The sequence below is a fragment of the Sus scrofa genome, chromosome 4 (genome assembly GCF_054392235.1).
Source record: "Sus scrofa isolate SSC_HxYL_T2T_F1_AM1 chromosome 4, Sscrofa_HxYL_maternal_Yorkshire_Landrace_v2.0, whole genome shotgun sequence".
NCBI classification, from domain to species: domain Eukaryota; kingdom Metazoa; phylum Chordata; class Mammalia; order Artiodactyla; family Suidae; genus Sus; species Sus scrofa.
Window position 1 is genome coordinate 79,501,827 of NC_139386.1, and position 60,343 is coordinate 79,562,169.

Sequence of the window (60,343 nt, forward strand, 5' to 3'; positions counted from 1 at the left end):
ACCCACTGCACTGATTGTACACAAACCTTTGAATCAACCTGAACAGATGCAGTAGGATTCTTAAGCCATTGCACCATGGTGGAACTCCTAACCATTCTTTTTTTTTTTTTTTTTTAAGATATTGAATTGTAACCATTCATTTCTTGAAGGGCATTTTGGTTGTCCCCAGTTTGAGGCTATTACAAATAAAGCTACTTATGAACAATCCTAAAATGTTCTTGTCTGGATATAAATTTTCGTTTTTCTGAGATAAATGTCTACAGATGTGATTTCTGGGTTTTGTGAACTTTTATAATCATTTTCCTTTCTGTTATGTTTTATGAGCCACAAATTTGCAATTGTCGCGAGGTAAGAGATTGCCAATAAACCCTATCAAAGGCAAGGAGAGGAAGTTAAATAAAATCCTTGGAAAGGAGTGCCAAATTATATGAGGATAATTCGTGATAGCTGCTCTAACAGACAACCCTGAAATCTCAGTAGTTCAAAACAGTACGAGTTTATTTCTTGCTGCATCAACATCCAGTGTGGTTCAGGAAGTTCCTCTGGGTGGCGCTCTCTCTATTCTGTGACACATCCCCCACCCCACTGCGGGGCTCCAGCGTTTCTGCCATCTTTGCTTTTACCTGGGTGGTTGGGAGAGGGAAGGAGAGAATATGAAAGCATGGGCATCAGGCCTGCGTAAGACATGCTTGTTTTTGTCTACATTCCATTGGGCAAAACCAGTTACAAGTTTTTTACCTACCTGCCAGGGAGGTTAGGAAATGCAGTCTTCCAAGAAGTGATGGAACATCTATGAAGAGTGAGCAGCACCTGTGAGCAGATGGAAAGATAGAACATTTGGTTCTGCTATCAAACCCCTATAGGTGGAGCTAGGCTTGAGAATCCTTGAATCACATCCTATGAAGACAACAGCAGAGTTAAAGAAAAGGCAATGCCACTTGCAACCAGTGCATCCTTCATGGGTAGCTGATGCATGCTGCCGAGATGAAACTCTCCTGCCCGGGACCAAGTAATCCTTGGGTGGTGCAGGAGTGGGGAGGGGATGCAGAAAAAAGAGAAGCAACTATGCCAAGAGCAGTCTCACCAACTTCGCCTGCTGGCTCTCAAGGGCTGTGCTACTTCTACAGGCCAGACTGAAGTCAGGCTAAGCCCCGAGATCATACCCAGCACTCTGCCTGCTTTTGTATGGCTTGTGTGCTGAGGATAAGTTTTATATGTTTAAGTGGTTGGAAAAAAGCAAAGAAGAGAATAATAGTTGTGACCCTGGAAATTACATAAAATTCAGCTTCAGGATGGAGTTCCCATCATGGCTCAGTGGTTAATGAATCAGACTAGGAACCATGAGGTTATGGGTTCGATCTCTGGCCCTGCTCAGTGGGTTAAGGATCTGATGTTGTCGTGAGCTGTGGTGTAGGTCGCAAATGCGGCTTGGGTCCCGAGTTGCTGTGGTGTAGGCAGGCAGCTACAGCTCCGATTGGACCCTTAGACTGGAAACCTCCATATGCCATGGGAGCAGCCCTAGAAAAGGCAAAAAGACAAAAAAATAAAAATAAAATAAAATAAAATAAAACTTCAGGAGTTTCCTGCAGGAGCTCGGGTTGCTGCTGTGGCACCGATTTGTCTGCTGGCTCAGAACTTCATAAGCTGTGGGCTCGGCCAAAGAAAATTTGTTGTTAATTGATAACGTTTTATCATGACATGACATTCTTGTTTCTTTATGTCTTGCCTGGCTGCCATCACGCCACCCCGTAGAGTTAAATAGTTACAACAAAGACTGTCCAAGACCAGAAAATCCTAAAATATTTAACCTCAGGCCCCAGTTGGCCAATCCCAGGTAGAAACCAGCTGGATCTAATAGTTTTTCAACAATTTTGAAGATGGGAAATTTATGGAAAATGGTGTCCCTTCTCAAGCCCACTTTCTTTAATGGTTTTTTCGCATTGGAAAAGCAGCACTGTCAAATTTTTGTAAAAATCCACTTTTAACAAGTCTTCATCATCCACTTGTCACAAGTTGACTCTCCAAGAATTAACCATCCTCTCGCTGAGCCTGAGGGGAAATGGTATCTCCTCTGAAATCCATCAGCCTTGACCCTGGAATCTTCCATCTGGAAAAAGAGTGGCAACACATCCAGCTTTGAAGGATCCTAAAATATTTCATAAATGTAGCATCGTCCTATCAGATGATGGAAAACCTGAAGCATGAAAAAATATTCCCCAGGCATAAAGTGTACAAGTTTTTAACTGTAACCGGTAAGCTGAACTCTTCAGCTTTTTAAACTTGGTTGTTTCCCGGGCGAACAGCCAAGTTCAAAAAGTGTCAGCAAAACACAAGATTTTCTTTAAAAAAAAAAAGTTCCCCTATGGTCCTTGTGAAATACCTCATCTTTTAAAATAACCCGCAAAGATGAAGTCTTGGCATCACAATTTACAGAAATGAACAGATACCACTTGGGTTATTTTGGTACCCAAGGAAAAACACTTGAATCTTTTAACACCTTCGGAAATTGACTGTGTTTCATGTCTTCTTAACAACTTGCTAGATATTTCTTTCTTTACCTCTAATTCTGTTTTTATTAATTTTTTTTGTCTTTTTTTGTCTTTTTAGGGCCGCACCTGTAGCATATGGAGGTTCCCAAGCTAGGGGTCTAATCAGAGCTGTAGCCTCCAGCCTACACCACAGCCACAGTCGTGCCAGATCCAAGCTGTGTCTGCAGTCTACACCACAGCTCGTGGCAATGACAGATCCTTGACCTGCTGAGCAACGCCAGGCATTGAACCCACAACCTCATGGTTCCTAGTCGGATTCATTTCTGTGGGGCCACAGGGGAACTCCTGATTCTGCTTTTTTAAAATATGTCTTTGATAAGAGCACTGGCTTCGAACTCAGACTGCCCAGGATCCAAATTTCCCTCTGGTACTTCAGCTATGTGACTAAGACATAAACTCTCAGTTTCCTTAACTGTAAAATGGGCCCCTACAGGACGGCCTGCATAGGATTATTCTGAGAATGAAATGAAGCACCACCTGGAAAGTGCTTGGAAGCTCCCAGACACACAGAAACTGGTCAGTATTTTCTAACATCCGTCATTGTCCATGGTTAGGGACTGTTACTATCACTGGAGAATCGATGGACCCATGAGAGCCTTTTGTTTGGATGTCACAGCACACAGTGCAGCTACACGGTTAGAACATGTAGAAACAGTGTCAGGGACAAATAGTGCTATTGTCAACAACACCATCTGTCCGTGGATTAAGCACACACAGGAAAAGCCTCTTCTGTTCATCAAAGCATAGGTAAAGTGGACTAATTACATGGGCAGAAATACAGGTATCAACCTGAGTTAACATAAATATTCATTTTGAGTTAAGCTTCTTCAACTCTTAATATTTATCCAGTGCAACCACCTGTCGGGTGATGTCATTTTGTCCCTATTCAAATCCTTCCTGTGATGAAAAGAACATCATCCCTTTAGGACCCCCTCCCCCCATTTTAACATGAGACCCTTCCTTAGACTGAGTTGAAAACGGTTTTCTTGGTGCTGACAGCCTTGGGACCAAGTTCCACGCCCTGGAGCCAAATCTCACAGTTTGCACAGCTCGACTGGTCTCAGGCCATTTGATGAGAACGCCTACATTTCCAGGTTCATGCCTCCAGTTCCTTCAGCTCTGCCCTGCACCCCAGATGGGAGGCTTTTCCTATCTTGGCCACATCAGCTTTAAGTACAACACAAGCACTTTCTTTTTTAAAGCAGCCCAGCTTCCCTGGACTCTGCCCCCAGCAAATGTACAACCACACCAATTCACCAAGATGTGGAGCTGGATAAAAGTATTCTGCATGCATGTTCAAGTCCATTCCTTATGTTCAAGGGACAATCTCAAAGCAAAATCATTTGACCTCCTCCCTGGGTGTTGTGCAGTGAAGCCATATTTCTTGGCAGTCATAGTGAAAGGCAGCATGAGAAACCAGAACTGCAGAATTGAAAACTGGGCATCCAGTTTACTGAGTTCTCCATGCCTCTAAGTGGAGTCGGATCAATAGGGAACCCAGCAATTGTGTGCTTTTCTGTCCAGCATCACGTCAAGCCTGATGAAGGGTCTGAGGGTTTATGCCGCTGCCAAGCTAAGAAGTGAGCCAGCCACAGTGCCATGGGTGCTGCCAGAGAACGTGAGCCTCCCAGGTCAGGGACCAAGGAGCTTGCTGCCCGAGGCACAGCAATAGCCAGCCCCTGGTCTCCCGGGGGGAGGTAGAAGGTCACATGAGGATGCTGAGAACTCAGTGTGTTTGCATCGCAGCTGAGAAACTCTGAGCTTAAAAGCCCCTGCCTCTCCTAAGGGGCCATAAGGAAGCTCAACCCAACTCTTACCCTGGAGAGATATTATCTTTATGACATGGGACAGCAAACAAACCTGCTCTTGGCACCAAGGGGGCCACCATCCCTATTTTCTCAGGCTGTTCACTCTACAAACATCCTCAAAAAGGGAATCTAGAACAACGGCTGCCAGTGTCTCTGCTTGTAAGACACGCAAAGCACAAGAGACCCATGAAGACAGACTCCCAGCACACTGTGGGCCTCTGTTAGGGCATCACGTCACTTCTCCAGAGCATGGAACCCATCAGGAAACATTTACTGAATGACCAATGTGTGCTCAGCCCTCCCCTGGGCGCTGAGGAGCGGGGAAGACCCCTGGTCTCCAGACTCACTGAACTTGGAATTGACCGGGGACTAACCGATCCCAAATAGTAGGGAACAATACAAGATGAGCTAAAGTTAAATTAGGGATGATTCATTCATTCACAAAAATAAATGTTAAAAGTTTCAGCCATATATTAGCATTTACTTCGTGCTGATCAGATTGGCAGATACTAATCTATGCCCATTGCACATATTAAAACAAGCGCAAGAAATAAAGCTCAGAATTATCCCCACTTTATAGATGTGGAAAAAGAGGTGAAGCATGTAAAGGGGCTTGTCCAGAGTCTCACAGCCAGGAGCTCATCCTCGTGCCCAGATACGGCTCCAGAGACCACAGTCTTACTCTGGACACTGCATGTCCAGCCTTGGCACAGACACTGATAAAAACTGGAGCTCCTCCAGGGTCAGAGCAGGGATAGTCCTTGTCCCCACAGAACTTACCATCTTCCAAGCAGGACACTCAGTCATGGACACTCGCCTGATGAAGTGGGGGCTGGGGGTTGTTTTTGACAAGGTAACCAGTTCGGAAGCTGCCATAATAATGCAGGAGAGGACTGATGCCAGCCTGACTGAGCCGGGCAGGGGAAATGGATGGAGGGTGCAGAAGAGACACAAGAGGACAGAAATACTTGGAATGAGGTGTGGCTAAGTGGGGCTAGAGGCAGAGGAGGAAGAAGTGATGCCTCCGGCCAAGGCCTGGGAAAGCCACAGAGCTGCGGGGAAGGGTGTTGACTCCATACTGGACAAGCCAAGTTGAAAGTAACTGTTCTATGGCAAGCTAAGAGGCCCAGGTAGACCTGGGACACAGATGGGAGTTGTCACCAGAGATGGGGTGACGTGGCCAGGGTGAGTGTGGATCCTGAGAAGAGGACAGAGCCTGGCTGGATAATGGAAACACATTCTGCAGAAGAGCAGGAAGGGAGCGGAGGTGCTCAGAAGAAGGAGAAATCAAGCAGGAACAGGGCAGGCATGGGGAGCAGGGCCGTGAGGAGCCCTGACGTGCTGGCAGCCTGAGCGGCTGGGCTGGAGGGCAGTGGGGTGCGGGGCGATAGGAGGCACCCATGGGCCTGGGGCGAGTACTGTGTTGTCGTTGTGTATAATTCTAGGTCCTGGTAACTGGAGGGGCCCTTGTTTTCTCGGTGCTCAGAGGATGGAGGTATACAGGTCTGACAGTGGAAGACAGCAGATTTTCAGGTACGGAGGGATGTCAGATAGAGTGGGTCCCAAGGCAGGACCCAGGGAGGAATGTGATGGCAGCGATGCACTCGAAGTGTGGGCAGCATAGACAGTGTTCATCCCCTTATAAAACACACAGTCACCTCCCATGCTGAGCTCTCTCTGGGATCTTGCAGCATCGTGCTGTGAGGACCTTGTCTGGCAGCCTTGAGTTATGTCCTGCTTCTCATCTCCATCCTGGTCCCCAGCCAGGCATCCTCACGAATGTCCACATGCCAAACATCACTCCAGGGAAGCAGACTTACATCAAGGAGCTGTGACCATCCTTACACTGTCACCCAAAGGCAGAGGGAGGTTAGAGTTCCTGAGAGGCTTCATCCAGGCCACAGCCTGATGGGGCGGGCATCAGGCTGTGGCCTCCAAAAGTCCATGTTTCCCCCATCAGATCACCAGGTACAGCTAGGAGTTAGCGCCACAGCCTGATGGGGAGGACCTGCCCTTAGATTCCAGTGGATGCCCATGAGAAGGGATGGAGAAGATGAGTCAGAGCCCTGGGCACCCAGCAGAGGCACCAGGAGGAAGGAGGAAAAGAAGGAAGGGGGCAGGCAGCGATGCTGAGATGCCCAGCCTCTCGGGCTGACACAGATTCGGACACCCTAGCCTCCTCCCTGCTCTTCTGCCCTGCGGGGAGCAGACTTAAAGGACATGTGAGTTCATATTAGCCATTTTTAAAGGTCTATAAATCCCTCTTCCAGGTCACGGGCAATGTCGGTGACAAAACAGTACTGAGGACCCCAACTCCCAGGATCATACACCCACCCCCACCATCATTTACCCTGAAGGTTCTAAAGCATCATCATTCGTCAGAATGGTGAACTCACAAGTGTGATGTGCCATACTGCTCCCCAAAGTCTTAATGCCTTTTGTAAGACTGAAGTCTAGTTAATTTAGATATTGTGTTAGTTTCAGGTGTATAGCAAAGTAACTCGGTTATACATTTTTTTCAGTTTTTTTCCATTATAGGTCATTACAAGATAATGAGTATACTTCTCTCTGCTCTACAGTAGGTCCTTGTTGTATATCTATGTTATGTATAGTAGCCTGCAGGTGTTAATCCCAGACTCCCAATTTACCTCCTCCCCTTCTTCTTCAGTTACCATAAATTTGTTTTCAGAGTTCTCTTCATGGCTCCATGAAAACAAATCTGACTAGCATCTATGAGGACGCAGGTTTGATCCCTGGCCTCGCTCAGTGGGTTAAGGATACGGCATTGCTGTGCCTGTGGTGTAGGCCAGTGGCTACAGCTCTGATTTGACCCCTAGCCTGGGAACCTCCATATGCTGCAGTTCGGCCCTAAAAAGACAAAAATAAAATTTTGTTTTCTATCTCAGCATGTATATTTCTTTTTTGGAAATAAGTTCATTTGTATCTTTTTTTATATTCCACATAGAAGTGATCTCATGTGATATTTGTCTTTCTCTGACTTAACTTTGCTCAAGTATGATACTCTCTAGGTCCATCTATGTTGCTGCAAATATTTTTTTCAAGGCTGAATAAATCCCTGTTGACTTTTCAAAGTAAGGATAAGAATGCAAACCTGGTAGTTAGGGAAAAGTTAAGGCTGAGGCAATATTAATAAATTTTTCTTTTTCTGGCTACACCTGCAGCATATGGAAGTTCCTGGGCCAGGGATTGAATCAGAATTGCAGCTGCAGGCCTATGCCACAGCCACAGCAACACCGGCTCTGAGCCACACCTGCCAGATCAATGACCCACTGAGTGAGGCCAGGGATCAAATCCACAGCCTCACAGAGAAAACATTGGATCCTTAACCTGTTGAGCCACAGTGGGAACTCCAGGGCTTTATTAATAAATTCTAATTGCTTTTCTACTCATATTGATGAAGGCAGTGAGGGCCATTAAGAAAACCCTGCAGGGCCTCTATTGTGTTGATTTGTGCCAATCTGCTTAAAAGGACTCACTGTTTCTGGAAGCTTTTTTTTTTTTTTGTCTTTTTGCTATTTCTTTGGGCCACTCCCTCGGCATATGGAGGTTCCCAGGCAAGGGGTCTAATCAGAGCTGTAGCTACCGGCCTATGCCAGAGCCACAGCAACGCGGGATCCGAGCCGCGTCTGCAACCTACACCACAGCTTACAGCAACGCTGGATCTCTGGAAGCTTTTGATGTCTAGCTGCATATCAGTGACAAAACCATACCTCAACAAAACCAACGTCTGCCTCAGACTCAGTTGGCCTTTAAAGTGATTTTCTAGGTTATTCCAATGTATCTCTCAAGGGCAGTGTAACAGTGCCTCCTCATCTGGGGTCCTCATTTAATTTACCATTGCAGTGTGTGTGTGTGTGTGTGTGTGTGTGTATTTTGCTTTTCGGGGCTGCAACTGTGCATATGGAGGTTCCCAGGCTAGGGGTCAAATTGGAGCTGCAGCTGCCAGCCTGCATCACAGCTACAGTAATGCGGGATCCAAGCCATGTCTGCGACTACACCACAGCTCACATCAACGCCAGATCCTTAACCCACTGAGCGAGACCAGGGACTGAACCTGCATCCTCACAAATACTACTTGGGTTCGTTACCACTGAGCCACAACAGGAACTCCCCATTGCAATATTTTAAATTCTATTTTTCTCTCCCCTTCATTCTCCAGCCCACGCACTCCTGACCAGTGATTTCAAAATACACAGGATTTTTCCTGGAGGAGAAACAGGTTCTCGGTATGTAAAGGAGAATGAAATGTCAAGCTTTAAACAGGAAAGTATTATCTTTTCAAATTGTGAAACAAGAGGCATTTCCAACAGACCAGTTTCCTTCTCCTGACCTTTAGTACCATGACCTAAAGGAGGTAATTTCATTTAAAGCCCTCTGAGGAGAAAGTGGCTACATTTTTACAGATCTTCCTGCCCGGGAGCTAGAGAGGGGAACTCAACTCATCTAATCTTTTTATCCCAAACTGCTCCAAATAGCTCCTGAATGATTGTGAAGACAACGTAACAGTCGGTTATGCTTCCTTAGGGTGAAATACAGGAATAACTGCTCAACGTCTTAGAATTCCAGTCCTCATATTTTTCCTGAAGGAGAGCATGCAAAATAAAAAATCGAGGAATGATAACACATTTTTAATTATCAATCAAATAGTGTATTTCCTAATTTGACTACTTTAAAACCATAAAGTGGCTGTTATATATTATCACAAGGCAAAATGTATCCTTCTTGGTGTTAGTTTTATCATATTGGATGACAAAATTCATTGTCATTTACTTACTTGATATGTTGGCCTGACCAATGAGAGCAATCACTTCAGTAAAGAATATAGGAAACAGAAACAGACTCACAGACATAGAGAACAGATTCGTGGTTGCCAAGAGGGAGAGGGGAGAAAGTGGGATGGACTCGAAGTTTAGAGTTAGTCAATGTAAACTATTGTATTTATAAGGGATAAGGAATAAAGTCCTACTGTATAGCACAGGGAACTATATCTAGTCTCTTGGGATAAAACATGATGGAAGATAGTATGAGAAAAAGAATATATATATATTCCTGGGTCACTATGCTGTGCAGCAGAAATTGGCACAACATTGTAAATCAACTCTAACAAATAAATAGAATATACTATTAGAGAAAAAATTGTGGTCATTTAAAAAATGACCACACTGAATGACCACACCGCCCTTATCAGTTTTCTTGATTAAATCTATTAGTTTTACTTGAACCTCTTAAAATAACCAAAAGAGATAAGCAATATTTATTTTACCAACTACTAGCAGATTGTTTGCTTTTAAAAAGACACTCACTAAAAGATGTATATGGTGTGTGTGCGTGTGTGTTCTCCTAGGTAGTGTGTGTGCACGTGTGTATGTGTGTGTGTATGTGTGTGTGTGCTCCTAGGTGTGTGTATGTGTGTAGGGGTGTGTGTGTGTGTGTGTGTGTGTGTGTACACCTTGGGGGCGATTCTGATTAGTGGTTGCACCTCTAAATAATAGGGAACCCTCCAAGTTCTCCTGTGGCCCTTCTTGTTTCTACCGAGAGAGAAATCACTTACCATTTGGCCAAAACCAGGAATGAGTTCCCCTAGAGTGGGCAAATGATCTGCGGCAAAATAAAAATAATATCAACTATTAAGACACTTCTCACAGACCACGCTTTATAGTTAAAAATCAGTTTCAAGCCATACACTAACAGCAACCATATTAGCGTCTGATCCCAGAGTCAATATATTGCAATAAACAGTGATGGTAAGACTGTATCATAATCATATACCAGGAATAAATGCATGAGCAGGGCTGCTAAAATCCTTCACTCTTATTTGCTATAAGTCCTCCAAAAATAAGCACTGGGTCAGTCTCAACTCTGGGTCAACCCTCAACTCCTACCCAAGACTGAAGGGCCAAGATATTTTGATCATAGTAGAGAATCATGGGTTGTTTTCAAGGAAATATCAGCTCCTCGCAAGATGCAATTCCTTACAGGGTCTGATAGCACATTCCAGAAGGCTATGATTTTAAGGGGATATCTTGATGACAGAGGCCACCCAGGCTGTCATTACGGCTCTTTCTGTGAAGGTCTGAGTGTGGGTTGTGTCCAGCGGCGGTCAAGCACTGTTGTGGGCTTTTCTGGGCTTGTAAGGTGCTCGAACTTGCTTCCTGCACCTGGCAATGGGAAAAGGCACCTCAAATCTCCTTTTCTTGCCTCAGCTCTACCAAATGACTCTTCTACAAACTGCCAACAGAACCTGGAATGACCTAAGCTTAGAAAAGACACATCTCAGAAAATGGCGGCTTAGCTGTTACCCTGGTATCTTAACCCGGGGCCATTTCATCATTCCCCCCCGCCTGGCTTTGTTTTAACTTTTCTGACTTGATAGGAACCAGGAAGAGGGCTACCACAAAGACTACACAAGAACAGAAATGCTAACATTTTGATCTTTGTCCTAGAGAAAGAGCAGCTATACAGGTTCACTCGTTGTCTCTACAGAGAAACGAATTACTTCACTGCTATGAAATGTGAGTAACCACAACTCACACAATATTAACCTGGCTATGATAGAACTGTGGAAAGGAGAACTGACAGGTGTCAATGGGGCAATGCCAGTCAGGGAGTTCTGTTTAAGAGTAAGGTCTCTACCAGACTGACGTGTCCTCCCAAAGAAATTGCCCTTCACCCCCAGGGCCATTCATTCTGTCCTGCTTTCTTCAAAGATCACGTTAAAATGTCATACTAGAAAAATGCTTGTGATAAACAACTAACAGGATTTATCAAGGCGGTATTTGTGAATTATATTCTTTCAAGAATTAAAATGGCAGCCATCATGTGGTCTTTACTAAAATGCAGTCAATTAAGCAGCAGCATAGAAAAGTGGTTAAGATGTTTTTTGCATCACATGAAACCTAGATTTGTGCCCTGGCTTTGATAAGTGCCACCTTTGGGACCTTGAACCATTAGCTAACCAAAGCCTCAGATTTTGAAGATGTAAATCAGGGAGAAGAATTTCTTTTTTGAAGTTTATTGCATAGTACGATGCCTGGCAAGGAGTAGTACTCAATAAGGATTGATTGTGATGATTACATTTATTCAACATTTAATCAACATTTGTTTATTTTTAAAATATTGAAGCATCCATTGAAGGACACTTCTGCAAACACAACCCTGGATAAGACAATAGTTGGTCTGACCACGAGCCAGGCATCTGCAAAGTGCTCTACAGTTGCATCAACGCACTCAAACTCACAACTCATTTGTGTGAACATTTACCACTTTACAGATGAAGAAACTGAGAGAGACATTCAGCAGCAGTTAGGAGTGGATCCAAGATCTGAACCCCAATGTTCCAGCTGTTCCATAGGGCAAGTTCTAGTGTCTGAGTCACATAGTAAACAAATGAATGAATAAGTAGATTCAGAGACTGATCATGGCCAGGAAGAAGTTAAACCTCAGGATAAAGGACCAGAGACTGAGGAGGGGCCTTGGTGGGGGACCGGGGGGTGGGGGTTGGTCTCAGAAGACCTCTATGACAAGGTCATGTCAGAGCAGAGGTCTGGGTAACATAAAGGAAAGAACCAGGCTAAGGTCTACAGGAACAGCATTCCAGGAGGAGGGAACAGCATGAACAGATGCAGGCCCTGGGGCAAGCTTGAGCTTCACATGAGAATTAATTTTCGATCTGAATTTTCTCAAGGCCTTCATGCCTTTCTTCCCATCCTCATCTTCTTCGGACCCACTGCTTTCCTTGCTCTGGCATTTGACTTTGAAGAGCACTGCCATCAATGTGCATGAGGTTGCATTACTCAATTGCAGAGAAAAACTGTTGCAGAGAAAAAAATTGCTAAGGTCCATTAACTCAGAGAGTTTTATTCAGTACAAATCAATACTGGATATGACTGCAAATGCGCAAAAAAAAAATTGTTGATATCAATGTGATTTCCAGAATGAGAGAGATGTAAGACTTGCTCTCTGCCAACTATCTCAAAAATAAAATACTGCATTCAGTCCTTTGTATCACACTTGCAAAAGGATAAAGTGGGTCGTGGAACAAAGCCATAGAAAGAGCTGAAAGAACACGAGTTATTCAGATAGAAGAACAAAGAAGAGGGAGAAGATATAATTGTTTTTAAATGCATATTTTTAAAAATAAGCTTTCTTGGGAGTTCCCGTCATGGCTCAGTGGTAATGGACCCGACTAGTATCCATGAGGACACATGTTCAATTCCTGGCCTTGCTCAGTGGGTTAAGGATCCAGCTTTGCTACCAGCTATGGTGTAGTTCACAGACATGGCTCAGATCTTGTGTTGTTGTGGCTGTGGCTGTGGTGTAGGATGGCAGCTGCAGCTCTGAATCCACCCCTAGCCCAGAAACTTCCATATGCTCTGGGTACAGCCCTAAAAAACAAGTGTATGATAAACACTAAATCTCTCTATGTAACACTTTTATAGGTTAAGAGAAGCTAGAAGAAATACTTTCCCATGAGAGAGTCAAATTTGGTAATATTACGGCTGGGTACCAACACTCACATTCTGTTCAATACTAGATTAATCCAGGAGCAGATGAAAAGAAGATGGAGCTCTTCACCTATCCATAGTTAGAATTATGATTTTGTGTGTGTGTGTTTTTAGAGCCGCACCGTGGCACGTGGAGGTTCCCAGGCGAGGGGTCGAATTGGAACTGCAGCTGTCAGCCTACACCACAGCCACAGCAACACCGGATCCTTAACTCACTGAGGAAGGCCAGGAATCAAACCTGCACCGTCCTGGATACTGGTCAGATTCCTTTCCACTAAGCCACAATGGGAACTCCATAGAATTATGATTTTCTTTTTTTTTGATAGCTGCCTTCTAAGCTCAGTTACATCCATTTATATCTCCTATTATTAATGACACATTGTTTTTCCTAATCTGCTTTATTCTACGTAGAGAGATTTAATAGTCATCAAGGCTGATTGTTAATGTTTTCAATCCAGCTCAAGCATGAAGTGGGGGGTTTATGCTATTTCTACAAATCTCATTATTGACTGTTTCTTCCATCCAACATTCTTATCTTCCCTATTAATTTCAATTAAAAACCCATCTGAACCACCACCTCAGCCTTACAAGTGTAATCTGTCACGAGAAATGCAAGAACAACTCTCTGGATAGACTCATTTTTCCTCCATAACGCTGCGGTTTTCTCAGTAGTACTTGAGAATTCAGGGAGAGGGCTCATGGAGCTCATTAATCATATCTTTATAATTTAAGAAGGGCGTTCGTGGTTCATAAAGTAGATGCCGAGTTTTCAGTAAAAATTATTTGGGCTACTTTCAAGACAAATTGTGAATATAAGGCAATGACCCTTAAACACCAAACTGGCATGATAATAAATTCATATTATGTCAAGTGAATGATACACTTAACTATGACTAGCCTTCTTTTCTGTGAGAAACTTCTCTCATCTGCACTTCACTCAAATTAGACGAAAAATTTACACTCTACAAGAATAAGATCATGTCTAACAACTCGTCTGGGAATAGTTGTGAAGTAGTCTATTATTGTTCAAATATATATATTTGCACTGGAAAGTCATATTTCTGTGAGAAAAGCAATAGACACTATATTAAGGCAGTCATAAATCATAGGGTCTTTCAAGGTCATGCAGTTGACCTTCCCACTCACTGTGCAATTCCTTCTGTGCTGCCACCAGGTAATCAGCTGGCTTCCGCTGGAACCCCATTTCATACACAGGGATCCACGATGCCTCTAAGCTACGGCACTGTTAGAGTTAATTGTTGGATGGAAGCACACCTTCTTTTGAACAAGAACTTATCTTTATATAACCTCTTCCCAATTGACCTTAACTGTACTACAGTGTAGTAATAGTTCTGTATCATACATATGTAATCTTCTAGAGTAATGTAATTTCTCTCCCTGGACAGCTATGATGTCTCCCTTTATCTGGTTTGAAGCCCAAATATAATTAAATACCCCAGCCATGAACATGAGATGGTCTGGTGACTCCCTCCTAAACTGATTGTCCTCTGCATTAGTGACCTCAGCTGGTGATACTCAGCTGGCAATGGGGACACCCTGCCGGAGTGGGGGAGGGGAACCTGGGTTGCCTTAGAGGAGAGGCAGGGTTCCCTACCCGCCCCCCCCCCCGGCACCCCATGGTTCCCTCTTCTCCAAGATTTCCCCCTGAGGAGGAAAAATGCTCTTTCTCCAGTCTAGGAATGACGGCTGCATGAGTCTCCATAATTAATGAATTTGGGGGGAAAGATTTATTTAAAATGAACACTGAAACTTGGGAATACACTCTTCTCATGTGAGGTTCAGATGCTAATACAGAACTCCAGGTGCGGTTTGATCATTACAAAATATAATAGAGCTATTAGCTCCCACATTATAAAGTTCCTACCTATAGTAATTGGCTACCACCTGAGTTTTCTCGGGCTTTACAAAACTATACATGTACGTGGTTCCTTCTGTCTTTTCTCCTGGCCTACGGCACAGGCTTCTACACTCATGTTTGTTCTGTAAGGCTCTTCTCTTCAGTATCATTGGCCGGAACTGGGTTTATGTCCAGCTTCCAGCTTCTAAGAAGCCCGAGGCTGTAGACAACAGTGTTAGCACCATTGTTTGGATGACGCGTGAGCCATCGCATTGAACTGGGCATGGATCTGCTCTCTCACAAAAAGCAGGGTCTGTTAGTCAGGAGGGAAGGGGGCCAGTGTGGGCCGTGGGAGGGGCAGTGAGCGGCAGAGGACCTGGTGGATGTTTTCTGAGGGTGTTGAGGGGGCCGCCAGGGTGGCACAGGGAGGGAAATACACACATGTAGAACATTCATGGGACAAGCCAACCCAATGAAAAACTTTACTTCTAATCCCTGCCCCACTCAGCTGCTTAGTGCCTCTCCAGCCACCCCACCAACTCCTGGACTCATGCCCCAGGAGTCTCACACATGCCACACTTGTTATGAGTTGGATTGTAATTCTGTCTCCAAAGCACCCTCTGAAGATTCCTTAGCATCCCGTGAGTGTGTGTGTGTGTTTGCCCACCTAGGTAAGAGGGGTTGAGTCTCTTGCCTAAGATCATACAGCCAGTAAATGGCAGAACCTGGATTCCAACTCACGCAGCCGGCAACAGAGCCAGGCTCTCGATTACTCTCCTATGAGTTCCTGTGGTGGCTCAGCACAAATGAAACCAACTAGTATCCGTGAGGATAAGGGTTTGATCCCTGGCCTCACTCAGTGGGTTATGGATCTGGCATTGCAGTGAGCTGTGGTGTAGATCGCAGACTGGGCTCAGATCCCATGTTGCTGTGGCTGTGGTATCCAAACTGCAGCTCCAATTTGACCCCTAGCCTGGGAACTTCCACATGCTGCACCTGTAGCCCTAAAAAGCAATAATAATAATAATAATAATAATAATAATAATAATAATAAAATAAAAATAAATAAATTTTTTAAATTAAAATTTAAAAAATTATTCTCCTTGAGACTGGTTTTACTGTCTCCAAGATAAGGCCATGATACCAAGATAAGGGATCCACTTTGCAAAAACAGCTAACATTGAACATGTAAGCACTGTGCTGAGCAGTTTATAAAACGATCTGTTTTAATCCTAGAGAGACCTCAACTATGGCCTTGTGATTCCACCTGAGGACGTTGAGATTTGTCCAGGGTCTCAGTCTTTGCATAGCTGAGCTGGATGATGAGGCAGAGATGGGGGGACGGCTGTGGTAAGAACACCATCCAACACAGCTTTAAAGGAATCCTCACCTCCTCTCCTCCCATCATGCTCCTGGGCCACACGTGGGTGAGAGGGAGGGACTGGCCTGGGGCCTTGAACCCACACGTGTCATTCCTAAAGTACGGGCTCTTCATCCCCACTGTTCTCAGCTTCAGAATCTCAGTCACAACTCCAAGACAAAGAGAAAACTCGCTTCTCCCCACCTGCTGCAAACGGTCAGTGCCACCGGGCCCAGCCCCCTCTGCTTTTCCGGGTTCCAAATCATCACATCATCCTCAATCAGCAGTCGGTATTGATGCGGCCAGGTCTGGGCCAGGTACTGGGGTCGTTAGAAAGGAAGATGAGGTTACAAGCCTTGGGGAACCAGGCATCCCAGTAAATAAAACAGTGCCTTTAACTTGAAGCACATTTAGTCAGAGGCAGACCTATGCCCGCTGGCACAGCCCGGTCACACTGGGCAGACCGGGCACGTGAAAGCAGGGGGTGGGAGAGCTACCTCGGAGGTCAGAGGCCCAGAGGGGAGCTGAAGTCTGGGAACTCAGGCCAGGGCCTTCCCAGCCCCAGGAAGTCAACTACCAAGCTCCTAAAGAAAGTGGAAGAGAAAGGCGTGGTCTCAGTGCTTAGAAATTCAGACAATGAAAGAAATCTCGGAGGCCGGAGTGTGTTTCTTTGATTGGTCAAGACCATATCACGTGGGTGGAGCCTTACGAAGTTTATGCCCAAGTATTAGGACAACAAGGCCATGCCCCACGGAGCAGGACCTGATAGGAGAACCAGACACATTGGGACAGTGGGGTGATGGGAGGAGGCTGGAGTGGGGAGGGGATCGCGGGCATGGGGCTGGCTGCTACTCAGATTTGGGGCGCAGCAGAAGGGAAAACAGGTTCAGGAAGCAAAAGAAACCCCCACTGGAACCACCTCATCCTGTTGTTCCCTGGAAACAAGGCACCAGCCCTGTGCTTTACTTTTGCAGCTTTGTTCCCTCTAGGCAGGGCCTCAGAGCCCAGGGAGGTCCGCAGCTTTGGCTGAAGTTGGCCTGGTGCCTTTCAGCGGAAGAGGCCTTTCCAACTCTGTGGTGTGCACTGGTCCCTCGGATTTGGCCTCGGCCTCCCTGTGACTGATAAAGACCAGTGATTTCACTTTTAAATGCTGCCCTACTTTTTCTTATCCAGGTTCATCTTTGCAGGACTTCAGGGAACAGATCCACCAGCCTGGGGGCTTTATCACCAGCCTGGTTGGTACTGATTTGCCATGTGCCCCTTGGAAAGGAATTGGGGGTGACCCACTCCCCAGTCACCCGCATTCTAGGTTGGCTAGAGGAAGGGCTCTCTCTTCTCTCTGGATTAGTCTGTTTATTTCTGCCTTCACACTCAGTGGGGAGAAGGAGCTTTCAGGGAGGGTGCAAGCCAGGAATAGAAGATATTTCTTGCCTTCTTAGAACATTCCACCAGGGCCATTGTGTTGGGACATGCAGTATAGTCTGACGTGGCAGAAATGCAGAGGTCAGCGCTGCCATTGCTCTACTTTTTCTCCAAAGATTTACATTACCCTGAGAGGCACAATTCGTTTCTTGACTTGATTTGTCTGTCCTTCCGTCTTCCCTCCCACCTCCCTTTCTTTCAAAAAAAAAAAAAAAATCAACTTTTTAAGGTATCATTTACATACAATAAAATTCATTAATTTGAAGAATTTTCACAAAAGCATAGACTCAGGTAACCACTCCCCCAATTATAACACAGGACATTTTTGTCCCCTCAGATGTTACCATGAGGGCTCTTATAGTCAACTTCCTTCTCATAGCCCTGCTCCTGGATATGAACAGTCTAAACAGAGCATGGCCCCATAAATGTCCCCAAAGACTTCTTGTTCTTTATCTGTAGTAATTGCATTTTCCTGTAATATGATGTTTTCATATTATTTATCTTTTGCCATTTTGTAACATGTATACATTTTGTTCTGATTTTATTTTTTATTTATTTACTGTCTTTTTTTTTTTTTTTTTTTTGCCTTTTCTAGGGTCGCTCCCACGGCATATGGAGGTTCCCAGGTGAGGGGTCCAATCCCAGCTGTAGGCACCAGCCTATACCAGAGCCACAGCAATGAGGGATCTGAACTGTGTCTGCAACCTACACCACAGCTCACGGCAATGCCGGATCCTTAACCCACTGATCGAGGCCAGGGACCGAACCCACAACCTCATGGTTCCTAGTTGAATTTGTCAACCACTGCCCCACGATGGGAACTCCTGTTCTGATTTTAAAAATAACATTTGTAATTTTTCCACTTCATGAAATAAAGCTATTTCATGGGAAGTGTTGTACTCTTGCCGTCATACCTTTTCCTTTTTTTTTTTTTTTTTTTTTTTTTTTGCTGGTCATCTCCTAATTAATAGCCTGGAGAATCTGGAATCATGGAAGTCTGCCTGCCTTTCACCCCCTTATCCATCACCATCAGCTGGACTCACTTTGACTTGCCCCATGTACATCAGAGATAAGTTTGCTTCATGTTTCCAAAGCTATGTCCCTATAAATGACACTTCTTCAGAGGCTGAAAGAGAGCATCTGAGCTTAAAGAGAAAGGGATGCTCCTTTGAGACTAAATGGAGTAAACACCTCCTACCTCACTTCCTATTAACTTTGGGCTAGATTTGGTCAAGGTTTTGTGTCTGAGAGATGGTTAGCCTCACTCTATTAACCTATCAGATGAGAACAAGATAAAAAGTAAAGAACAAGGCTCAGTGAGGAATCCAGGGGGCCATGGCAATGACTGTGTAAATGTGCCGGAATGAACAAAATGCATAGTGAATCATTTGCTGAGCACCGGTCAAGTGCAGTGCAGGGTTCTGGGACACCAACCCAGAATAGGCCGTGAGTCTTGCCCACAAGGTGCTCAGAGTCCAGTAGGGAGGCAGCCAGGTCACCAGGCAGTGATGATACAATGAAGTCTACTCAATGACAGAGGCACCCTGTTTGCCATGGGAACATGCACACAGGGCATGAAATCCAAGGAAACCTCCTGGACACTGGGCTAGCTAACGCCAGCCTTGATAAACTTGCAGAGTATTTGTTTCTTAGCGTTGTTCATGGTAATGAGTGATTCATAGCATCGAAATTGGAAAACATTTAAAACTAAATGGTATCATTCCGAAGCACTCAAGAAGTTAGAAAAAAATTTAAATGCAATCTGAATCAGATCATATGCAAATGTAAAGTGATTTAATTAGCAATTCTAAAAGGGATGGGATGGCTTTTGGGCAGAGAGAATGGTGCCAGCAGGCACCGTGGCCAAGACTGAAAAGCCAGGCTCTGCATTGAGGGGCTGGTGCTCTAGCTGTCCCCCAGAGGAGGGGTACGTTGCCCACATTCAGGGCATTTGGTGGCAAGCATGCTGAACAGGAAGTAGGAGAGCAGGGTTTTCCATCTGGCTTAGCTTCAGGAGAACTCAGTTTATTCACCCATGAAATTAAGAGATGGAGCTAAATTATCTTTTATTCTTTTAACTTCTAGAGTTTTCTGGTTTGATGTTCACCTGGCAGGTGTCTGCAACTTTGTAATGAGGTGTAAGGATGTTAAAATGTAACTTTGGGGGGCTGTACTAGCTGGGCGGTAATGATGGCTATAGCTGCCCGCCGGCCCTCTGCGAAGGAAAGCAACATCAGACCGTTCTTTTTCCAGTAGCTATGGCTTTTCCCAAATCTGGGGATTGTCAAATGAAAGTAATCTTGCTACCTGGCTAAAATGACCTGAGCAGTGCCAAAGACACTCAAGCAAATGCATTCCAGAACTACAGCAGGGGAGGTAAATTGGCATAAAACTCTGCTAATACGAGTGACTCCCTCGCTCCAGTGTGAACATGATGCATGCAAGGAAAAGTGGGTCATGGGAGCTGCCTTTGTATTCCACACACCTACGAGTCATTCCGGAAGTACTCCTGATCTGCTGAACATTCCAGTTTTAGAAGCACCGAGGCACAGAATGACTCTAGGTTGCTGGGTATGTTCCTGGGGTAAACCCTGTCACCTAGGGCTATCTGGGTGTGTCTCCTCTTTTCTAACTCTTAAAACCTCCAGGACAGGGAGGATGAGCAAGGAACTTAGTTTCTTAAAAGGATGAATGCCTGGGAAAGACACTTTGTAGCACCTGAGAAAGACACTTTGTAGCAGAATAGAGTTTCGTTAGTAAATAAATTTCTGATGCAGGAAAATATATTTTCTATTTGCTTTGGGACAAAGGTGAAGAAATTGAATTGGGAAAATTGGCCTTCTGAATTGACGATGTGGGGATGTTGACTGTCAAAAGAAGGGAAGGGTCTGAGATTTCACTCTTACTGACAGCTAAGAAATTAGCCTGCCAGTTTCATGGAATCTGGCAGAAGAAATGAGACTCCTGGCTCAGAGACAAAGCAATTGTGGCATTCAGAGTGTCAACATTTCCACTTGCTTCTCAAGCCCCAATTCCCATGGGGGGCGGGCACCAAGAGACTCTTGCACACACAGTAGGTGTATTACAGGAGAGGAACTTAGAACTAGGGACCCTGAATCTTTTATCACTGGCAGTAAGCCTGTCTGCTGTTATGTTTATTATAATGCACAGGAAACAAACTTGTCATTCTCTCTAGAGGGAGATCCCAGCTCTGTCTTTCAAGGCTCTTTGTGGTATGATCATCCTTGCAAAGATAACATCCTTGAAAAAAGAGTCAGTGCTTCTGCTGGAAAGACAAGGGAAAAACACAGAGACTCACAACTGTCTCCCATCAGTGACCCAATTTCAATTTCAAGGCTTTAAAACCACAGAAGAATATTTCAAGTAGTAAGGTAAGCCTTGTGTAGTGAAGTTTTTCTTTTGTTATATCTACAACATTGAAAAAATAGCTCTTTGGGGGAGTTTCCATTGTGGCGCAGTGGAAACAAATCTGACTAGTATCCATGAGGATGTGGGTTCAATCCCTGGCCTTGCTCAGTGATTCAGGGATTCAGCATTGCCACAAGCTGTGGTGTAGGTCACAGACACGGCTCGGATCTGGTATTGTGGCTGTGGCACTGGCAGCTACAGCTCCAATTCAACCCCTAGCCTTGGAACTTCCATATGCCGCAGATGCGGCTCTAAAAATCTCTCTCTCTCTCTTTTTTTTTTTTAAACCTTTGTTCATTGGCAAAATGTTTTAGACACATTGGCTAATATTAAATTTTGAGTTCTTACATTCAGGGGGTCTGACTTGGCTTGAATTACACCCAACCTGTACAATAGTATTACGTGGTTCTTCTATAATATAAATTATGAACACATTTTGCTAGGCTATATATTCTAATCATGATTGATGAACACATTCAAAAGCCATTTTTTGCAGACTAGAACATTTCAGATACTATACAGTATTTTTTTTTTTAACTATATGGAGTTTTAAGATTATTTTAGCTTAGGTTCTGGGTAGATAATGAACAAAATGTATAACATGAGTTCAGACCACTTAGAGAATAAAATATGTAAGAAATTTTACATTACTAAATGAATTGTTGCTTTGCCAAGCACTGGATTTAATAAAGAACACACAAAAATTAACAAATATATAACATCTCAACAGCTCCAAAGCTAATATTTGTTTCAGCTGACTTGTGTGCTTGTGAAACAAATGCCGTGAACAGACAAATGTATGTTCGGTCTTTAATGTAGTTGTTAAATTCGATATTTCAGAAAACACTTTATACAACAGACAAAATTTCATTAAAATTCCAGTTTCATAAATATATACTGAGTTCGTTTATATATAAGATCTGAGGTCAGCAGATATAAGGATATGTAAGATATCTACCTGACTTTGTGTTGATCATGTGGATTAGAGTGATTAATTTCAAAGGGCAGAAATTATATCCAGGTTTCTATTGCACATACCTACAACATTGCCTCTACTTAAAATAAATTTTAACTATTATTATTGCTAAGATCGAGGCCACAGTAAGTGTCATGATGCTAACATATTATTTTATAGTAACTGAAAAACTTACCCATGCAGTTAAGTATTTCTAAATCTTGAGGAAAATCAATTTCAAGAATGGATGTAGGAGTTCCCACTGAATCCAAGTGCAGCGGCTTGGGCCACTGCAGAGGTGTGGGTTCAATCCCTCTCCTGAAGTATTGGGTTAAGGATCTGGTATTGTCTCAGCTGTGGCATAGGTCACAGCTGGACTTGGATTCATTCCCTGGCCCGGAAACTTCCATATGCCACAGGTGAGGCCATTTAAAAAAAAAAAAAAAGAAAAGAAAAAAAGAATGGATACAGATCGTATTTTATGAAATGGATCATCCAGAGTCTTAACATATGAAAGCCATTGTCCCAAGAATTTTATGATCTGCCAAAGAGAGAACTTCAGTGGCAGAACCTAACACTGTATCACTGGACCTATTAAAAAAAAACAAAAACAAAAACAATATTTTTGTTTTTATAGGATTGAAGGGAAGAAGATACAAATAATTCTCTTCTTAAAATTTAATATTTAAACATGAAGAAATGACATCAGTTCATTGTCTCATTTTGATTTCTCAGAAAAGTAGCAAGACCACTTTTACCTAGGGTTTAACTGGCCTGATCTCTTAGCTAATTCACTTGCCTGCCTAAAATGCACTTTTATGTGAAAAAAGAAAAATCCAGGGGAACTAACTGGCAGAGAGACAACACAAACACTTAAAGTTTCTCCGAGGTAAATTTGGGCGTGGAGAATCATTCAGACAAACCAAAGCTTTGTCATCATTTGAGATGTTGATAACATTTCACAAGTGGTGTGACTCACTTCACACAGAAGGAAGGCATAAGACAGGTGGGATTTGTAGGGAGGTAGAAAAAACATCCAGACATTCTGGAGAAGTCCTTGTCTCATGTGACTTGTCCCAATTGGAGTGAATCAGTTAACTGAGAAAACTCAAGGCTGGGAATTATAGAACAGACTAGACGCCTTAGCCAGACTTAAAAAGATGCAGATATACAATCCCTTGTCTATCTTTTAATGTAAGGCAGGGGTTTCCTTTGCTATTTATTTGTTGTAGTTTCAACCACACGGGTAATACATTATCCAGAAGGACTAGCTTGGTTTCTTTAAAGTCAGTCTGATTTCAGCATCTGTTTGAATTTTCATGATTTTTTTCTTCACAGTCGACTACAGTTTTTGCTCTAACACCTATTTTTTTTTTCTTTTCTTTTCTTTTCTTTTTAGGACCACACCTGCAGCATATGGAAGTTCCCAGGCTAGGGGTCAAATGGGAGCTGCAGCTGCTGGCCTACACCACAGCCACAGCAATGCCAGATCCTTAATCCACTGAGTGCAGCCAGGGATCAAACATGAATTCTCATGGATACTAGTTGGGTTCCCAACCCACTGAGCCACCACGGGGATTTCTCTAACATCCAATTTAATGGCAATTTTTGTTTTTAGTGACTCATCTTAATCAAGTCATTGGGAGATTTCAGCTTTGTATCTATATGCATTTTGATTGCTTTTCATAATATTTAACTTACATGTATTTATAATAATAACCACAATGGAAAAGTGGGGTTTAAATTCACAAAACTAACCTATAAGATGTATATAAGGGTCCACTAGTGGGAGTGAAAGGAGGCAGGTACCCCAAAAGCAGGTGACCTTACTAGGTATGAGAGCACAAGGAGAGCACAGAGCAGGGTCTGGCAAACCAGTTAGGTATTAGGTGGTTAAAGATGCTTCTGCTATATGTCAATTCTTCTCTCTATCAGCGTTTATACAGAAGAAAGAGTAGGCAGTTCTCTTTCTCAACACCTAAAGAAAAGATAATTTTTGAAGGACCGGTTTGCTTTAATTCACAAACCTATTATTTTACATTTACTTCATATAATGTTCATTAGCAGGTATGCTGTTTTTCAAGCTTCTAGCAACTTGTTACTCAAAATGCAAGTTTCTTTTCATCAAATTCCTATGGAGGTTCTAAAACAACATGTAATTAAATTGTCCTTCTTGTCACAAAGTTTCTCTTAATGATTATATGCTGTCTTTTATCAGTATCTATTAGCTCCTATCAATTGTCCTCGGAGTACTAGAGCACCTGGAAGTCACGTTCATTCTTTGCACGTGCCTCGGCAGCTTCGCTCTCAATTCTTAAGTCCTTTTCCTACAGTATAAAGGCCTCGGAGCTTTTGGTATCTCTGTGTCTCATTGAGGCTTGTGTGTGCTACAGTGAGCATGGCCAATATCCTTGGAATATGTAATAATGCTTTTAATATTATCCTATCTATTACCCAACTCATATCTTTTGCTGATCTCATGGTGCAGCTTGAGGTGGTTCTATTGAACCTAATGAAGCCTTTCCTTCCACCCTGGTCTTCATATTTATCCCTGGATTTAGTAACCATAATTACCCTGTGACCTTCACGTTCAGATTTCTTTTGAAAGCAGCTTTGCTTTAGAATTGCCAAGTTGCTCCCTAAAGCCAACAAGGATAGTGCCAGTTCCTTAAGATTTGCTGCTGTCGACACTCCCGAGACTGTTCCTTCATTGATTTGTGTTTGTGCTGTGATTGTTTTTAAGCTAATTACAGATTTCTGTCAGGGAAACCAAGAAATCAACAGTCTTTGTCTATTGTATCTATACAACCACATGGCAAACTCTGTAGATGCCATGGACTCTAAAGAAGTGGTAGAGGGAGTTCCTGTTGTGGCTCAGCAGGTTAAGAACCCAGCTAGTATCCATGAGAATGTAGGTTCTGTCCCTGGCCTTGCACTGCGGGTTAAGGGATCCAGCGTTGCCACCAGCTATGGCGAAGGCTGGCAGCTGCAGCTCTGATTCCCCCCCCAGCCTGGAACTTCCATAAGCTGCAGCTGCAGCCCTAAACAAAACAAACAAAAAACAAAACAGAAAAAAGAAGCAGTAAATTTCAGTCTGCCTCTAACAACTTTTTCAGAAACTGAAGTTCATAATCCATTCTGTATACTTGCAGTATCTAAGGTCGTTAACATTAAAGCTTACTTAAAACCAATGACTTTTGGCTATGAACAGTAAAATAGGCTGCATTTTAAGTTGATTTTATGGGACACTCTAACATTTAAAATATTGCTCACCTTAAGATTCACTTTTAAGGTGAGAGATAAAATTAAGGCTTATTATATATCTATTAAAATTTAGTAAGTACACACTATTATTGTTGAAATCAGTGGAATAGTAGAAGGCAATTATTTCTGGTAAATGATTCTATAAGTGAATTTATACGGCCTATACTGACTCAAAGATTACATATTCTAGATTGGCCGACCATCCTGGGACAACCTTTATATCAAGTGGACTTTCACAAGCAACTTCTCGCCCTGCTCAGCCTCTGGGAGGAAGGTACCAGTAAAATGTACCTGGAAACCCAGAATATTTCCTTACATTGTGAAGGCTCAGAATCAAGGTAAGTTCTTCACCTGCATAGCGGATGGTTTATTCTGGCAGGTGAAGGTAAGGGGAAAGTCTATACACTCAGACAAATACAAGTCCATAAGCATTTAGAGAGGGGCACGAAGAACCAAGTAAAATTCCTGCTATCGCCTCCCCACTCCCGCTGCGCCTGGAAGAGCACGGAAGGGGCAGTTTCATCCTGGAGGCTCTCTTTACACAAGCGCAGGCGAAAAAAAGCATAGATTGCTCTTAAAATGGCTTTAACGAACCTCCTCGGTTCCTCAATAACCAGAGTGATGGGAAGTCCAGACTGTCACTGTGGCTCTATTTCAGAGAGATCTGATTGAAATTTTCACAAGGGACTCAGCATCCTCCCGTGCGTGGCAAGTAGTTCCTCCACATCTAGAACTGATTTGAAAACCCAAATTCCGTCGACAAGACCAACGGACGCGGTGCAAACCCGCACCTACAGAGAACCCGGCTAGCCGGCCTGCCGCCAGGCCCTTGGGTCGCCCCGCCCCGAGGGAGGAGCCTTATAGCCCTCGCCCCGCCCCTTGCGTAACCCGGATACACACCCACGCTCCCCTTTCACCTTACGGCCGTTGGCTAACGTGGAAGCCAGACCCGCCGGCCGGCTAAGGGGCAGGGAGCGCGCTGCCTGGGCTAGTCGGGCGCGCGGAACGGCGGCTTTGAGGGCTTCTCCGCACAGCTCGGCCTTTCCCGGGAGCGGGCGATGGGGCGCGCGAGCGCCGAGGAGCAGGCGCCGGTGTAGTCCTCGCGGCGCCCGGCCCGGGATCGCGGCGGCGGAGGCGGCGCGGGGCGCGGGGAGGCCTGTGAGGGCCACCGCCCCGAGTGCCGGGCCTCCCGCGCCATGGCCCCCATGGGCATCCGCCTCTCCCCGCTGGGGGTGGCCGTGTTCTGCCTGCTGGGTCTCGGCGTGCTCTACCACCTCTACTCGGGCTTCCTGGCCGGCCGCTTCAGCCTATTCGGCATGGGCGGCGAGCCTGGCGGCGGAGCGGCGGGGCCCGGGGCCGCGGCTGACGGGGGCACGGTGGACCTGCGGGAGATGCTGGCCGTGTCCGTGCTGGCGGCCGTGCGCGGCGGAGACGAAGTGCGTCGGGTCCGCGAGAGCAACGTCCTCCACGAGAAGTCCAAGGGGAAGACGCGCGAGGGGGCCGACGACAAGATGACCAGCGGGGATGTGCTGTCCAACCGCAAGATGTTCTACCTACTCAAGACAGCTTTCCCCAACGTGCAGGTGGGTGTCGCGAGCGCGGGGCTGGGTGGGAGCGCGGGAGCCTGGGCTCGGGTCCGGGCGGGCAGACGCCTCCAACTGCCCAAGGCGGTAGGGCGCTGGCTCCCCCCTTCGCAGGTCGGGAGACGGAGACGCTCAAGTTGAGGTGCTCAAGGTCACACACAGCGTACGTGAAAGAGCTGGGTGAGGTCGCGGGTGGTCTGACTCAGGGCGCGTGCCCGTCTGGTCCCCCCGGGTGTACGCGCCCACTTGGTACCTAGGATCCGGAGTGCTTGGTTCTGGGCGGGCCCTGATGTCAGAAGGCTGAGAAAGTTAACTTCACTCCCTGCCGCAGACTCCTCTGTCAAAGGGAAGAATTGAACTGGAACCCCCAAGGCCCTCCAGCTTTGTTTAATTGTTGGAAGCGTCGTGACTGTAAAATACAGGTTTTTCTGGCAGACCTGCCAGGAGTCGAAGGCGGGAACTGTAGACGTCTTGCTGCAAGTACAAGTACTTGTGGAATTTCATGAGCTAGATAAACATTGAAACATGAACCCTGGCTTCTTTGGAAGATATCTGACCTTTAACTGTTGTTTTTGTAAGAGAGTATTGTCATTGTGGAATTACATATCTTGTGTAACCCTCTCTCTCCAGTCTGTTCTGTTACTGCTTTGGTTTTCTTTCTTTGTCTTTTTTTTTTTTTTTTTACTGCCCCCCTTTTTTTTTTCCTTTAAACATTTTTTTTTCAGTGGGAAGGAACTTTGGCTTTGATGTCATGAGCTTCTGGATACCAGATGTAATTGACACGATAATTCTCAAACAAAACATGCAAAATTTCAGGTTTTTCCTTTGCCTACCAAGCTTTAGCCATACAAACAATACTTGCATTTACATCTAGATGTGATAAGATGTGCTTGTAAAAGTTTTCTCACCTCTTGAAAGCACATAGTCTTTTTTAGAGTTTGTGGAAAAAAACAAATTTCAGAAAAGTTGCCATATAGGTGTAACAGAAGTAATAGTGACCATTTATTGAGTGTGTTTTAGGTGCCCAGATCCTGGCTACGCAGGACTTTACTTGATCCTCACAGTAACTTTAAGAAGTAAATTTTATTTATACCCTCTTACAAATGGGAGACCTGAAGCTCATAATACTCCACAGTGTACGTGGACTACTTTTAGGAGTCTACTTAAAACTTATACTGAATTTCCTGGGGAAAGTGTAAAATCGTAGATGTTTGGAAGCAATAATAGTGAAATATAGCAGCCAAGTTGAATTTTTTTAAAAGGCAATGACAAAAAAAATTCTGAAATAGTGAAAATGCATATCTATGTGTACATACATGTGTGTTCCCATGTGAACTCCACTCCACCCCACCTCTGCCAAAGCTTTGCCTTGGGTAGCTTCCACGGGATTCTGCATTTGTCTCTCCCTGATTAACAAATGCTAAGGGAATAGCTGCCAAAGGTGATGAGCTGCGTTTGGTTAAACATAGAAGCTAAGCTTTCAAATCCCAGATGTTGGAGTCTGCCTTTATGTAAAATAATTTGTTTTCTTATGACTGAAGGTTGGCATGTAGGTCTTTAGTGTTCATCTTGGCTGATGATGGGTAGAGTAGAGGAGGTTATGCTCATAGACAATGTGCCAAAGCAGGATGGTATCATGATGAGCCATCTCCTTTTGTCGGGACGCTGTTAGACTGGAGTCCAGATGCAGCCACCTAAGTAGACACTCAGCCCTAGAGTCTTTCCTTTCTTCCTTCTTCTCCAGCACCCAGATGTGCCGTCTTAAATGTCTGGTTGTTTTCGAAGCTGAAATTTTTTGCTAACGGTCTTAAGTCGAATCTCACTGAGTTTATGTCCTTACGGAAAAACAGCACTGAGAAGCCACAGCTACTCTTTTCTTTTATCCTGGTGCTCTGTGCGAATGGAGAGAGGCCTCTTTCTCCTTTGACTTTCCTGTCTAGTCAGAGGCTTGAGCTCACCTATCTAAGGTTCACTCCTTAGTTAAGAGGATATTCCCCATGTCACTCATTCTCAATTGGGGACAGTTTTGTCCTCCAGGAACATTTGGCAATGTCTAGAGATTTTCGGTTGTCACAACTGGAGTGGAATGCTATTGGCGTCTAGTAGGTAAACATCCCATAATGCACAGGACAGCCATCAATAATAAAGAATTATCTGGCCTGATTTTTCACTTGATGACCAGGTTGAGAAACCTTACTCTAAAGAAGTACACATTGTCGGAGTTCCTACCATGGCTCAGTGGAAACGAATCTGACCAGTAACCATGAGGATACAGGTTTGATCCCTGGCCTTGCTCAGTGGGTTAAGGCTCTGGTGTTGCCATGATCTGTGGTGTAGGTCGCAGATGTGGCTTGGATCCTGAGTTTCTGTGGCTGTGGCATAAGCCAGTGGGCTACAGCTCCAATTCTACCCCTAGCCTGGGATCCTCCATATGTCACAGGTGTGACTCTTAAAAAAAAAAAAAAAAAGGAAGTGTGTGTTTTCTTAAAGAAAACTCAGGTTTGGCCTATAGTCTCTGGATTCCCTTCCACCATCGGCCTTTCTTGTGTTTGGGATCTTGGGAAAACCTTCAGGGTAGCCCTTTCTTCCTGAACATTTTGGCCATGCTTCATTTCATTCTGTGAAGATCGTAGTAGCTGTGGCCATTTAACTGTTTCTTGTTGTATCCTTGTGGATAATGATGAAGATGAAGGCTGGAGGTAGTTTCTGCAGCCACAGTACAGCCAGATTTAGACTTAATGAATGGGGAGCTCTCTTTTTGAGGGGCTCCTGTCCTCAACTCATTAAAAGGTGTTGACATTAGTTTATTTGAAGATAAGGCATGATATTCCAGGCCAATAGGAGTTTTGCATCTTTGCCTTCTTTGACCTATGGGATGAGAGCTAAGCTCTTCTCTCTCAGCAGGAGTCCTCACTGGAAAAGCTGGAGAGGTGCTAACGTAGTAGACAGAACATTTGCCTTAACGTGTCCAATCACCAGGCTGGGTGATCCTGGCCGGTCATTTAACTTCTTTGAGCTACAGTTTCCTCTTCTGTAAAATCGAATAACTAGTAATTGGATAATTAGTGCAGGCATAGGCATTGCGCACACAGAAAAAAGCAAATTCAAAGGAGCAGGCCTAATCAAAGTAATACCAGTGTAGTTAATTCAAGTAGGCTGAAGAGTCTGAAACAGATGCATGACAGTGTGTGAGTGAGCACTTGGCTTTCCTAGTCAGGCAAGACACTGCCCTAGAGGCCCACTTCTTTGTCACCTCACCTAGATGACTGAGGTGACCTGCAAGGCTAAGAGATGCAGGAGCACCTATGTCAGGGCTCGGAGCTCATCAAAGGCTGCTCCTAAGCTCTTCACATTTGCCATCAGAAAGCCTGCCCATAAACTGCTGGGGACTCCTCACCTGCAGCCCCTTCACCAACTGGCCCATGGGCACACCTCACCCATATCACCCACCTGCCTTTGCCTGATTTTGGCATGTGCTCCCCCCACAGACCATGAGAGTGAGCCTTTGCAGATGGCTAGTGAACAAGTGCAGAAAGTCAGCATGACTCTGGGATTGGGAAGAAGCTCACAAAGTTGACTATTTCGGGGCACTAGCCTAGAGGAAACAAATAAGAGGCTCCCGGGACCTGGCTGGGTTTAGGGGATGGACATAAAGCAAACTGTAACAAGGGACGAGGAAGGTCAATATGTAATGATAAAAGGGTCATTTCACTAGGAGAACATAACAGTTGTAAATACCCATGCACCCAACATCAGAGCATCTGAATATATTAAGCAAATATTTCAGATCTGAAGGTAGAAACAGAGCAATGCAGTAATATAATAGTAGGGACTTCACTACCCCCACTTTCATTGATATTTTATCCACACAGATCATCAATAAAGCAATAATAGACTTGCCTAATTGACTGAATGGACCTGTCCCACACATACAGAACATTTCATCTGTCAGCAGCAGAACACACGGTTTTTTTTCAAACTCACATAAAGTATTTTCCAGGATAGATCACTCTTTAGGCCAGAATACAATTCTTAACAAATTGAAGAAGATTGGGATCATATCAGGCATCTTTTCTAACCACAGTGATGTAAAACCAGAAGTCAATAACAAGAGGAAAGCTGGAAAATATACAAATGTGTGAAAACTAATCAATACTCAGGAAAAAAAAAGGGGGGGAAATGCAAAAAGTATCTTGAAGTAATAAAAAAATAGAAGTAAAACATATCAAAGTTTATGGGATGCAGCAAAAGCAGTTCTAAGTGGGAAATTTATAGCAAAAAAAATAAAAAATAAAAAAGCCTACGTTAAGAAAAAAGCCCTAAATTATCAGGATGAAGAAATAACTAAAAAAAAAAGACTAGAAAAAGTAGAAAATATGAACTAAGAGCTATTTCTTTTATAAAAGTTAAAATTGACATTTAGTTAGATTAAGATAAGCGAATACTCAGATATATAAATTCAGAGTGAAAGCATGAACATTACACCTGATACTGCAAAACGCAAAGGAGCATAACAGACTACTATGAACAGGTAGGTATATGCCAGCTAATTGGATAACCTAGAACAAATGTGTATAAATACCTTAAAAAAAAAAAAAAAAGAAACTGCCAAGACCAATTAGGAAGAAATAGAATATCTGAACAGACTGCAGTTAGTAAGAAGGTTGAATCATTAATCAAAAAAATCTCCCACCAAAGACAATCCCAGGACCAGATGACTTCTCCAGTGAATTCCACCAAATATTTAATGAAGAATTAATTTCAGTTCTTCCTAAACTCACTTTATGAAGCCAGCTTTACCCTGATACCAAAGTCATACAATGATTCTACAAGAGGCAACATCCCTGATGAACATACATGCAAAAGTTCTCAACAGAACACTAGCAAACTGATTTCAGCAGCACGTTGAAAGGATTAAACAGCATTAAGTAGACTTTACCCTTGGGATGTAACTGTGGTTTAACATACACAAAGCAGTCAGGAGATATACCACAGGATGAAAGATAAAAATCTTAGGATTCATCATGTTTCCATGCTAAAAACTCAACGTAGTAGGTGTGGGAAGACTGTACCTCAGTGTAATAAAAGTCATATATGACAAGCCCACTGCTAATGTACTCAGTGGTAAAAGCTTTTAAGCCTTTCCTCTAAGTTCAGAAACAAGAAAAAGATGCTCACTGTTACCTTACCCATTCAACAGAGTGCTGTAAGTCCTAGCTAGAGCAATTAGGTATCTAAAAGGAATAAAATGCATCCACCTTGGAAAGGCAGAGGTAAAATTGCCTGTTTTCAGATGAGTTGATCTAACAGAAAACCGTAAAGATGCCAAATACTCTTGAACTAATAAAGTCAGTGAAGTTTCAGAATACAAAAGTTAATATCCAGAAATCAGCTACATTTCTACATGCTAAAAACAGCGAACTATCTGAAAGAGGAATTAAGAAATCAGTTTCATTTATAGTAGCATCAAAAACAATAAAAAATATGAATAAATTTAGCCAAAGGAGGAAAGACCTGTATGCTGAAAATTGGAAGACATTGGTGGAAGAAATTGAAGAAGATACAAATAAATGGAAAGATATCATTTGTCCTGGATTGAAATAATTAATGTTGCTGAAATGTCCATACTACTCAAAGCAATCTTCAGATTCAGTGCAGTCCTTATCAAAATTGCAATGGCATTTTGCAAAGAAACAGAAAAAACAATCCTAAAATTCATAGGGAACCACGAAAACCTTAGTAGCCTACCAAGTACAAAACTTCCTGATTTCATTTTAGTACAAAGCTGTAGTAATTATAACAATGTGGTAATGGCATAAAAACATCCACATAGACCAATGGAATTTAATACAGAGTCCAGGGATAATCCAACACATATGCATTCAGCCTATCTTTGACAGGTGGTAAGAACATACCATGGTGAAAAGATAGTCTGTTCAATAAATGATTCTGGGAAGACAGGTTATCCATATGCAAAAAAAAAAAAAATGAAATTGAACCCCTGTCTTAATACCAATCAACACAGTTTAACTCAGAATGCATTAAAGATTTAAATGTAACACCCGAAGCCATAAACTTCTTTAACATGGTCTTAATAATTTTTGGAAAAGGCACCAAAAAGCATGGAAAACAAAAGCAAAAACAAACAAGTGGGACAACATTAAACTCAAAAGCCTTTTTCCACAGCAAAGAAGACGTCAACTAAATGAGAAAGCAACCTATGAAATGGCAGAAAATATTTACAAACCATATTTCTGACAAGGGGTTTTATCTAAAATATATAAGGAAGTCATTCAACTCAGTAGCAAAAGAATAAATAATTCAGTTTAAAAAATAGATTAAGGACCCAAATAGACATTTTTCCAAGGAAGACATCTAATTAGCCATCTGATGTATGCAGAGGTGCTCAAAGTCACTAATCATTAGGGAATACAGATCAAAACCACAATGAGTTATCAACTCATACCTGTTAGGATTGTTTTTATCCAATAGATAAATGTTGGCAAGGATGTGAGAACTCTTTTATACCATTGATGGGAATGTAAATTGGTATAGCCATTATGGAAAACAGAATGGAAGTTCTTAAAGAAATTTTTAATAGAACTGCTATATGATCCAGCAGTCCCACGTCTGGATATATATCTGAATGAAATGACATCAGTGTCTGAAGGAGATATCTTTATTCCCAAGTTCATTGTAATGATATTCATGATAGTCAAGATATGGAAACAACAGATAGGGAAGTGTCCATTTGTGCATGAATGAATAAAGAAAATGTGTTGCCCTCCCTCTTCCATACACCCCCCCACACACACAAAATGGAATACTCTTCAGCCTTGAAAATGAAGTCCTACCATTTGGGACAACTTAGATTAACCTGGAGGGCATTATGCTAAGAAGTAAGCCAAACAGAGGAAGAAAAATATTGTATGGTATCACTTAAGTGTGTAATCTTAAAAAAAAAAAAAAAAAAAAAAAAGCCAAACTCGTAGATTGAGTATAATGGTGGTTGCCAGTGTCAAGGGGATGGGAGAAAAAGGGAGATGTTGGTCACAGTGTACAAACTTTCAGAGTACGTTCTGAGGATCTAATGTACACCAAGGTGACTGGTTTATAATACTGTATTATGTACATGAAATTTACTTTAGTATTCTCCCACAAAAGTAAATATATGAGGTGGTAGATAGGTGTAACTTATTTGTGGTCCTGACGTCACAGTGTTTGTGTGCATCAACTCATCATGTTGTACACTCTAAATACATTCAGCTTTGTCAGTTATCCCTTAGTGTAGCTGGGCAAAAAGCCAAAATATGTTAGGGAGAGTCACCCCACCATGATAGATGTCTATATAGATATACAGAAATAGAGATTTTTTTTTTCCCCTTCCTCCAAAACAGCTTGTTCTCTTTGCAAGAAGGGCTAAAACAACCAAACAAATAAACACTTTAATGATTTTTATTGAAGTTGCTTTAAATCTGTAGTTTACAGATGGGAGAATTGACATCCTTATTATTTTTAAGGTATATCACTTTTTATGTCCATTGTCACTTTTTCTTTTATAGTTACTTGTGTTTGATTCAGTGCTCATAATATTGTCAGTGCATTTTCACACTTAGATCTGCGATTTTTCCTAAATATCATTAAGCTTTAAATAGCTTTTTTCTTTAATATTTAGTTTCTTTTTTTTATTTCTCTATATTTGGATTCTCTGTCTTGTTTACACAGTAAGCTAAGCTGAAATATTAGATTGGAAAGCACTGGAAGGCGACATAGCTGAAATTTCTTTTGTAATATATTTTCACTTTGCAGTGAAATTCCTTGAAACAAAAATACTAATTTATCTACTTTCAATTTATGTGATTTTGTCAGAATTGTATTTCTTTTTTGTGTTCTTTCCAGGCAGTGATTTTTTTTACTTTAAAGATTTTTTTAACTGTCAACAATTTTTGATACAGATCAATACTGAGGAACACGTGGATGCAACTGATCAGGAGGTTATCTTATGGGATCGTAAGATCCCCGAGGACATCCTAAAGGAAATAGCCACTCCTCAGGAAGTACCAGCAGAAAGTGTTACTGTCTGGATTGACCCACTTGATGCTACACAGGAATATACGGGTAATTTTAAAATTAAAATGGATCTCAAACTTGAGATTGCCATTATGTAGCAAAGAACCAGAACAAGGACAGTGGTATATACCTGGTGGTATTCTGAACAACTTTTCCAATTAGATTTTAAGACAGAGAGCTGCATTAAAGCAGTGTGGTATGAAAATTCTGGAGTGGATCGGCTCTTCTCAACCTTTTTGCTCCCAGACCACTGTGTTATGGCATCCTCCTTGTGGTAGTGGCTCAGTCCATCAGTGAGTCTTCAGTGAAGGGAGGTTTTTAGCAGTCACGACAACAAAATGGTTCCTATTGGACAACTATTGATTGAAGTGTTTATTTTTATATCAATTTATATTTAGAGGTGCACATTATTGAGGTATTTATTTACATAGCCAGAATGCAATATTCACTTGTGATTTTGAAATTTAGATTTTATTGCATATGCAACTATTCTTGAAATTCAAAATTGTAAATCCTAGGCACCCAGGGAGCGAGTAAGTAGAAAAACAGAGAATGACTTCTTCCACCTCCTTTTTCTGTTCTTTTCACCTCGCCCCAGCTCCTGTTTCATTTCTGTGGATGCTCTCCCATGCGTTATTTCTTAGAGTAGCAAATTTCTGCTTTGCCTTTGTTCTCATGATGTATATGACAAAGCTGATTGTGTATATATTTGCCCTTTGGCATTCTCTGCACTTTGGAGCTTCTGCTTTTTAACCTCTGTATTCCAGTGCTTAAGCACTGAACTTGACGCAAAATAGACACTCAGTAGGTGACTATGTGGAGAACAGGGAGAAGACACTAGATGTATATATCTAACAATAACTGAAATTATAAAACAATGTCTCACAGGAATAGATAATAGAAATATGAAATATTGAAGGGTTTATGAAGTATTTACTAGACTGAGATTATATAATTTTGATCATATAATAGTGGTAATGTTTAGTGAGTATGTCCCTTGTATAGGGACTATTCTAAGGGCTTGAAACTTGATTTTCAAATCAATCCTAAAATTATTTTAATAATAATTCTTTTCTCTCTCTCATAGAGGATCTTCGAAAGTATGTTACTACTATGGTATGTGTGGCTGTAAACGGTAAACCTGTGCTAGGAGTGATACATAAACCGTTTTCTGAGTATACAGGTAAGAAATAATGCTGGTGCTTCTAAGAGTTAATGTTATGACATCATTTTTCTGTGGTACTGACTTTCCTTGGGAATCTCACCTGAGCTCAGTAATTACCAAGATCAGTCGCTTAACCTACCTCATTCCTTCACTGGGTATGGTGAGGGTTTTTATTGTTGATATGAATAATATATGGCAAAGCAGAGGTTTCTACACTTGCTTTAGAGGATAGAAAGTGTGTTCAGTGAAGATGAGCGGTTTTTAGTGTGTTAGGGACCCAGTTGGGCCTGGACTCCTCAGCAGCTGAGGTCTTCTCTGTTTCTGTCCTCCTGCTTCTGGGGATAAGGTCCAGGGCTCTCACACACTGGTGCGCATTCTGAGATCACCATGAAGTGGCCTTAGCCACACCTGCTGTCATATCGGGACACAAGCAAATGAGCTTGATGGTGTGATGAAGGGCAGGGCCGTCTCAGCATCACAGTCGGGCAGTATCACTATGAAAGTCCTCATAATCAGGCTCGTCCCTGTGGGCCTGGATGCCTTTCAGAGCTTGTTTAGACCCTTGCTGTCCCCCCTTCTTGATGCAGTCATGTTTGCTAGGTTCCTGCAGGTGGCGGGTCAAATCCATGACAGTTGTGTTGGGAGTGGGAATATGGAAGACCAAGCCAAAGAGCTTGCTGTTCAGCTCAGGAATGGCCTACTCAAAGCCTACCAGTGCTGGTGGTAGTGGGACGACATTTTGGTGTCACACAGCCATTATGCTGCCCTTTGTCAGAGGCTCATGATGGTCTTCCAGTTACTGTGGTGTTCTCACTGTGGGTTATAGTCCACAGCGACACCATGCATGTTCATTGTGGAGAACTGAGAGAAGCAGTTAGTGTTATGAGCAGTACTGCTGATAGTCTGAAAGGACTCATGCTTTTTACTGGTGACTCCCATCAAAGACATGGGGCTTTTGACTCTGTTCTTCTCCAAGGTGAACTGGGACAAAGAAAGCACAGAAAAATTGATATCAGAGAAGCAGACAGATTCACATTCTTCAGGCCCTGGTTTCCACATCTGTTCATGTTAGAAAGGAAAATGGGGATAATAAATGCCCATCTTTAAAAACTTTTATTCCTTAAGAATATATTTTCCCCCATGGGCTTATCCCTGAAGATAAAGCACCCCAAAGTCTCTAACTTAGGACCGAGTTGTGTTCCAAAAACATTTTTGTATGTTAGTAACAAAATGCCCGGGACCTCAGTGATGCAGCAGCCTTGCCTACTGTGTGGAACCTCAGGTGCCTGCTGGTCAGCAGACATTCCGAAAGCTCGATACACTCTTAACTAGGTTGTGGGTGGGCCTTCCATTCCTGCATCGAAGGTTTATTTGACTTATGCCCTCTTTGGGGGCTGTTGTTCTCAGATCCACACTGTATATTGATGTGGGTAGAATACAAACTGTCAAGTCTTGTGTGTTTACCAGAATGTAGCTACACGTGCCTGTAATGGGAGCTAGATTTTATTGTTGTTAGTAGCAGTTGGAACAAAGCTGATCAAAATTCTTAGCAGACTTAATTAGAATGAGTTCACTGAGTGAAATTCTTAGAAGCAGGGGATATTCGAGTAGTACATTTTGTAATGAAGCAGTGTATAAAGGTGTAAGTCAGTGTAGCATAGCCGCTCAGTGGAAATTCATAGCCATTAAAAATACGTTATAAAGTCTGAAGTCTGTGTAGCAAAGTACCAACCACTCTATTTTCTATAGGACTTTTTTTTTTAGCATCTCTTACAGGTACAGTAAAGGTATTGTTAGCTGTTATTTTAGCTTATCACTACACCTTATTATCATCCTTATTCACTTAATATTTATTTAAGAACCTACTGTATTTTTTAAGGTGCTTGAAATAATTTTGTCCATATAAAGGTTATGACTGAATTACTGAGTTTATGTGACATGAAATACACTTTTAAAATACTAAATTAGTGGAGTTCCTGTCATGGCTCAGCAGTTAATGAACCCGACTATCTTCCATGAGGACACAGGTTCAATCCCTGGCCCCTCTCAGTGGGTTAAGGATCCAGCGTTGCCGTGAGCTGTGGTGTAGATCACAGACACAGCTCGGATCTGGTGTGGCTGTGGCTGTGGTGTAGACCAGTGGCTACAGCTCTGATTTGACCCCTAACCTGGGAACCTCCATATGCTGTGGGTGTGGCCCTAAAAAAAAAGAGATAAAAATAAATAATAACATTAAATTAGTAATTCTTATCTAAAATCATTGATACTATACTGATATGCTGTCTTTATTCTTTTACACAATACTGACCTCTAGAGATATAGTATTGTAAATTCATGTCTCAAACCGTGTTTTTTGATCCTCTCCAGAAAGAATTTAGAGGAATATTTGTTTTTCACTTGTTATTTTACTTCTATATTGAGTAATTTCAAAAATCCAGAATTATAATGAATTTTTATATGCTGTAAATTTAACAGTTGCTATCCTTCTTATGTATTTGCTTTTATTTATTTATTTGCCTAGGTATTTTAATAAAGAAAATTAAAAGGATCATGACATTTAACCCCTATATACTTAAGTATGCGTCGCTAAAAATAACGTTCTAATCAAAAACATTATTAATGTAATAGTCAAATTAACAATTATTCATAATTGATCCAATAGTCACATATCTCCCAGTTGTTCCTAAAGTGAATTTTATAATGGGTTACTTCAGACCAAGGTCCAGTCACGTGACAAACATTTCTTTTGGTTGTTAGGTTGCTATGTTAAATTCTTTCAATCTGGAGTTCCCGTCGTGGTGCAGCAGAAACGAATCCAACTAGGAACCATGAGGTTGTGGGTTTGATCCCTGCCCTCAGTCAGTGGGTTAAGGATCTGGCGTTGCCATGAGCTGTGGTGTAGGTCGCAGACGCGACTCGGATCCCGCGTTGCTGTGGCTTTGGCATAGGCTGGCAGCTGCAGCTCTGATTCAACCCCTAGCCTGGGATCCTCCATATGCCAAGGGTGTGGCCCTAAAATGACAAAAAAGACAAAAAAAAAAAAAAATTCTTTCAATCTGGGAACAGCCTCCAGTCCCCTTTTTACCTGTGACATTAACTTGAAGTAATCAGGACACTTGTCGTAGAAGGTCCTATTAATAAGATGGTTCAGGTGATTATGAGCAAACTTCTTGGTTATAAAATTATTTTGATTTTCTTTCTATCAGCAGACAATTTGGGGGGTATTTTGGCATCTTTGGAGATCAGGATTCCACTAAACCTCTTATATACTAGTTTTAGGATCTATTTAAGATGTGAAATGGTATTTTCTAATTCTCTTGCTTTTTTTTCTATTCATGTTAGCTGAAGTTCTATAGAGAAATTTCTACATCAACTTGGGGTTATTTATTTATCCTGAATGTAGTTCCTACCCAAAGACAGGTTACTCTTCCTTTATCAGTTTTCAAGTAAAAAGGGTAAAAATTACTTCCAGTGCAAATAAATGTTATTTTGGGAGGGAAGAGTAGGATTTTCTCTCTTTTTTTTTTTTTTTTTTTTTTTGATGTCCTTATGACTTCATTTATATGTATTTTATATTTATTTTTATATATACAGTGTGATTCAAACTGCAGTTATTATTTTTTAAGTTCAATTTGTTTTTCTTATTGCATTTTCACTAACATTTTTTAAATACCACTGTATAGTCATTTTCTTGAGGTATTGTCTGTTCTCTCCTATGAGCAACAGTTAAATTAGCTTATTTTGTCCTCCTTGACCAACTGTCTCATTTTAGTCAGTCATATTTTCTTTGATGTTTATCTTTCTACTGTACTCTTCAGCTCTTCAGATTTATTTACTTGTTTTGCCTTTTTTTTTTTTTTTTTTTTTTTTTGGTCTTCTTAGGGCCGCACCTGCCGCATATGGAGGTTCCCAGGCTAAGGGTTGAATCGGAGCTACAGCTGCCGGCCTACACCACAGCCACAGCCACGCCAGATCCGAGCCGCATCTGCGACCTACAGCACAGTTCATGGCAAAGCCCTGAGCGAGGCCAGGGATCAAACCCGAAACCTCAGGGTTCTTAGTGGGTTCGTTTACACTGCTCCACCACGGGACCTCTTCAGCTCTTCAGATTTAAATGATGTCTTCCAGCTCTCACTTCTCAATGAGATGACACTTCTACACATTTATTCCTATTGTCGGCTTTCTCTTAAATCCACAGTTACACTTATCCAGTGCTTATTACCAGCAGTGCTTTTGCTGAGAGCCCTTCTGTCATTCTTGCGTTAGATAAAGCTTGTCCTCTAGTAGATTACTGTAGCAGAGCTGGCTCGTGGATGTGCTGTTACCTGATTTCTTATGTGGTAAAAGCTTTTTCTCTAGTGTTTCTACTTGGAACTACTTGCCTAGTTATAAAACCTCTTTATTTTAAAACTATATTTGTTTCCTAGGTGAGTTAGAATAAATGACCACAGACTGGGTGGCTTAAAACAATTGAAACATACTCTCTTGCACTCCTGGAGGCCAGAAGTCTGATGCCAAATTATTGGCAGTATCACACTCCTGAAAGCTCAAGGGAGGAATCCTGCCTTGTCTCTTCTGGCCTCTGTGGCCTCAGGCCTTCCTTGGTGCTCCTTGGTCTGCAGACGCTTCCTCTCATCCCTGCCTCCACCTTTACTTTCTCCTGGTCTCTGCATTTTCTGCCCCCACCCCCTCACCATAAGGATGCCAGTCATGGAATTTAGGGTTTACCCCAATCCATCGTGATGTCAGCTTTACATATGCAAAGACCCTAATTCCAAATACGGTGAGGACGCAGGCCTGAATTTTGGTAAGACATCATTCAACCCACTCTATACCCGTTTTTCTTGGTTACATGTTGAACTGGTGTGATCTTTGTTGATATATACTGAATTTTGACAAAAAGGCTGATAACATGATTTTCTTTTCTTTGTAAGTAACCTGGTCTTTTTTTCCTGGAGTGCCAAAGAACGTTACCTTTAGAGTCTCATAATAGAACTGTGATGTATGTCAGAGTGGGCGTTCTGGGCAGATGTCTACATGTTATGTCTCAGTGTGGACATTTAGGTTCTCTTTATCTCAAGGACATTTTCTTGAGACCTAATGTAAAGATTAGTTCTGTTTCATCCTTGTGTTTTTCTGTTTCATGGACTCCTGATGTGTGTATGTTGACTCTTCTTTCACTGGCTTCCATACGGATCATTTTTACTCTGGTCCCTTTTATCTCTTTACCTGTTTCACTTATTTTTTGCCTTTCTTATTGCTTCCTATGCCTTTAGACAACTCTGTTTTCTCTTGTGTCACCTGTGATTTAGTGCTAATTTCCAAGTAGCCTGAACTGTTTTAATCTTCATTCCCTGCGTTTTCTTCCTTTTCAATGGACTTTGCAGTTCTGCGTATTGTGTTCCTATTTGAACTAGCTGCTGTGGGCCTGGGGGGAGGGTGGTGACAGGTAAGGGGTTTGGGTAATTCTCAGTTCAGGTTCAGGAGCTTTCTTTGCTGTTAGAGTGAGGAAAGCATTATCTTTATCATTAGGCATCTTTTTGTATTTGTTTTTACATTTTTCTTTCTTGTTTGATCCTTTCTTGTCTCTGTAGGGCCCTTATTTTCAATCCCTTTCTTTTTCTAACTTCCATTTTCTGTCTTTTAAATTGTCTCTCTTAGAGAGGGGTCCTAAAAGATGTCGTACTTTGTCCACTATGCTCTTGGAGACTTCACTTTTGGTTCCATGTTGCTGTCCTAATTCTGCCACCACCGAGAGTCCCCCAACCTCTGGGAACGTCCGTGTGGCTCCTGGGTATTCCCCACACTGGGGGTGGCTGCAGCACCTGCTCTGTTGATCTTCCATAGCTACTCCCCTTCCTTCTGATGAATCTGTACTTGTAGCTGTCCTCTGTCTCCTCATGCTTTAAGTGTCAGTTAACTTGTTCTCCTTGATGCTGTGTATAATTTTTGGAAAGAAGTGTAAGAAGGCTTGAGAGACTGCCATCAACTTGGGGGACTCAGAAACCTAGACTCTGTTAATTTTTAAATGTTTTTCTGCGGCCAGGAGTAAGTGCTAATGCAGCTGCTTTATTGCTAGCCCTGGTGGACTCTCTTTTGTCCCATGGTGAGAGACTACTAAAACAGTAACTCATTGGGATAATTCTGAGTAAGTTTGTTTTCTTGTATAGTTTGGTAGTCAGTAAAGGAAATTTCCAAGCCAAGAAAAACATTTCAGGCCTCCTCTGAGATCTCCTCACCTTCTTAAACATTTCTGGTCTATTTTGAAATCCAGTGCCTTTTCTTTTTCTACTCTCTGATGTAGCAGATATGTAAACCTAACTCACCTACCTCTTTAACTGTTTTATGTTTATAAAGCTCCTTAGGAGATTAAGCCATTGTATAATCGAAACTGAACATATGAGAAGAAAAGATAGCTTAGAAGAAAAGAGTGTTTTAAGTTTTGTGTAGCCATGGTGATTAGTTGTGCTTATGCATACGTTGCCACAGGTTGGGTTGCCCAGGAATCCGACTTTGGGATGGAGATGAGCAGGGTGGGATGTTTCCTGGAGAATGTGCCCTGGGGGTCAGATCTGTGGAAGGGAGGGGAGGAAGGGGAGAGTAGTCCCAGTGAGGACCAGGAGCTCTGGAGCCGGTGGTGCTTAAGCCAAGTACTGCACAGTCCCCCTTGCTGCCTGAGCAGGACTGCATACCCACCTTAACTTTGTCTTCATTTATGCCTATTGTGAAAAACAGACAAGCCAGCACATTACTGTTGTGTTTAGGAAAAAAACCCAAAGTATGGTAATTCTTTAGAAAAAGGCTTCTTTCAGCCACTCTTGGTACTTGGAGTTCTAGTTTTAAAAGCGTCAGTGCCATCACTGGCTATCATGTTTGCTTTTGCTTTCCAGCATGGGCGATGGTTGATGGCGGGTCGAACGTGAAAGCCCGCACTTCTTACAATGAGAAGACCCCCAGGATCGTTGTGTCTCGCTCGCATTCGGGGATGGTCAAACAGGTTGCCCTTCAGACTTTCGGGAACCAGACCACAATCATCCCGGCCGGCGGTGCAGGTACGTTCCTGCTCCCCTGCGCTGCCTGCCCCTGCCCCCAACATGGCCAGAGCTGCTTGGGAAGACAGTGAGTGGACCCGGGGCTTTCAGGGTGGGCACAGTCTCCCACTCACTTCTGTCTAGAGTGGGATCCAGGGCCCACACACACCCCCTTGTTAGAGATAATCTCAGAATAGCAACAGCCTCACAGCGGTGGCTGCTCTGCCTCCAGTGCTGCAAAAGCATGTGTGTCGTCAGGGGTGGTTCTGTGTCTGGTCTGATTTTGAGGTACTTGTCCTGTTAGGTAACTGTAGGAACATCGAGAGGGAAGGAAAGATCAAGCATGTCACAACACTCACGTGGCAGCTGGACCCTGGGACTGGGCCTCAGTGATCTTAGCATGACTGACCCCTCAGTCTTGTTAGCCCCCAAGCTCCAGCCTGCGTGACTGTGATGGAGCCAAGTCCGGGCCCACCGCTGGATGTACGCCCGCCCGCTTCCTCTGTCACCTGTGCTGCAGCTCAGAATCAGCTGACTTCTTCCAAAAGGCCAGATAGTAAATATTTTAGGCTTTGTGAGCCGCATAGGATCTCTCATGTGTACTATTATTTGATTTTTTTTTACCACCCTTCAAAAATACAAAAAAATATAGCTTGAAGACCGACAAAAACAGGCCAGGGCCTGGAATTAGTGTGTGGGCCGCTTATGCACCCTTGTTTTGAGGGCTGTTTAATAGGACAGACATGTTTAAATTCAAATAAATAGCATATTATAGTCAGAAACATTTGTATTTGAAAACTTTTTCAGCACAGTAATAAAGGGAGAAGTGATGCTTACTAATTTTAAGTCTGAAAGTTTTAGTTGACTGATGGCATAGACATGCCTTTCTTAACATGACTGTTGTTTTCTCACGGGCTCTCAGGTTGGTTAGGAAAAGGTGGTGCTCAGAATTCCCATTAGGATTGGGATCCAACTAGATTTTAGACCCAGTTTCTTTTGGGTTTGTTTTATTACTTTATTTTAAAAATTCTACCTCACTACTGAAAAAGACTCAAGATAGCAGCATTATTTTGTGCTTTCTTCATTCAAAGCCAGCCTTCCTGGATACTCAAGGGAAACCTGTAGGTGTTTAGTTTTAGCATAATATTCCCTAGAAAGCAATTCATACTGAGTGTATCATCCCATGGAAAACAACCACAAGTAGATTTCAATTTTAAACATTATAGGTACATTTTTTGTTTATATTTGAGGATAGATGAATAAGATACTTTGCCATATTTTTTTGCTCATTTGGGTTTTTTGTCTATACTGTTACTTTAAAATAAACTATTTTAAAATAAGTTTAGACTTAGCAGTTGCAAAGATAGTACAAGGAGCTCCCACACACACTGCACTGTTATTTTAACATTGTACTCAGAAGAGTCATCTCCTTTCATTAATCTTTTTTTTTTAATGATTTTTATTTTTCCCATCGTAGCTGGTTTACAGTGTTCTGTCAGTTCCCTACTATACAGCAAAGTGACCCAGTCACACATACATGTATGCATTTTTTCTCACATTGTCATGCTCCATCATAAGTGACTAGATATGGTTCCCAGTGCTACATAGCAAGACCTCTTTCCTTATCCATTGCCTTTCTTTCTTTCTTTTTTTTTTTTTTTTTTGGTCTTTCTTTGTCTTTTCTAGGACTGCACTCATGGCCTATGGAGGTTTCCAGGCTAGGGGTCTAATCTGAGCTATAGCTGCCAGCCTACACCATAGCCACAGCAATGCAGGATCCAAGCTGCATCTCTGACCTACACCATAGCTCACGGCAACGCCAGATCCTTAACCCACTGAGCTCTGCCATGGATTGAACCCACAACCTCGTGGTTCCTAGTTGGATTTGTTAACCACTGAGCCACAACAGGAACTCCATCCACTGCCTTTCTTTAAATCTTTTAAGCAGTAACCTAAATTCTGTTCTATCTTGTAGGTTACAAAGTTTTAGCACTCTTGGATGTGCCTGATAAGAGTCAGGAAAAAGCTGATCTGTATATCCATGTGACATATATCAAAAAGTGGGATATATGTGCTGGCAATGCCATCTTAAAAGCCCTCGGGGGGCATATGACGACGCTGAGTGGTGAAGAAATCAGCTATACCGGCTCTGACGGCATCGAAGGAGGGCTCCTCGCCAGCGTCAGGGTGGATCACCAGGCTCTGGTCAGGAAGCTCCCCGATCTAGAGAAGACGGGACATAAATAAGCAAAGCCCGTTAAGGTCCCAGCCCTCCAGAGCTGGACAGTCAGCTGAAACACTGGAGGCTTCAAAGCGATGGTGAAGACTATGCATGGTTAAGGCCAGCCTGAACTTTCGGAAGTATTTATGAAGCATCAGAGACTTCTCTTCCCTATTAAGAGGATGCAAGATCAGGGAAGATGGGTTGCTTCGTGTCTCAAGTATTGTCTTTATTTTTGAGACTATTTTCGTACAGTTGTCATACACAAGGAGCATATATAATATATATTTGTGAGTTAAAACCTATAGCTGAGTCTACGTTGTTACGAGTCACCATTTTCACACAATATCATGAATCTTCACTGTTGGTACCTTCGTATAGAATTGGGATGAAGAAAGGATTGATTTTGTGTAGCTGTTTAATATTACTTTACGGTTATATCTCATTGAAAATAAAATAGTTGGGGGTTTTTACCTCTAATTCAGATGGAAAGCACAAGAAGCTACAAATTCATTAATATGCAACAATTGCTCTATTTATCTGTTACTGAATATTTCTCATGGATTAAAGTAGAAAAACTTGTTTTTTTTTTTTTCCTTTGAAATTTTAATAACAGGTTCACCAGCTAGTAGAAAATATAGCTATATGATGGTTCCGTTGTAATTGTAATTTCTGTGTGTGTGTGTTAGGTTTTGTTCTTATAGAGAAAAGTGTGCTTGTATCTCTGGGTTCAGCATCCCTGTCATCCTGCCGATGGTTTTCACTTGCCCTGTGCACAATGCGTGGTTCCATCCTTTCCCTCTTAACTGGCGTTTAGTTCCTAACTTGTAAGATTTGGATTGAGGTTTCACAGTTGGCATTAGAATTTTGGTACATTTTCTCATGAGGGATAAAATATGCTATAAGGCATTATAAAAATATAAGGCATTCTTTTTTAACTGAAAGTTATTTGACATTAACATGAATCAAGCTAGCCTTCATTATTTTCAAAAGCTTTGTTTTAGTACTTTTTAAAAAATTTACCAGGTTTATATCTGGAGATTCTCTCTTCATCAAGAAGTTAAGATTGCTTTTGCCATGGTTACTTTAACCGTAAATAAATGGATCTAACCTAACCAGACTCTCAAAGTAGTAACTTTTGAGGTACTTTTTTTCCCCCTTCAGATTAAAAGAAATGAAGATGGAAGTTATTTATGATGAGATGTTCTCCTGTTCAGATGTGCCAAATCTGGTGAGAGAAAAGGTTATGACACCCACTATGTTGCTGTGATCTGAACCTTGCTTTGTGAGCTGCCTTTGGAGGGTGTCTGATCTCCCTCAGTGTGGAATCCGGGCCTTCGTGTTAAAAAACACCAGCATTTCATGTGACTTTGTCTGCTCGCATTCCATTACACTCTGACAGGGGAGGAACTTCTTAGGCTTTCATGGTTTCTTCTTTTCTCTCTTCTTTTTTTTTTCTTTTTCTCTTTAAAATGTTTTACCCTAAATCAACTTTCTGTGTATTTTACTATCTTGGAGGTAAAGACTGACCAAGCCATAGGCACCCTCATCTAGTAGAAAATGCACACTTCCTGAGGCTTGCACGTCACACTGTGCAAAGTCCTTTTATTCCTCACGGGGGACCAGAGCAAGTGCGATGCACACGTGCCCATCCAGTCTGCAGCATGCGGTCATGGGCAGGGGCTTTGTTCATGAATATTCATTGTAAGTTTGGGTAGTTGGAATACTTGATATTTAAGCAGGACTTTGGAATTCTGAACAGAATATTAGAGACTTCATCTTTTTACTTTGTTCACAATATGATAAGGAAATCCTTTCTCGGGAGAGATGGCAAAAGCATTGCTGTTTGCACAGAGTCCCATGGTATAAGCATTTGTTTTCATTGTAGTATGTCCAACTTAGGCAAACGGGACTGGCATCTTAGCAAGCATGGTTGCTTTGGTTTTTTAATTTTATTAATCCGCGTGTAGATAATGGCTTTGTGAAGGGCTTGTGTGCAAAAATTGATATTGACTGATAGTTAAATGCATTATTTTTATAATTTATTGGTTATAGTATAGTACTAATGATTTTAAGTGCTTTTCTAAAAAGTTCATTTTAAGACATTTTGTTTCTAAAAGTCAATATACATTACAGAACTAATATAAGTACAAAGAACAGTATTTATATTTATTTAGGTAAGACAGTATTGTGCCAGAAGATGCCAGCAGAACACTTTCATGGATAAGTGAGACAGTATCTCCCAGAATTACATCATTAAAATTATTTCTCAAATGTTTACTTTTAGTGGCTCTCACCTCCCCAACTCATGGTCTTCCTTTCCCTTGTCTTTGCCCGTATGCATAGGACTATTTTCCTTTAAAATTGAGTATTCACATCATAGAGTAAAAGCAACATCAGGAACCATCAGCGGTCCTCTTCCTCTGTCCCTTCATTTCTGTCCTGTTCCCTAGCCTGTTAATGTTCTTTTATTTCTGCTTTTCTTTCTTAACCAGTATATTCTTCCCCGACACATAACCCTGAATTCTCGATGTCTCTCTGCTTGGCTGCTGAAATCTTAAGGTAGAACTGAGACTCGACTAAAATCCCAGCAGGAGAGAGAAATCCTGCTTGACCGTTACCTTTCAAAGACTCCTCAAAAAGTAGGTCACCTTCAAAACCACAAAGCTTTACACCATCAAGTATAACCCAAGGCTTCTGTCTTTACACGGCATTTCTCCTGAGCCATGCTTCAAAGAAAGTGTAGAAAATACAAGAGTTGGCCGTGTGTGCTTGCTGGAGAAAACCTGTTTTTTCTATGAGTTTTCATGCATGTATCTGTACTTCACTTGATAAAGGCCTACAAGATGGGGCATGCTTGTCTTTGTTTTCAAGTGTTCCCTTTCCCCAATTTTAGTGTTTTTTGTTGATTCTAAATCAATGTTGAATTGTTTACGACTATCTAATGAAGTACCAAGCATCCTGGTTCATGTGTTTTAAGTAATAATTGTGCCAATTCTTCCTGTTTGCTGGGTGCTTCCTTTGAATATTCAGCATATTGAGTCAGAGGCAGTGGGAGGGCCAGTGGCTAAGAACAGAGGAGGGAGCTCTGGGGAGGAGGCCCTGTCTCCTGGGTTGAATTCAAAACAGGCTTTGGAGGTGACAGCTGTCTTTCAGCCCAGATATACGTAAAGCTGGAGGGCCATCCCCTGTTCCTCAGAAAAGGAAACATCAGCTTGCCTCTCCTTGAGAACAGCTTGACAGTGGACTTCTTTGTCAGCCATCTTTGGCAGGTTTAAAACAGGAACTATGGCATCGATAGCTGCAAACTACTTGCCTGTGTGTTGATTGGTCCTGGATGGAACAATAATTTTTCATTTTCGATCTTGTTTGCATTTAAGACTTATTTAATTATTTCCAGCCTATGTCTACAAAAGTCTGCCTTGTAATTGTTGTGTAAAGTAAATCTATGGTTTCATTTTTATCCTAAAAAAAGTTGTGCCTTAAAAATAGGGCATTGTATGTTAATAAGGGAAAGCAATTTTTTTTAATAGATGGGGAGAACAGGAACTTTTTGCCATTAAAATTTAAGTTCTTTTAATGTTTTTAATATTAGAGTTGGGAAAAATTCATTAAAATTAAAATTAATACAAAATTATTTTTGCATAATCTAGCATTTACAGCTAAAATACATTTTTATAAGAACTGGCATCTTGATGTATATAGATCTGAAACAATACTTAATCATTTGGGGTTTTTTTATTTAAATGAATAAGACCATGATAGATTTTTTTTTAATTTTACTTTTAAGTCATTGCAGTGTGCTATTATTATCTGTTCCAGTACTCTTAGCCACTTTGGTTTTTATTTATTTACGATACCATATCAAGAACTTGTTAATGTTAAAAAGTACTATATGTGACAGAACAAACCAGAACAGTTCCTGGATCGGGGAGGGTTCGGGTTAGCAGTTACTGAGAGGGCAAGACGGATTGGACTTTGTGCTTTGAAGAGGTCTTGGTTTTATGAGGTGCTGGTCATATAAGTTGTTTATTTTTATTTCGTCAAAGCCTGGCAGGTGTTTGCATTCCAATTTACCACTGGGAAAGGCTTACAAGGAAGCTGCTTTTTTAAAAATTATTTTTAACGTTGGTTGATGAATTCATTCTGTGGAAAAATGAGATTTATAAATATTAGTTTTCCTTTGAGATAAAATCATATAAACCAAACCTTCAGAAATTAAGGATGATGAATAATATTACAATTTGTCATATACTGTGTTTGTAAGGGTTCCCTCAAGTATTGAAATTCAGGTAATATGTGTAAATTGCAAAAGCAGAAACTGTGATGTTTTGGGTAGTATGTCAGTTAACATTCTTTTCGAGGTGTATGTTATACATACAGTAAACTACTATTCAGCCTTGCTTATCCTGCATTTTTTTAAAATAAATACAGCATCCCAGGTCACCATTAGATCTGTTAGCCTAGGAAGACTTCATCTGGCTCTCCTCAGATGACCTCTCCTAAGCCCTCTTCATCACCTGTGTTCGGTTAAGGTGGCAGTGTGCGTGGACTGTGTGTAAAATACGGACTTCGTGTTGTACCCTTTCAACGGCCATTGGCAGTAGCCAAAGCCAGCCTCCTAGCCCATGTCCTGCCATGAGGAACTGTGGTGCTGTCAGTGTGTGTGCCTGTGCGTGTGTGTTCCCGCTTTGATGATTTTTCTTAAGCTACTGAATGGATACACACGAGGGGTTGAGTCTGCACTAAAACTATGATGCGACGTTTCCTGTCTACCTGTCTGTGTCCCTGCCTCTTCAATCTGGGGGTTTTTAAAAATTACTTCTCACTTCCTTGCCAAGATCATATAATGAGTTAATGGTGAGTGGGATTAAACAAAACTAAAAACATTTGCATATCCCTCCCCACCTCACACACTGAAAGCTCTGGAGGAGCTAGACCATTTGCTGTTGCCAAGACATGCTTAGATCCCGAAGTTTTCTTTACTCATCCGTCTCACTCACCACCAAGTTTGGGAGAGTCCCGACCTCAACGTCTAGGAGAGGTTGAGGTGAACGCTCCTCTTGCCCGGCTTTTACAGCAGCTTGTGTTCCTCACCGACAGCACTCGTTTTCACACCTACTGGTGGAAACTTCCTTAGCACAGGGATCATGTCTGGGTGATTTTAGTATTTCCACCTCAATCCCGGCAGCTAGCCCAGTGTCTGGAACAAAGTCAGTGCTTCATGTCCATTGAAGTAGATGGAATAAGGGGTTTCTACTCTAGCATCAGCATCTCTCAGGCCTCAGTTGTGTAAGGCGGTAGGTTATTTGGTTTCCTCTGCAAACAATTATGATTATCACCCCACACTCTGTAGATGATTTTTAAAACTTTGCTTTCTTCCCTTCAGATGCTACCCCACAGCCAATTAGCTCTAGAAAATGCGGTTACCTCTGATGAAATGATTACCCCCATTCTACCCCGATATACTTTGCCAAATTGGAATTTGAATTTTCTGAATAAACTGGTCATGTCTGAAAGATGGTGTGCTGAATCTACTTGTTTTTTTCTTTTTTTTTACTGCAGTAAAATATAACACATTTACCATTTCAGTCATTTTCAAGGGTACAGTTGGGTGGCGTTTACAGCCACAATGGTGTGCAGTCATCACCATCCATTTGAAGAACCTGTGTATCCCAAACGGGGACTCTGAGCCCACTGGACAGCCACTCCCCACCACCTCCTCTGGTAACCACGTCCTGCTTTGTGTCTCCTGATGCTTCTGCTTTGGAACTCTTCATTTTATGGGACTTCTGTCTTCTCTCTCCCTGTTTACACAAAAATCAACTGCTTGAGAATGGGTGTACACCACAAACACAGCTCCAGCAAAATGATCCCTTGAGTCCTTTACTAGACTTTTTTCAGTAACTGAGATGGAGGGAGGATGCAAAAAAGCAAAAGAACAAAATTGCAGAAAGGGAGTCATTGGAAAAGTAGGATGGGGAAGATGTCCGGGGGTTTTGTTTCCCTCAAGTCTTGTAGGAATAGAAAGATGTTATCCGCTCCCTTTGAGAGGTTTCAGTTTCCAATCTGGTTTATTCTGAGCATGAACAAAGCAGGCTTGAGGGCAGCCCCTTTCATTCGGTCACTGGCAACCTGTCTGTCTTGAGATAGCTATTACATTATTTTAATTTCTTTAGCTACACCTTTTAAAATGCTTTTTTTTTTCCCCTGAAAAGCATGATTTTTCTGGAATGCTGCTTGTTACATTTGCTGAGGATTCTTCCAAAAGCGTTTGTCAGATTTGCAGATGAGCATTTGCCACCTGACACGGCTGTGTAGAAATGGCAGCTCGGGGAATGTCTGGGCTTTGCCCTCAACCTGTGAGCCTTGCCCTGGCCTGGCTGTGAACTTCTAGGTGGTTGCTGTGCTGGAATTCTCTCCCACTCCTTCCACATCCAGTGGCTACACGTACATATGGGAGGCAGAAAATACCTGTTTGAATTCCGAAAGAAGCAGATAACTTCTTGACACTTTTTAGAATTCTGAAATACATGATTTTAGTTTGTCTGAGACCTTTGCAGTATTGGGTTTATATTAGATAGTCTATAAATCTACCTTAACTGTGTTTATTATTATTACAGTCACTCAGGAAAAGGCAGTGAGTGAGGTATATTTTTTTATAGCTCCCCCACCTCTTTTGCTGTTGTTGTTAAGCCAATGGAGAGATGAAGGAAATCTGACCCCCTGGCATCCACTTCAAATCCCAGACATCCTAGCTAAAAAACATCAGGAGTTTTCATGGTTGCCAGTGATCTTCTTAGTAGATGTTAATTTCAGGGAGCGTTACAGTTCGCCTCTGTGGTTCTCCTCTGCTCTTTCTGTGGCTGTACCTGTTACAGACCCTCACTGCTCAGAAGTCGATAATTCGAGAAGCATGTGCTAGTAGAAAGTCACTTTAATCAGAACAGCCTGCAGTCTGAGGAGAAGGTGAGCTTGTGTCCTGAGACCGATGCCAAAGATTCTGCTCAGCATGAAAGTTTCCAAAGGGAATCTCAGTGCCTCCATATTTTTTCCCAGAGCTTCCATTCTTGGCTTTTGTTCAGCATATTCTCCCAGGGCAAATTTCAATTGTCACCCAAGTAGCAATGACCCCAAATTTACATCTCCCAGTTTGTATTTCTCCAATGTTTTGGGTCCATATTTCAAACTGCCTATTTTTCATTGAAATTCAGCCTGTTCAAGTCTATATGAAGCTCATGGCAATGCTGGATCCTTAACCCCCCGAGCTAGGCCTGGGATTGAACCCGCATCCTCATGGATACTAGTCAGGTTCATTACCTGCTGAGCCACAACGGGAACTCCCCTGTACAGTTTATTGTCACATCTGCTGTGTCACTTCTATTGCCCTTGCCGTTATGACCTGTGCAAGAGTTATTACTCCTACAGTATTCAGTCTATTGTTAAGTCTATCTAGGGAATTTTTTTTCTGACTGATTTTTAGCTCTAAAGTTTCCCATTGGTTATTTTTTAATAGTTTCCATCTCCTCATGTTATTCACATTTTATTTTGTTTTTTATTTATTTTTCATACTGGGAGTTTTATTTTTTATTTTTTTTAATAGTTATTTCCTCAATACATTTTTTTTCTACTGTACAAGCATGGTGACCCAGTTACACACACATGTACACATTCTATTTTCACACATTATCATGCTCCATCATAAGTGACTAGACATAGTTCCCAGTGCTACACAGCAGAATCTCATTGCTAATCCATTCCAAAGGCAATAGTTTGTATCTATTAACCCCAAGCTCCCAATCGATCCCCTTCCCTCCCCCTCACCCTTCACGTTTTATTTTGAACATATTTATAATGTCTGTTTTAGAGGCTTATCTGATAATTCCATCTGTCATTTCTGGATCTTTTCCATTGACTCATTTTTTTCTTCTAATTGTAAGCATTATTTTCCTGATTCTTTGCATGTTTCATTACCTTTTGATGTCAAGAAAATAAGCATCTCGAACAATGAAAGGTTTTTTTAGACACAATTTTAAGTTAGTGTGAGAGGGCACACATTTTAGGGAAGACATAACATAATATTTACTCTATTTTTAGTTACATTGTTGAATAGCAACCTTTTATCATTTGGTTGCTTAAAACCATCAGAAAATTAGGAGACATTAAAGCATGGTCTACAAATATAGTATTCTCTTCACTACCTTTTTTCCTTTAACACGAATGATCAAGAGAGTTATAGTGGGGGTTCCTGCTGTGGCACAGAATCTGACTGCAGCATCTGAGGTGCAGTTTTGATCCCTAGCCAGGTACAGTGGGTTAAGGATCTGGCATTGCTGCAGCTGTGGCATAGGTTGCAGCCGTGGCTCAGATTCAATCACTGGCCCTGGTACTTCCATATGATGTGGGTGCAGCCTTTAAAACAAACAAACAAAAAAAAGCAGACAGAGTTATAATGAATTAAAGTTGAAGCTGACAGAGAGTTATAATGAATTAAAGTTGTGAGAATTAATATGTACTTTTGAGATTCCATGTATGTAATCTAATCAAAGTATCAGGATTACTAGGATGAACATTATTTAAACTATTTAGTGTAAGAAATTTTACACTCTAGACTTCTGTTTCCTAAAGATGAACCTCCCCTCTCTAAAATTTGCATGAATTTGAGTGGCATATTGAATTTAAGAGCTATTTATATGGTAATAAACAGAGTAACAGTCGTTAGTGCTCAAGTTTGTGAAGCAAGAAAAAGTCCTTTTAGCCAGAAAAAAATAAATTTATTATTGCTCCAAAGAGCACCATTTTTCTTCTTCAGTTCACTCAGAGATGATGTTTAATAACTCCAGCAGCTTGTTAAATCTCAAAGTCTTGGAAAAAAAATCTCTGAGTAAGTCAAGAAGGTTGAAGGTCTACTTCTTGGGAAAAATCTCTGGCTTAAATGAAGAAAGAGATTAATAAAGCCTGGAATGCACTGGACACAAGAAAAGATGTTTACGACAGCAAATCCTGAAGTAAAAAGGGAAGATAAAATTAAGACTTTGTGCTTCGGGACAGCAAGACCCAGGCCAGGCACTAGCTCCCCAGCCCAGTGTGCAGGGCTTTCCCTTCCTCGGGGACACTGCTTCCTTTCCCCTTCTGAGCAAGGATCTGTTCCCAAGTGTTCAGATGAGGCATAGGATCTAGATACTGATATGCAGCTGTCACTCAAAATGATTCCCTTTGGGGCTTGATGAAAATAGCCGTAACTTTCAAAGGACGACTTCCCTACCCTATGAAATGAGGACTTCATATGCTGAAAGTAATATATGTTAACCATGAACCACAACCACAAGGGCTCTGTGTGGGGATTCTAATTATAATTTGTTACTCCAGCTGTCAAAGAATTATGAAAACAGAGACAACCCTCTGCAGCAGGTTTTGCAGCCCATGGAGACTGTTTAGTTCGTCTTTGGGAAGGCAGGTGAGCCCAGGCCTAGCAACTGAATGACCTCATGCACATAGTAGAGTGACCTTGGACAAAGGACTTATCCTCTACGTGCCTCTGTTTCCTTGTCTGAAAAACGAGGCTGATGACAATATCTCCCCATAAGACTAATCCCAAGAAATCAAGTCGCCTGTAAGGATGACCTGTGTCTGGGATTGCATGTCTGAATCTGCGGTCCTCTGTTTCTCTGTAAGAGTTCTCTTTGGGGCCCTCCATTCTTTAGGACCTATTTTCAGCATTATATTGTCACAGAAGGGAAGGGTTGGTTTCCTTGCTTTTTGGAGCATGCCCTTTTGCATTGGGTGCGGGCTGGCTGCCCTCTTGGAAGAGACACAGATGCTCTTATGTTTTCGGTGGAGTGAGATTAAACATGCTTCCTGTCTACTGCATCTCAGCACCAGGTCTATTTAATCATTTCACACACATCATCATAGAAGACACATGTTTGTGAGAAAAGCATTGAGTGACTAATAATTATACAAGGAGTTCTCTTGTGGCACAGTGGGTTAAAGATCCAGCGTTATCACTGCAACGGCTCAGGTCACTGCTGTGTCGCAGGTTCAGTCCCTGGCCTGGGAACTTCCACATGCCGTGGGCACAGCCAAAAAAGAAAAACAATTATACACAATCATAATCTATATAAATAACCAAGTAAGTACATTAAAGAGTATGACAGAAGTTGTTTAGACATAGAATTACCTATGTCCCTATTTGCTCAGAAGAATCCTTGTTAATGCATGTTGTCTGAGCAACTCATTCAGTCAAGAATCTGTCCCAGATTTTTTTTTTTTTTTTTGCTTTTTTTTTTTTTTCAGGGCCACACTTGAGGCATATGGAAGTTCCCAGGTTAGGGGTCTAATGGGAGCTATAGCTGCCAGCCTACACCACAGCCACATCAATGTCAGATCTGAGCCTCGTCTGAAACCTACACAGACCGCATGGCAATGCCGGATCCTTAACCCACTGAGCAAGGTGAGGGATTGAATTTGCAACCTCATGGTTCCTAGTCAGATTCATTTCCGCTGCACCACAATGGGAACTCCAGAATTTTATTTTTTATTTTTTTCTCTTTTTTACATCTGCATCTGAGGCATATGGAAGTTCCCAGCCTAGGGGTCAAATTGGAGCTGCAGCTGCAGGCCTACACCACAGTTATAGCAATGCAGGATCTGTGATGCATCTGCAATCTATGCACAGCTTGTGGCAGCACTGGATCCTCAACCCACTGAGTGAGGCCGGGGATTGAACCCTCATCCTCACAAACACAATGTGAGGTTCTTAGCCCACCAAGCCACAGCAAGAACTCCTATTTTTTTCCTCAATGAGCATTGTAAGAATTGCAGTAAGATAAACTAGGGTAGGTTACATCTTGTATTTCCAGCTTCTGCTTGTCTTTTCTGGTAGTGTGAGAGATGAACAGGCAATGGATAAAATACTCACTTTAACATGGGGTTACATCCGAAAGACAAAGGATAACCCATTGCTAACACATTTCCAGACTTTTTCCAGGCACCACATAATCCATGCCTTTCTTCCAGGAAAAGGCAGCACTTAGTGAGTTCAATGTGCTTATGGCTGGCAGAGGCTGGAGGCTACCCCCCTTCTCACCTTGAGCAGCACTGCAAGTCTTGGAGGCACTGCCCTACCAACTGCTTGCTGTGCCGTCTTGCTTGCCACGGCCCTGGATGCCAACCTGTTAGATAACAAAGCTCCCAGGTTAGTAGGAAAGGTGAGAAAGTATATGTTATTGATATGTCAGGTATTTGTAGGAAATAGAGGCTGAACATTTTTAGATCAAGAGTAGTCTATATACTTTGTCCTATGGTGGTTTCATCATTTATTCTAAAAAGAAAATTTACAGCTACTTACTTTTTGTCTTTTAATTTCTAAACTTTGCAATAGCTTCTCCATAGCAGTGAGCTCAAAAAGTACATTATTCAATGAAAAATCAGGGCCTAAATATCCACTTCTCAAGAGAATTGGTGATGAATAATGAGATCTGTGGAGAATGGCACAGATATAAAAACCAGAAGACACAAATCTGTCAAAGAAACACCAGCATCTACTTCAAAAGTTAGCAGTTCCTTTAAGAAAACTGAGCCTTCGGAAGAAAATCCACACGTGTATTTCAGCCTGGAAGCCTGACTTCTCCTTTATATCAAATGACTGCTCACCTAAGTTACTTCTGTTTTTTATTCTAAAAAGTCTTGGCATGTATAATAAGTGGACAATATACTTAACACACTGGCTCTGTTGGCAGAAGGTGAATTTTGCAAACAGTTAAGTGGTATTAGTTTTTTTGTCAATGTCTTCAGAGATTTAAAATAGAAAATTATTTCTAATAGTGATTATTGTCTTTTCTAAAGTCATGCAGTAAAATAAAGGGCTTGGAAATTTATTCTGTAAAAGGTGAAATGTTGATCATTATGGTTAACGAGTCATTGAAGAACTTATTTGTAACCAATCTAAGTGCCCTTCCAGAGCATTGAACTGTTGTAAACAAATACTCCAAATTTTGGTTAGGTTTTTATTCAGAATCACTTGAAAACCCTTAATCAAAGTATTCAATAGATGGAACATAAAAAATACTAAATCTTATTTTGACAAAAGCAATGAAGGGATTTGTTAAGCAGAGACCAAGATTTAGTTTTGAAATTCTACAAATACACGTTGGAATACCTTGTCTGAAGGAAAAATAATCTTTTGATGGACCTACTCTTTTAAATTGAATAACCTCATGTTTTGTGCTGTAGTGGAATGCAATTGACAATGTACATAGTTTAAGAGAACTATCAATACTGACACTTATTTGATAAGTTTTGTCTCATAAAAATACTTGCAGAAAAATTTGTTCTAAATGAAGAATAAATGCCAGTATCTGTCTCAACACTTAGCTGCATCATGTAATCATTTTGATATGAGTGAAGTTAGAATGAACCACACCTTCTGTTTACTTGAACTTGCACTGGGCATCGCATCAGCACCTGTAGAGAGTAACTTCTCAATTAGAAATATAAAATTTTACTTTAGAAAAGTCAATATTTCTCTACAGTAAAGAATCATTAGTTTATGCTGTATAACAAACAACCCCACGATATAGTGACTAAAAATGGCGTTTATTGGCTCATGATTCTCTGGGTTGGCAGCTGGACTGGGATCAGCCGGGTGGTTCTTCTGTTGCATTCACATGCCTGCAACCTTCTGGCAGGGGTTGTTGGATGTTTATGCCGGCTGGCTGTTGGTCAGCATGGGCTATTTTACTGGAAAGAAAGGAGTGACTGGGCTCCAGGAGACTCTTCCCATGGGGAAGGACATGGGTCCCAAGAGCAGGAAACACACAAGCCTGATAGTCAAGTGTTTTTCAATCTGGAGACAGTGACACTTCCACCTAAGGACACACACACACAACTAGCCTTTGCACAAAGAAGACAACATTTTCCACAAAAACACATACACCGAGCTTGGCAGAGGTCACTATAGGTTCTCTGGGGAGAGGCTGGGTAGAGGAATTTTGACTGGGATTGCAGCCTATGAGGTCCCAGAGTCATCAGGATCTGTTCGTCCGACCCCACCCCTATTTGGGGATCCCATTCCTTCCCAGTCAACGACCTACCTTTAACCAAAAAGCCCGGATGAGGTTGGGCATTCAGTTTGCCTTGTAACTTAGCCTCTTGCAGGATTAGACTTTGGACTTGGTTTTCAGCATATCAGTTCTGTAGTCACAGGAGATAAATGTTTTTGTTTGTTGTTTTTTATGTCGTTTACATGGATGTTATTTAATGTGGTAATTCAAAGCCCTGAATTCATTATTTTTCCCCCAAGTCCCTCATTTATAAAGCAACCAACCTACCCTATTTCACTCCTTACTTTTACTAGGTTTATTATCCAGACTTCTCTTTACAGATACTTGATTACAGGTCTATACAGGTGGTAAGTTACACCACTGCTTGCCATGGTCTACTTGTGGCCACTTTCCCAGTGAAAACAGGGACAGAGATGGCCTGGACCAGAACCCAGAGCTAAGGAGCAGCTGGACACCAGTCCCCAGAACCCATGGGGCTGGCCCTGCTGCTGACCACAGTGGAAAACTCATATAAAGCAAGCATCGGCTGAAATCCCGCACATTCCATTCACTCCTATCTTGGTGCCAGTGCTCAGGCACGGGCAGTTTGGGTGACCAATCTGGGCACCATGGTCCCTGATCCTTCCTTACGCCCTGGGAGTTCTTGAGAAGTTCTGGCCCCAAATGTTTGACTCAGAGAGTGAAGTAAGATTAGTTCCAACTCTCCTTTTCTGGAGTGGGTCAACAGGGGATTTGAGGACCTGGGGTAGAGACATAATGTCTTGCAGGTGGACAGGGAGTTCTGAATCAAGACGTACATGCCGAGGGGGATGCCAGAGGGCAGGGAGGACACACCCAGAGGACTTTCTCCCCAGCAAAGCACAGCGGCCAGATGAGCCCAATGGAGCCAGGAGACCAGACTCTCCACAGGCTGACTCTCCACAAAAGAGGCCACAAAAGTATCTCTCTAGCTGAAAAAAAAAAAAATTATTTTGAAGCAACAGATAATAAGGGCTGCCTCCAAGAACTGATCAGTTAATGGAAATGAAACTTAATAGGTTTTGCATTTTGGAGACTTAGGATCTTAGAAACTGTTGCTGCAGAAGTCAAGGATATGAAGTAACAATTTATAATTGGAATTTAAAAAAAATTTATTATACTTGATTTGCACTGTTCTGACAATATCTGCTGTATAGCAAAAATGACCCAATCATACATTATATATATATATTCTTCTTTTTTTATATTAACTCCAATCACGTTTTCTCATAAGTGACTGGATATAGTTCCCTGTGCTGTAGAGCAGAACTTTATTGTTCATCTATTATAGCTGGATTTTAAAAACTGCTTGTTATTTGTTTATATAAATAATAGAGAGTTCTATTCTATATCGTATTCTAAAAATTAAGATGTGGACCATTATTTTTATTTTTTTATTATTAGTATTTTTTGGCCACACCCACTGCATACATATGTCCCCCAGCCAGATATTAAGCCCGTGACATAGTGACAGTTCTGTATCTCTAACCTGATAGGCCGTCAAGGAACTCCGACCATTTTCTGTTGTTGTTGTATTTTAGGGCCACATCTGCTGCTTGTGGAAGTTCCCAGGCTAGGGGTCCAGTCAGAGCTACAGCTGCCGGCCTACACCACAGCCGCAGCAACTCAGGGTCTGAGCCACGTCTACGACATACACCACAGCTCACAGTAATGCTGGATCCTTAACCCACTGAGCAAGGCCAGGGAAGGAACCCTCATCCTCATGGATACTAGTCAGGTTCTTTAACGTCTGAGACACAAAGGGAATTCCCCAACGATTATTATTATTATTATTTTGTCTTTTTTGCCATTTCTTGGGCCGCTCCTGCAGCATATGGAGGTTCCCAGGCTAGGGGTCGAATCGGAGCTGTAGCCGCCAGCCTACACCACAGCCACAGCAATGCCAGATCCAAGCCACATCTGCAACCTATACCACAGCTCACGGCAACACCAGATCCTTAACTCATTGAGCAAGGGCAGGGATCAAACCCACAACCTCATGGTTCTTAGTCAGATTCGTT

The 60,343-nt window shown here is 42.1% G+C and overlaps 1 protein-coding gene across 1 annotated transcript; it reads left to right on the forward strand.

Annotated features, from left to right (window-relative positions):
* The first annotated feature begins 26,091 nt into the window (after window positions 1-26,091).
* BPNT2 (3'(2'), 5'-bisphosphate nucleotidase 2) lies at window positions 26,092-45,820 on the forward strand. Its single transcript, NM_001243632.1, has 5 exons — window positions 26,092-26,753; window positions 34,709-34,871; window positions 35,911-36,006; window positions 42,879-43,040; window positions 44,995-45,820. Exons 1-5 carry the CDS (start codon window positions 26,367-26,369, stop codon window positions 45,264-45,266), a joined length of 1,080 nt encoding a protein of 359 aa, NP_001230561.1. The 5' UTR covers window positions 26,092-26,366; the 3' UTR covers window positions 45,267-45,820.
* The last annotated feature ends 14,523 nt before the right edge of the window (window positions 45,821-60,343 follow it).

What these genes read in the sequence shown, in the direction of transcription:
- BPNT2 (NM_001243632.1), top strand. Translation starts at nt 26,367, where the DNA reads ATGGCCCCCATGGGCATCCGCCTCTCCCCGCTGGGGGTGGCCGTGTTC. An exon ending in TGCTACACAGGAATATACGG is followed by an intron (nt 34,872 to 35,910) that starts GTAATTTTAAAA and finishes TCTCTCTCATAG; the next exon opens with AGGATCTTCGAAAGTATGTT. An exon ending in ACCGTTTTCTGAGTATACAG is followed by an intron (nt 36,007 to 42,878) that starts GTAAGAAATAAT and finishes TTTGCTTTCCAG; the next exon opens with CATGGGCGATGGTTGATGGC.